Raw genomic sequence first — 72089 nt, 5'->3', positions numbered from 1 at the left:
TGAATCTTGCCTCCGGCACATTCTACCCTATGACTTCAGATGAGGCAACTCTGTTCCCCCGCCTTATACATCATAGGATTGCTATCAAATCTAAAAGGTGTACAAAGCTCTGTCTGTTAGCAGAGTGCAACGAATGTTAGCTTCTTTTTCCTGTAAATACTACACTCTAGGGTGAGAAAAGGCAGGATGTGTTGGGGAAAAATGGAGAATTCACTCTGGCTAGAGCCGGGGGCTCTTGACATAGAGGGAGATCAAGTGGAAAAGGCTTGGGACAATACATACAGGGCCTGGGATGCAGGGTTCAAGGCTGTATAGGAACGAGGGAGAGTCTGAGACTTATACTTGGGTCAATGATGACACAAGAAGTAGGCTTGAGGAGGAGAGGGCAAACCCCAGGAAAAAGTCCACTGTTATAGTCCAGGTCAGAATTTATGAGTCTGTTAAGCAACTGATTCTTGATTTTGGCTCAGGTGTTGGTCTTGGTGGTCCGTGAGATCAAGCCCCGTGCTGGGCTCTACGCTAATATAGCATGAACCCTGCTTGGGATCCTCTCTCTCCTCTATCTCTGCCCCTCTCTCTCTCTCTCTCTCTCTCTCTCACAGACATACACACAAAATAAATAAAATTTTTAAAAAATTAAAATCATAAAGTTTCATGAGGTCTGGGGTCTTTGTTTGCCTGGCATATAATAGGAGCATATTAAATACTTCTTGGAATGAAAAGAAAGGGAAAAAGTACAAAACGGCCCCATGATTCCTTGCCTCGGTAGCTAGAAGGATGCTTTACAGAGCATTATAGAGGAAAGGCAGGTGAACAAGTTTGGACAGCAAGCTGACCAGCTGTTTTCTGTTTCCTCTAAATAAAAGTAGGCTTCAGTACAATTGTGGAAGATTGACATTCCAGATTTTCCACATCAAATGCGGTCAAGTATTTGTGTGTGTTGCTAAACAGAACAGAGAGAAAGGGACTGTGGCCAGAGCCCTTTTGTGGTTCAGATGTTTGGCTGTCTGATGGAGAGGGGGCTTTTTGACATGTCTGAAGAAAGAAAAGGATACGGTAGTTGAGCTTCCGGTCCAGCCCATCCTCCCAGGGCTGAGCCCCCACTGCTCAGCCGCTCTGCAAAGGAGATAATGCTTCCCATCAGCCCTCAGGTGCCCCACACTGAGAATGCACGTCAAGGCCCAGAGCCTTGTTGGCAGGGCTGATGAGCTGGGCTTTGTCTGTCTCTGTGTCTTAGGCTCTTCTCTGCACTGCCCCGGTTAGCAGCTTCGGAAATGTGGAACACGTTGTAATCCTTAACTCCACTGTTTTGAGACGTCCCTGCAATGGCTATAATAATCATCTTACAAACAACCTAGAACAAGCTCTAATTGCTTCTAATGTTGTATTACGGCTGGGATATGGGGAGAGCAGAGACATGCTGACTGTCACAACCCTGCTCTGATTATATGGTACCTCAGGGAGCATTTTTATGGAAGAAAAGGCAACAAGCCTATTGTTCTTCCTTCTTTTGTGGGGGGAGTTGGCTCAGTGGAGCCCTCCCCGCACCCAGGCAGCAAAAGAGAGAGGATCTTGAGCCGGCAGAGGAACCCAAAGCTACTGGTGCCCTGTGAACAATAAGAATAATTTGATGTACAGACAAAGGAGCAGGGATGTATTCTTACTTCCCTTAACTACTGCTGGTGATGGTGCTTATGAGCCAGCAACTTTTACCATCGAAAAAGTCCTCAAGTGCTAATGACTTCCTGAGACAAGGCACCAACCCAAGGCAGTGAGATGTTCTGAATCAATGAGGGAATCAATGAATGGGTAAGTGGATCACTGACAGAGCCAACTCTTACTGAGATCCTAAAAAATACCAGGGTTTCACACAAATTACTGCATCAGTCCCTTTCAATAACTCTCTCAGGAAGGTTCTAAATCGCCTCCTTTCAATAGATGAGGAAACTGGAGCTCAGGAAAGTTAGGTGGGGCAGTCCAAGAATCACAAAAAAAAAAAAAAAAAGAAACCTCACAAGTGAGAGAATCAGGACTCAAGTATCCAGCCCCGTGTTGTTCCTGTATACATGACCTTCCTACATCCTCCGGTTTGGGGAGATTGGTTCTAATTTGGTTCGGATGGTCATCGCTGGTACAGTCATGTGACTGACCCTCAGTTTACCCTCACAACTCTCTTCTGTCTCCACAGAGTCTGGCGCTGCAGTGTGAGCCTCTGTTCTAGAGCCGCCTTCCCTCCTCATAGAGCACCTTACCTCCGAAGTCTTCAAATCTTTCGAAAAGCTTTCCCAATTATTATTTTTTTTCAACATTTTTTATTTATTTTTGGGACAGAGAGAGACAGAGCATGAACGGGGGAGGGGCAGAGAGAGAGGGAGACACAGAATCGGAAACAGGCTCCAGGCTCCGAGCCATCGGCCCAGAGCCTGACGCGGGGCTCGAACTCACGGACCGCGAGATCGTGACCTGGCTGAAGTCGGACGCTTAACCGACTGCGCCACCCAGGCGCCCCAGCCCCCAATTATTATTTTATCTCATATTGACAACATCCCTGTGTGGGTCAAGAAGGCAGGTGCCATGATTTCCCATTTTCCGGTCAAGTGGACTGAAACCTCCCACTGGAGGCATACAGCAAGTTGCTGAAAGAATCAGGACTTGCACCCAACTGCTTGACTACTGGGGTTAACGCTCTCCACCAGTCTGGATCCAGCCCAACCCAACCCCAGCTTCAGTTTGTCAGACTATCAGAGCAAACAGGATGGGCTGTGGCTTTGTTTAGGGAAGTGGAGACAGAAGGGGGTGGGGGATTCTGGCAAAGCAGGGCATGGATGCCAGTTAGATTCTTTACATCCTGAAGTGTTCCTGCCATAGACAACTTTCTAACCCCTGAACAAATAAAATACAAATCCTAAAGATTTATTGAAAAATCCTACCTCCAGGGTCACCTGGATGACTCAGTCGGTTAAGCGTCCAACTCAGTTTGGGCTCAGGTCATGATCGCAGTGTCGTGGGATTGAGCCCCACATTGGGCTCCGCCTACAGCATAGAGCCTGGTTGAGATTCTCTCTCTCTTTCCTTCTGCCCTTCTCTTCTGCCTGTGCTCTCTCTCTTTCTCTAAAAAAAAAAAGAAAGAAAAAAGAAAGAAAATGAAATAAGTAAATAAATAAAATGAAAAACATTTTTTAAATCCTACCTCTAAAGATAAAAATTATACCACCAGAGTCCTGCCCCCTGCTTACCTGTGTTTGAGATAAATGTGAGAGGTAACCTTGTGGGCAGGTAATAGCTTATCTTTCATTGCTTCCCATCCAGAAGATCTCCATAGGGACCATCTCCCCACCAGGATTCACGTCCTCTGGGACAGCATGGGTGCCTGAAGCTGCGTCTACATATCTTGAGTTTGCTCTCACCTGCCCAAGGGCTGGATTCCCCAGCCCTGGCAGATGTACACCGAGGTCCTCCTGCTCCTTTCTGTCTAGAAGCTGTCTCATAAAGGCAGAGCAGTAATCATTTATTCTGCTATTCACACAACATTAGCTACGTTCCAAGCACTCTGCAGACCTTAACCCCTTCAGGCCCCTTGCCAAACAAGTTGGAGAGCACAGGAAGAATTCATTAAACCAACATTCCGTTGAATGAGTCACCCGAGATGCCCCACGGTTTACAATCTGATACACTGAAGAGTGAAATTTGCCTGCCTTTAGTATTTTGACAGGATGGAACTAACCTTGAGAGCCAGTGAAAAATACCTAGCTCTAGATACACATCCATTCATTTATTCCGTAAATATTTATTGTCTGCCTACTATGTGCCAGGCACAGATTTGTCGAAGGTTGGTACAGGGGTTGACTATCTAGTAAGACAGACTGCCACAATTTCCTCTTATAATTTATTACCCACCTATTTGAGCCTTTAAAGTCCTGGTAAGGCCCAGAGAAAGTCTGGAAATCAGATTGATAAAGCAAACGCCATACTCCGAGCAAAGACTGTATCTGTAACTGACATGCAAAATCTCTGCCTTGCCGCCCCAAAAAAAGAAGAAAAAAAAAAAGAAAAGAAAAGAAAAGAAAAACACCCAAAAAACAAAAAACAAAAGAAAAAAAAACACCCAAAACAAAACCCACAAAACATAAGTAAATAAATATAAATGAGAACAAACAACAACAAATCCACCTCGCCCAGATCAGTTGACACTTCCCACAATGCACTGCAAAGTCAATTTGTGTAGACATGCACAGAAGGGCTCTTTTCATTTGCCACGGTGGATCGCAGCAAACCCCGTGTTTCGTTCATGTAATTAAGCCAACGTGTCAAAACAATTACCTCATATAGACAGCGACTGGCAACACACTTTTTCTTTTTTTTCTTTTCATAAAATTTCCTTTGAGCGGAGTGATCAAGAAGGTTGCTTGCCGAATATGGGGGACCTTGTTTCAATTTGGCTATTTCTGAAAAAAGGTCACCACGCGGCTCCAAGCATGGGGGACTTCAGTGTCCACAGGTCTGTCCCCTGACGGTGAGAAGCGGTGTCAGTCACGTGTGTGATGCCAGGTGTATGAGCTATAGGAGAGCGATTTGGCAAACGATCTAGGACAGTGTAGGAAACAATTCTTTTATAAATGAATACATGCTGTTGGTGGCTGGAATGTTAAGCCATCTTGTGAGAGTACTGAGTTAAAAAAAAATAATAATAATAATAATTAAAAAAAAAAAAAGCTGCCGAGGCAGGTGGAGGCATTTTGACACCGAAGCTTCGAGGACTGGCTACAACAATCTATTACCATAGGAAGCATCCTCCACGCTAGTGTTGGTTGGTTATAAATCACTCCTCTCCTTTCCTTCCTCCCGCAGTTAATATATTTCCTTTCAGTGAATATTATTCGCTGTGCATTACCAGCAATGTTCAGCTGTTAACATTTGTGTCTGTAGTTAGCATTTTTATTCAGCTAATATTTTCATTCAGTAACACTCACCAAGCGTCAACTCTATTCGCATCATATTTGCGAGGAATGTTTTCTTCCATTAGCGTTTGTTTCTCCCTTTAAGAGTTTTATTTGCTAGGTATTTTTATCCTGTAAGGACTGTCAGCTTCAGCTAGCGTTACAAGAAATTCTGATCATTTACTGCAAAGAGCTCTGAGTTAGTGGGTGCTTCCCCAGACGAACCATCTATCTGGGTCTCCGTCTTTTGCCTCTTGAAAATGGGGATAAGAAAAGGATTGTAAACGAAGGTGAGCCAAATGCAGGACATCGCTTCAGTGGCCGAATTAATGTGTAACTCCAGGGGCGCCCGGGGGGCTCAGTGGGTTGAGCGTCCGACTTTGGCTCAGGTCATGATCTCACAGCTCGTGGGTTCCAGCCCGGCGTCGGGCTCTGTGCAGACAGCTCGGAGCCTGGAACCTGCTTCGGATTCTGTGTCTCCCTCTCTCTCTCTCTGCTCCTTAACTCACTCGCATTCTGTCTCTCTCTCAAAAATAAACATTTTTTAAAAACTAAAAAAATAATAATAATAAAGTATAACTCCGGATTATTTCAATAAAGGAAAGAAAGAACGTGGAGTCCCAGAGAAATAAATGCCATTTGGCTTGTTTTATAAGGAGAAAGAATATAATTACAAAGGCACTCTACAGAGAATTGGCTGCCTTTAGAAATGGCCAGTTTTTTGTTTTTTTTTTTTTCACCAAGGCATTAGAGAAGCTGTCAAACTTTCTGCCGCCGCCCTCTCCCACCCCACCCCCCAAGTGGTAGATTCAGTAAGTCTGGGCTGGGGTTTGAAAATTTGCATTCCTAACAAATTTTTGGTTGATGCTGCTACTGCTGCTCGGGGGAACCATACCTGAGAAGCACTGACTTGAAGTGTGGGGTAACGGTCTGGCCGAGATGCAGCCTGATAGAAGATTCCCCCCCAGCCCTTGTCTTCCTCCCGTGATATTTTCTGGGTTCTTTCCTTCAGGGGTACTTTGTCCTTTCAATGCCTCCGCTCTCTAAAGCGAGGATCCCCAAACTGCTGGCATGGAGGACCATGCCAGACAATGGAGAAGGAGGGACCTAGGTCTGCAAGGTCCATAAAGTCTCAAGTGCGGGCGGGATGCAGCACCACGTATGTAAAAGGAAGGAATTTCAGTTTCTTTTATGCCTGGGGCAAATACAGTGATGTGTTTTGGTTTGTTTTTTTCTTTAATACTTGTTGGGGCACCTGGGTGGCTCAGATGGTTAAGCATCAGGAGTCTCGATTTCAGCTCAGGTCATGATCTCTCAGTTCATGGGTTCGAGCCCGGTGTTGGGCTCTGCACCGAGAGTGCGGAGCCTGCTTGGGATTCTCTGTCTCCCTCTCTCTCTCTCTGTCCCTCTCCCGCTCACTCTCTCTCTCTCTCTCTCTCTCTCTCTCTCTCTCTCTCTTTCTCTCTCAAAAATAAATAAATAAACATTAAAAAAATAATAAATAATTAAATGCTTGTAGCCATGTAAATTCTACAACCAAGTAAATAGGCATGGTCCTTATCCTTAATGCCTAATGCATTTCTCCATGTCATTACACACACACACACACACACACACACACACACACACAAAAGATAATAATAAAGCTCAATGCATCTCTGGCCCCACCCCTAATGCCATCTTACTACTGCCGGCATTCCGTAAGCCCTTCTTTAAAATCTCTGATCATTGGAGATGTTCCAGCTACAACTGGATGTCTTATTGTGAGCTTTGTTTCTCAGATTACACGAGAGACGGTTTCTATGACCTTTCCAATTTTAAGTTATCTGCCTCCATACCAGGACAAAAACTCAGAATATCATAGAGGTGACTACTGGGCTTGGAGAAGTCAAAATTACTTCAGAATACTTTATGATATGGCAGCTTTCGCATTCAGCTCCACTCTGTGGTTTGTGTTTCCCCCACCCACTCACTGGAGACTGGTCCTGGGGCTACTCAGCGAGAAGTGATCCCCAAAGCCAAGCTGGGATCCCACCAAGACCAATCCATTGGAAATATGGCGGTACCAGATGAGGGTAGAGAAAAGCCCGTCTCAGATGAGGGCTGAGAGAGGACTCAGGCTGAATCCAAGGACTAAAAAAAAGATGAGAAGCCAAGCTGTGGACCAGCTACCTTTCTAAAGGGTGCATTCCAGCATTATGGCAAGTATAATTACGGAGCTGACCCCGGGCTTGAGATGACATTAGAAAGCTGTCAGCCTCTAATTAGATTCTGGCAGACTCTGCTTGGATTTGGCTTGCCAAGAGAAGCGCCCCACCCCCCACCTGTGTCCCCCACCTCCAATTCCATCCCCTATCAAGTGAAGGCAATGTACACCCATTACAATTCTGTAGAGCTCCAAGGGAATGGTCGCCCCTCCCCCAATGTAGAAACCCAGGGTGCTGATATCCTCTTTTCTTCTGAGCACCTGTTGCCCAAAAGAGGACTGTGATGACCATCCAGGAAAAACAGCGAGGCTTGTCTTCATGCCAGCCCCATGCCTGTCCTCCTGAGACACTTGCTGGGGTGTAATAAAACTGCTGTGATCCTTCAGGCACAGCATCCCTTGGGTTTTTCCTTCGTGTTCTATTTTGCATTTCTCAGTTGGTTGACATCACTCAGCTGTCAAAATCATTTCCTTGAGACTGTTCGGGAATCTGGATACGAAGCTTCTAGGTTTGTCAATTCTGTTCATCAGAAAAGAGCATATCTACTGCAGGGACCAGGAAAAGCGTGGGTTCCAGCCAGAACTTAGCAGGGAGGGAGACTGGCAAAATGGTTCTGAGGACAGCCACATGAGCCTGGGAAGATTTCCTTCTATTCAGACTGATACAGATCCTCAGATTTCATAGAATTTATTGGAGGAAAGTGGGGAGCAAAACTGTGTGCCTGAGATGAGATGACGCCCCACTCGTGATAAAAGCAGTCATTTTGGGTCATTAGGTGCAGACATTCCTCGGTCTAATTCTTGCACATCTGGTAGATTTAAGGCATTCATTCTGATGTGCCGGGAAAAGCATGCTTTGTGCACAAGTGCCATCGTGATTTAGTTCTCGGGGCTGATTCTGACTCTATCACTTATTAGTTGTGTGATTCTGAGCAAGTTATACAACCTCACTGTGCCTTGCTTTTCTCATCTGTAAAAGGGAGAAAATAATACCTAACACCAGGAAGGTCACAATGATAAAATCACTGTATGTCTGCCAGGAACACGAGAAAAACTGTTGAATTCCTTCTACACATCCTCTGCCTCTTCATTCATAGGGAAGGAATTCACCCCCAATACCTATCCTTCCAAACCACTGCCTTCCCGCCCCATGAGAATGCGTAATGCGTGTCTGTATCTATTATGGATGCGTTTGGCTACAAATAACAGAGACTCAGTTCTTAGGAAATAGGGCTTTAATGTTATCACACAATAATCTGGATGAGGGTTTGGTTGGTGTTGGTTCAGTAGCAGTACGGGTCAGGGCAGCTGTCCCTGATTTCCTTGATCTGGTCCATGGCCACGTCATCGTGAACAGACTCTGTCGCGAGTCTGTCCTTCATGGAGCAAGATGGTTGATGCATCTTCGCATACGGCAGAGGCATTGAACCAATACAAAACCACAGCTGGTAGCTGTGCCCGTTCTTTAAGCAGGAGAACTTAAAGTCTTCCCAGAAATCCCAGAAAACTTTGACTTGCAACTACCAGGTCAGAACTATGGTAAAGGACTACGGCACCGCAAGCTGCAAAGGAGTCAGCGGAAAATTTGTATTTAATTTTCCCTGTCTCTATACTGGAGGAGGTGGGGGGAGGGTGGGGGGCTGGGGGTGGGGGGCGAGGAAGGTAGGGATGCAGTGTCAACAAATGAGCAGGGTCTGTCACAATGCCCCACAGCAGTAACAGTCACATTTCTTTCTGGGATTTGCATTTAGCATAGCTAAATACAGAGACACAAGTACAGGCGACTGGGCATCTTCCTGGAATCTGGCTGTAGTCAACATGTTTATTGGTCGTGGAAGGAGCAGCTACAGCCAAGAGTAGAGATTAATAACATTATGCAGGAAGAGTCATCTGCTTTGGAACTTCCTCCCATGGGAGGGTGACTTCAACAATAACAGCCAACCTTATTGTGTTTTGACTACATTCAGGTCACTGTGCTTAGTGCTGTAAGTATGTTGTTTTACTTAATTTCTCAAAACTAGGAGATGAGTATAGGTACCCACCCAAAGGACTGTAAAATGGAACCTTGGCGAGTAGAAGAATGAGAGACAACCCAGAGCATGTATTAGAGAGATCTGTAGGAATGTTCATCAGAGGATCCAGGCTTTCAGTTACACAAAATGAATGGGCCCTAGGGAGTTAATATTCAGCACAGTGTCTACACCGAACAACACTGGATTGGATATTGGCGATTTCCTAAGAAGATGAATCTTAAGTGCTCTCACAGAAGAAAAAGGATGGATGGATGGGAGGAAGGAAGGAAGGAAGGAAGGAAGGAAGGAAGGAAAGACAGGCAGTAAGTATGGGAGGTGAGGGATATGTTAATTAGCTTGATTGTGGTAATCACTTCACAATGAATACGGATATCAAAACATGAATTTGTACATCATGAATACATAAAATTCGTATGTGTCAGTTATACCTTCAAAGGGCTAAACCAAAATAATATTTTAAATAAACCCTGTTTTATACATAAACGGAGAAAGAAGGCAGGGTATACTGACATAAATAATTAAGTGTTGGGGAACAGGGGCCATTAGGGTAGGGCCATTAGGAACTTGAAGTTAGACAGACCTGGGTTATCATTTCAATTGTGTCGTGTAGTTCTAGGGGCAAGCCATGTATTACTTATCCCCTCTGAACTTCTGTATCCTCATCAATAGAATGGGAATAATAGTAATGCCTATGCCATAAGGTTTCTGTGACAAAATAAGGTAATAAGAGTGAACATTTACATAACACATTTTATGGGCTGTGTTCTAAGTACGACACACACGTGCACACTGTATACACATGTACACACATCCTTTCTGTGGGGTATTCTTTTTTTTAAGGTTTACTTATTTATTTTGACAGAGAAAGAGAGAGCAGGGGAGGGGCAGAGAGAAAGGGAGAGAGAGAGAGTACTGAGTGGGCTCCATGCTGTCAGCACAGAGCGTGACGTAGGGCTCAATCCCTACGTGAACCATGAGATCATGACCTGAACTGAAGTGGGACCACTCACAGACTGAGCCACCCAGGTGCCCCTCTGTGGAGTATTCTTATCCCTAGTTTACAGAGGAGAAAACTGGCATACAGACTGTAATGCCAGGCTGTAATGGCTCTTCTCATGAACGCATCTCATGCTCTGCAACCACTATACCGATGCCGACGCCATAATACCGAATCTTTGCAAAGGTTGCTTGTTACACATTGGCCCACACAGCACTCATCTTGTGCTGTCATTATTTTTTTTCTCTTAATTTCATCCGTCGTTTTATTTTCTTCAAGAGATCCTTGGATAATACTTTGAGACCAGTGATTCTCCTTCAGAGATGATTTTGCACCCTGCCCCCACAGTGAAGTGGGGGAAGATATTTGGAAAAGTCTGGAGACATTTGGGAGTGGGGGACACAAGCTGGCAGCATCTAGTGAGTGGAGATCAGAGAGGCCGCCAAACATCTTGCAATGCACAAGACATTTCCCCACAACAAAAATGCCGCAGACCCAAAATGTCGACAGCGCCGAGGCTCGTAAACTTCGCTATAAACTAAGAACTACTTCTTGATGGTTATCAAGATGACGGCCTTAGAAAGTAACCAGTACAAGACTAGGTAGAATAGCCTGGAAGAAACAGAACACAAATACACCAGATAGAGGCTATTCTCTTAGTCTGAGCTGAGGGTGGAACCAATGAGAGGAATTGGAAATTTATCAATCCCCTCTGTGAAACTTACACTTTATGGTACAAGTTCATGCCTAAATCAAATGTGCAGTAAAATGTATCTTGTCCTCGGGCCCTAGGGATGGCCCATACAATCTCACAAAATCTTTTTGTGTGTGTTCATAAAGCTCTAGGTAGTTTTAAAGGTGATACCCCAAAATGGGTTGACCTTACCTGACCCTTAGAATACAGATTTTGGTGCCCAAATAGGACAAACCGCATAAACAGTATTGCTCATAGAACCTCCTTTAGCAAGGCGCTTTCAGTCTGGGTTTTCCACATACTACACAGGACTTCCAGTGATCCCAACAAAATAGGTAGGGTGGGTTGCTAAAAACTGTTTGGGAGAGCTTGGATCCCTCTTTCCCTGACTTTGCCTTGACCTCTAGTATTTGATTCAACCTCAGTGATAACGACCACGACCATAACAACTGTCAACATTGATGGGATGCTTACTACCTAGTGAACACTGTGATAAAAGCTTTCCGTGAGACAGCTTATTGAATCTTTACAACAAATCTAGGAGGTACCACTATCATGCTTGTTCTACATGTGGGCAAACTGAAGCAGAGACATTAAAAACTTGTCATGATCACATTTATAGTGAGAGTTGGAGCCTTGATGTGAATTTGTGTGATCAAATTCCAGAATTCCTGTTGTTAGGCCTCCCTCCGGGCCTCTATACTGTCTACTTCGTTGGGCATGGCATGGAAATTCATGGAGACACTTGCCCCTTTCTACACCAATAACAAAAGCCCTTAAAGACGGGATCCAAATCAGCCATGAGACCCATTAACAGTATTCTGTCTAGCAGGAACATGTGACTAAACATAACCCTCTTGGCCTCATTTCCCTCTGTAATGAACCAGTGAGTCTGTCTCACCCTCTTTGAACTTTTGACATTTTTAAACTGTACTACCTTTTATGGGACTGAATTGCACAAGCTCACCTCCTACCACACACTAAATATTTTTGACTACCAAATTGCCTCTTCCTGGCTCCAGAGGGGGCCCCTTGTTCTTCTACAGTAAAGCCTTGCCAACAGTTCCCACAGTTCCCATAAACCTATTTCTGTACCCTTCGTGTATAACAAGTGTCTTCTCATTGTCAATCTTTCTACCTCCTTGATCACTGAAGTGGCCCTTCTCTGATTATATTCCATTCCATTACAGAAAATGCCCAAAGACCCAGAGGAAATATGGAGCACTCAGCCACTGCATCCTAGACATCAACTGTCTCTACTTAATCAAATCTGCATCTCTTCAGGATGTTTTGCTAACACCTGGAATAGGGATGCTTGAAGACAGAAGCACTTGGAAAAACTGCCTGTGCTCCTATATCCATTTCTGTAATAATTAAATAGAAGAAAGAGAAGGAAGATTGTCTGCACTTGACTATTAGCCCCGTATACCTGATATAATCTAACAGCCACAACTCCAGAAAATGGATAATGTTCAGTTCACTTAGGAGATTTAAAAAAAATGGAGATTCAGAAAGATGAGGTGACTGACCCAAGGATACCCAGTTAAGATTGGTTCAGGGTTTAAGCTGGGCCCATGGTCTTCCTGCTAAACGACATTGGCTCTGTCATGACCATTGAGGATTGTGATGGTTTTTTTATGGGTCAACTGGACTGGACCAAGGATGCCCACATGGCTGGTTAAACTTTATTTTGGGGTATGTCTGTGAGACTGTTCCTAGAAGAGATCAGCATTGAAATTGAGGGACTAAGTAAAGCAGCTGGCCCTCCCATTGTGGGTGGGCATCATACATTCCACTGAGGGACTTAATAGAAGAAAAAGATTGAGGAGGACTGAATCACCCTCTGCCTGACTGTTGAGCTAGATCATTGATCTTCTTTTGCCCTCGGTGTTCCTTGTTCTCAGATCTTCAGCCTTGAACTGGAATCTACACCACTAGCTCTCCATCTCCCAGGCCTTTAAGCTACACCACTGGCTTTTCTGGATCTCTAGCTTGCAGATGGCAGATGGAGGGAATTTTTAGCCTCCATAATTTTGTGAGCCAACACCTTATAATAAATCTCTTTCTAGATATATATCTATAGGAAGATAGATAGATACCTAGAAATCTCTTTTTGATAGAGTATAGATATACATATAGATATGGCTATGGCTATGGCTATGGCTATGGATGTGGATACAGACCTTCTATTGGTTCTGTTTCTCTGTATGTCCTAGTACAAGGATCATAAAACCATAAACAGGACACATATATTTCTATTTCTATTCTGTGTTAAAGGATTAGAACATCAAAGATGATTGGAAGGGATTGTATCCCATTTGCACAATCAAGAGCTTGGTTTATCCCCCAAGCCCCACCCTCTTCCACCCATTCATCAGTGGGTCTCATGTATGTGGCCTCTTTCAGAGTAGAATGTTACATGACTGAGACCTTTTAAGATACCATAGTCAAGCTTTCCTTGATTAAGTGAAATTGCAAACAGGGGGCAGCGGACAGACACCTAGAGGAAATGAAGGAAATGAAGGAGATCCTGAGAGGTGATGAAGTTCAGAGAATTAGTTGTTAATGGCAAAGTGTTTGCCAACGATGACCACTATCTTTATCATGTCCCCATTTGGGACGTAAGTGTTTGTACCATAACTACTCTCAGCAGAAGCCTCTTCCCTTTTTTGTTGCATTTGTTAGATAGCAATCATAACCAGTTACGTATTGGACACTATTCTTATAGCTTTACCTACTTTAACTCATTTACTCCCGAAGCAAGCGTATAGAATAGGTATTATTACTATTACTATTTCACAAATGAGGAAAATGGACTACAGAGAGGTTAAGTAGCTTTCTGAGACCACTCACTTGCAGAGCTGGAATTTGAAATGGGCAATTTGGCTTGCAGAGTCTGTGCTCTCAACTATGACAAAATAGTGCCTAACTGCCGCCCCCCTCCCCCCCGCCCCCCCGCCCAAGTTAATGTAGAATGGAGGTATTGCCTGTCTCACTAGTCCCATGATCAGGACTGGGAACTGAGACAGGGAAACACGGAGATTCAGGGAAATATATGGATGTCTGTGGTCAGCTCTGGATCCTGGTAACTGGGATTCTACCTGGTTTTTCATACCTAAACCCTCCCCGATAACACCTCATACCTGGTGTCTGGCAATAAAGGCTATTGCCTTTTTGCTTTTTTGGCACCTTACCCGATTTTGTGTTATCATAGCCTCACTAATTCCATTGTCCTTGTAGGTCTTGATTTCTTTCAATATCCTTTTCGGGTGACTGATTTCCTCCCCTAAACCAGAGGCTGGGGTTTGGAGAGGTAGAGTAGAGTGGTGGCTGATAACAGATTCTTGCCCACCCTGATTTCTGAATACCGTCCATTCCAGGATTTCCTTATCGTTGCTCTCAGGCACATTCTTAACCAGTCTTTGGTCTGGCAACTTAGATCTGTGCTGAGCTTGTCACCTGTGACCTGGGCTGGAAGAAAGCTCTGTTCCAGCCTCATATTAGGACACAGTGCTCTGTGTGCCGAACCGACCTTCCGCCCCCAGCAGCTGTCTCACCAAGTGAGCAGATCTGGCTTTAGGTCTCCAAACATCTGCTAACTATTCCTTTAACTAGACCAATCTCAGCCATGTCCTGAGGTTAGGTAGAATAAAAGAATTCAGCACCCAAAGTAGTGAGAGGGGTAAGCATACTTTTTGGAGGCTTCAAAGAAGAACTGGTTTCTGTTATGGATGTAGGATATTCTGCTGACTTTTCCCCATGTGTTGAAGTCCTATTTCAGAGTATATTTTTATTTCTATGCCTATAGCGTTCATATGCATTAGGAACACTTTTGTCTTTAGAAATAACTTTACTTTTGGAGGCTGAAAGGCCCAGGTGTGGGCATAGAAGACATAACATGGAGATCACACGGTTAAACTGACCCTAAACTCAAGGGGGAATTAATTAATTATGATCATGATAACTATTTAAGGTAGTTGTTATTGTTGTTGTCGTATCCTGAAGAAAGATCAAGATTTTGAGCCGTCTAATACTACCCTTCACCAACTTTGAGAGCTCATCTTTTATTAGTTGACACTAGACCCCCTACAATTTCTATTCATTGGTCCTAGATCTGCTGACTAAAATCACACAAAACAAATACATGGCTAAGTCTCCATGACAAGTCCTCAAGTACTTGAATATAAATCTCTGATACACTTAGCATGATCTTTCCCCCCCACTCTTCTCAAATAAGCATTTCTTCTTTCTTACCACATTCCAGTCATTAATGTCACCCAGTTAAAAACCTCAGGGTTGACTATGAAATGTTATCTTTTGTCTTGTGAAAAAAAAAATCCCCATTGATTTTGTTTTTTCCCATGCTTGTGAGCTGACATAATGAGGCCAGCAGAGTAGAGTAAAATGCTGGGGGTAAGCAGAGACCCATTTATGTGGGTGCAAGGAAATGCTGTGTGGCTCTTACCTAGCTGAAAAGCATGGAGCACAATTTTCTGCATAATGTTAAAGTAGGAACGGATCTGATGGACAATGGTATTAAATGTCCAGGATGCAAGAACAGCACCTAATGAACAAATTCCAAGTGGCAAATGAATATGCCAATGGGTGGGGCTTTGAGAAGCAATGAGAGATCCATACATAAATAAGTGTTTGGATTTCCAGCATCTGACCAATTTGGGGGAAAAAAGAAAAACTAGGAAGAACCTTGGGTTGATGATAATGATGAAAATCATGATAAAATGAATAAGAGTAGTGAAGGATCAATGAAGCACTGAACTAAGCTGTTACAGGTGGTAAGTTCTTAAGACTTAAAGTATTCAATAATCCACATTTTATAAATAAGGAGATCGACATAGAGACTAGTCAATGGCATGCGTGGGATTCCATGCCAGTTTGACCCCCAGAAAGGAAGGGTAAAACATTAAGTGATTCAACCAAGGATATTTTAAAGAAGGCAACCAAGGCAGAAACTCAGTTCAACAGAGCAGGTCAGCACAGGTTGAGCTGAGATCTATCCACAGGTCCCAAGCTCACCACTGGGCTCTTCAGATCTGTCTCCTTGATAGCACAGAAAGCCTGGAGCAGAGACATTTAGAAGCCTGGAAATGGAGGTGGGCCACCAGGCACAGCATGCCTTTGGTTTCAAGACTGAGACGTTTTAGGCATATGACTTGCATTTCACCCCCATCAGAATCAAATCCGAAGTCTAAACAGTCTGGGTATACAGCCAAAGCACGCCAACAAGTACAGTTGCAAAAGGCTGGCAAAGAGCAAACCTGGGGGAACAAGACAGGGGCTGACCTATACTAGAATATAGACATCTGGGGCCAGAGCCTCTTGATCTTCTGCCCTCTCATTTTCTCTCAAAAATAACAGAGTAGAACCTGCATCGTGATGGTTCTTTCTGTGTCATTGTTATTCTCAAGAGCATCCGGCTCTGCAGTTTTATTTGGACATTTTTCACTTTCTTCTACAAATTTCATTTTCAAGCACTTTGGTCGGGTCAGCCACTCTTCTCCCACGTTCCCTGTGAGATGAGCACCATCTCCTGCCAGGAACTCTTTGTTCTGGAAAGCTGTGGTCCAGGAAAACAAATCCTGCATTGACACCATCTCTACAGCCAGCTGTTTCCCACTCACATCTTACTTTCCCTGCCAAACTTCGAACTTTGAACTGGAAAAGGAGCTGAAAAAGCAACACTGGTTATTCCCACTATTTTCTTTGTTAAAATCTCATATCCAGGGGTGTCTGGGTGGCTCAGTCGGTTAAGCGTCTGACTTCAGCTCAGGTCATGATCTCGCGGTCCGTGGGTTTGAGACCTGCGTCGGGGTCTGTGCTGACAGCTCAGAGCCTGGAGCCTGTTTCACATTCTGTGTCTCCTTCTCTCTGACCTTCCCCCATTCATGCTCTGTCCCTCTCTGTCTCAAAAATAAACATTAAAAAATAAATAAAATAAAATAAAATAAAATAAAATAAAATAAAATAAAATAAAATCTCATATCCAGAACATCAGAATCATTAAGGACACCTATCAGTTTTGCTCTGATTACATATATCATTTAGTCTCATGTCAGCCAGCAGAAAAGTAAGTCAACACGCTTGATGCGTTTTGGGAAACATTCTATTTCCCTATGCCCTTGGATATCTACCTGAAGGATCATAAGATCACCTCCTGTGTCAGCCTTACTTTCATTCGTCTATCTCTCCTGCAGAATAAAGCCTCGATTATTATAATTCTTCTTTTCCTTTTAGACGATAATGAAAAACACCAATCTGCATTAGTATTTGTGTATAATTTAAACTATCCTGCGAAACACAAGACATTGCTTCCCAAAGACTCAACATTGTCATGCTTGGAAAGATCTACATACTTACTAGGCTATTCCGTGAGATAGTGCTTCCTACTCAGGTTTGAGATACTAAAGCAGCATGGAATTTGGATGGGCAGAAAAGATGGGAGAAGAAAAGCTAGGCTGATGAAAATATACTGAGCTCTAATATAAAAAATATGATAGAATAGTAATATATATATATATATATATATATATATATATATATATATAAAGAGAACATAACCTGGTATGCTTGGGAGACAATAAAAAATCTATCCTTGCTGGAAAACTTTGTGTGTAACAATAGCATGAAATGAAATATTGGTGATAAAGTATACCCCTAGATGATTTTTCAAGCTGGCATGCTAGGTTGACATGTCTGGACTTTGCAAATAACTGAAGAACGAGTATTTGATAGCTTATAGGTAGGAGGCTGGCTTGATGGGAAGTACTGTTTCTGAAAGATTTCTCTCAAGGGTTCTATAGAGTTTAGGTTACAAATCGAGGAAAGAAATGCAGACGAATACAAAGAACCAGGAAGCCCCTCCAGTGAGACTTTGCATCTGGAATGGGATCCATGGTGGGTATGGAGTGAAAGCTGTAAGCGGACAAGAGTGTTGATTGGTGTTCATCACTTCATAGTATCTAATAGGAGCAGAGACAAAGTGGGGGTGGGGGGGGTGCTGCTTTTGTTTTACTCTGGAGCTCGCCCTCCATTTTCTCAATGGGAGTGTAGCCATGTTGAAAACTTTGTAAACTCTGAGATGGTAAGCATATGGTACAGTCCTTGAGGCTCCGTGTGCAGCTCAGTACGATGCGCAAACGAGCCCTTTTCAAATGCCTTTTGACACTGCAGAGCCGTGTGATTATTCCTGGACTTAGTCTCCGATCTGTGTTCCGCTGCGCCCCGCTGATCATGTGACCACACAAGGCGCCGGTGACTTTTTGCTCCCACGCAAGTGAAAGCATGCTGCACACACATTTGCGCACTGGTCCCCTGGACAATGGATGTTTGCTCTAAGCCGTCACGTCTGATGGGAACGAACTTGCATTTGACTGGGGAGTTTAATTCTCAAGAGGTGATTCCAGGAACCGGCGTCTCGTTCTGCTTTATTAGCTCACAGCGCATCGGAGCAGAACAAAAGGACCAAGAGTTTCCAGGGCTTAGTAGGATTTACAAGCAATTACTGGAGTTCTGAAGGCAGCTTCTTACCCAAGAACACCCAGTGGCAGAGGGAACTCCCGGGGCCTTGTTCTTCTCCACCATTGCGGGAGGAAGGGGAAAGGGCAGCGCTTCCCACAAATCACCCTTCACCACAGGCTTCTCAGCCTGCACCGCCAGCACCTGCAAGTTGAAATGTTTGCTGTGTAATTTTCCCACACTTCAAGTTCCACCTGAAGGCTCCTAGAAATTCCGGAAACGGAAGTGTTTGAAAGTCAGTCCCTTTCCTACAATCCACGTTCAGGTGTTGCTGTGTTGTCTTTTTTGTTTGTTTGCCTGTTTGTTGTTTGCTGGCCGGTAAGTGGGACCCAGCGGCTTCAGCCAGGGAGACGGCGATACTAAAAGTTAAACGCACAAGCTCCGCAGGCAGATGGACCTAAAGCCTACTATTTTCTCAGTCTGTTTTCTAATTAGGGGACGTTAGGTGAATAAATGTGCTCCAGAGCCGTAATTTCCCCATCTGCAAAATGGGAAGAGTGACTTACTCTGAACTGTGAGGATTAAGTGAGGTAATGTTATGTACCTAGATACGTACTGGCTCACATAACCCGTCAGCCTATTTGAACACAAAATTTGGAAGATTTACCCACACGCTGGACATCTATGAGACTCCTTATTTTAGGGACTGGCCCTGCAAAACTTTAACATATAGGAAATTACAGAATGTGAGCTCTCTGAGCCGAAACAAAAGATACGAAAAGAGAAACAAAGGAAGAACTGAGTGTTCAAATTCACCACTCTCTCAAGTTACCCCTTTCTGGGTTTTTTTTTGATTTTTAAAAATGTTTATTTATTTTTGAGAGAAAGAGAGAGAGAGAGAGAGCATGAGAGGGGGAGGGGCAGAGAGAGAGGGAGACACAGAATCCAACGCAGGCTCCAGGCTCTGAGCTGTCAGCACAGAACCTGATGCGGGGTTCAAACTCGTGAACCGTGAGATCGAGAGCTGAGCTGAAGTCGGACGCCCAACCGACTGAGCCACCTAGGTGCCCCTCAAGTTATTCCTTTCAAGAGGTAAGTGTGTGAGGGAGCAGAGAAAGACCAGAGGTATCCTTAATGGATGTATCTCTCATTCCATGTAAGGAAGAGAACATTGTGAGTAAGGAATAAGTCCCCTTTGCAAACAATATTGTACAGAAGTTGTTAGATGATTATCACTGAAATCAAACATATTTTTCTACATCATTGTGTCTTTTGTAAATGCTATTTCTAATGGAAACATTCCAACATGTAAGTGATTTATGTAGCTATTGCCCTATTATTGGACATTTCATTTTTTCCACTGTTTTGCTATGATAAATAACATTTTTCTAACTAACTTACATATAAATCCTTGTCTGAATTTCTGATCATTTCCTCAGGATAAATTTATATGACTGAAATTACTAGATCAAAAATGATTTTAAGATTCTCATTACATTTGGGCAAAAACGAAAATACAAGTTATATTCCTAATAACAGTAAATGAAATTCCTAGTCTCAGGAGCTCCTGGCCAGAACTAAATATTATTTTCTTTAAAAAAACACTATTATTTTATTTGAAATAAGCAGGTATCTTATTGCCATTTAAATCTGTACTTGATTCAGTAATTTTTTCCATAAGTTGATTAGCCATGAGCAATTTATCTTTTATGAATATCTGTCCATGCCCTTTACCCAAATTTTTAAGTGCTGGAGTTTTAGTTTGTTTCTTAACACCTTGTAAGAGTTTTGAATGCATGAACTAGAATTTTGACAAGTGGAGAAATGAGGATGAGGCAGTGATATCAAGTTTGCTATAATTGCAAATTCTAGGTGATGGAAATTTTATGAGCAGACATATACTTACAGGAGATCTCAAGTAATGTATGACTGTAGCAGATAGTTTATTCAGATAAGTGTCTGTATGAAAATGTACCAAGAATTAAGATTTTTTAAACTTTGCAACTATAGTGTGGACCTTTTTAAATGCCAGAATAAGAAAGTGGGGCTTCATTCAGTGATCGATGGGAAAACACAAGTGCTTCTCCTATGACCTGAGTCAGTGTTTTTTAACTCTGGCTGCATATTAAAACTAAAAATGCCAATGCTTGGGCCCCATCCTGGACCAGTTAAATCAGAGTCTCTCGACTTGCATTGGTAAACAAAGTCTGAGAACAAATCCTTTGAGATATCGTAAGTAAAAGAAACTCATCTGATGGTGGTAGTAGGGAGGAAAAAGGAAGAGAAGGGAATGAAGAGGGAAGAGAGAGCAAGGTGGGGCGGGGGGAGGGAGAGAAAAAATAGAAAGAACTGGAATGGGCTAGAACAGAAAAGAACGGAACACAGGGAGGCTGAAGGAAGGAGAAGTTGTTAGATTATCACAGAGGCTTAGGAAGGGATCAATAAGGGATTGACATAAGGTAGGGTGATGGCAGAGGGACGGAATGGAGGAAACAGTGCAAGAAATAATGCACGTGACACACTGATTTAGTCAGAAGCCAAGAGAGATGAAAAGTATGAGGAAAGTTTGATGTTTGAAGGAGACAAAATGTGAAATTGAGTGATCACAAGGGCTTCCATGGAGCATTAACAAGAGAGTCATATATCAATTTCCAGGCAACGGTGAAAAACAAAATAAGGATGCAGGCAAAGGAGAAGGGAAAAAATCTAAGGCAACAAATAGGCATAGTATCGCACAATGTCTAGAACACAGAAAGTGCTTGCTATATGATTTTTCAAAGGACAAATATATAAAGGGGAGCAGAGGACAGAATATTTTCTAGGGTCTCCTTTCAAGGAACGGAAAAGGAAGGCCCAGAACTGGAGATAAAAATGCAATGATCAGAGGACCCAAATACATAATTGTAAGTTTCAAAGAGACTGTAGGGGATAGAGTATCGATACGATGGAAGTTGAAGAGAGACTATTAGAAGTTACATATCGCTGGGACAGCAGCTCTACTAGGAAAGTAGGCTAAACCATTTTTAAATGGTTGCAGAAAGAAGTGAGAAAACCAAGGTAGGGGGGAAAGAGTGAGTGTCAACCATTCCTGATAAAGAATGGAAGAACTTAGGGTACAAAGATAACTTGTATTTGCTGGGGCTCATTATTATTTTTTTTTAAAGGATAGGGAGATATAACAATATCTGTGTCAAAAGAATAGGTGTTGCTAAATAAGGACAGGGAAAAATGAACAGAGGGAGGAGAGTTGAATTGCTATAACAAAGCCCAGGAGAAGGCAGAAGGGAATAAAATAGTGAGAAGTAGAAACATGGTCGTCAGAAAGGAGGAGAGCCAAGGCATCCTGTGATAGAGAAGGAAAGGCGGGGAATGTTTAGAAGCACAGGGAGACACCAAAGTTACGAGAAGAGACCTGGGAGAGTCAGGAATGCCCGAGGTTAAACTCCTCACTAAAAACACAGGATGGGTTATTGGCTGAGAATGCTGGTGTAGAGCAAGTTCGAAATGTGTGTAGAGTCGCAGAAAGAAACTCATGAAGAAGTCCAACTCTTTCCAGGCAGCAGTGAAGATAAAATGAAGGCTGATAGTAAGAGAGACATCAGGCATTCGGGCAGCAGGGTTTTGAAATATGTATGTGTAACACCCTGCATTTGAGATAAGAAAGACGAAATATAAAAGGCTACCCCGGTCCATTAGTGATCTTCTTGCTAATGATCCCAAAGCTTAGTAGCTTCAAATGTCACACTATTTTGGCCCAGCTCAACTAGATGTTCCACTCAAGTGTCTTAGAGGCTGCAATAGAGTCATTGACTGGGCTGTAGTCATCTCAAAGCTTGACTGGGGAAAGTTTTACTCCTAAACTTCTGTGGTTGTTTGCAGGATTTAGCTGCTCCCTGGCTGTTTTAATGCCCTCTGTTCTTCACTGAGTGCTGGTCAAAGACTGCCCTCATTTCCTTATCATGCTGGTCTCAAACACTGTGACAGTTTGTTTCATCAAAGCGTGCAGTCTAAGAAGACAATGGAAGAGATTTAGGCAGCAAGACAGAAGTCACAGCTTTTGCTGTCTAGCCATGGAAGTGACATTCCATCAAATTTCTCTTACTCCATTGACTAAAACGAGTCACTAGGTCCAGCCCACACTCAAAGATAGGCACTAGACCCGGGTGTGGATACAGGAGGCAAGATCCACTTGGGGCCATCCTAGTGTCTGGTTATTAGGTTAGGATTATACTAAATATGACTTTGTAAGTATTTTTAAAACTATCCAAGTTGATTTCTTAAATAGTTTCTAATTCTGTTTTTTTTTTTTTTTTAATTATGCTTCTGCTAAGAATTTAAAGCAAATTAAGTCTCTGGGGATAGATATATATATATATATATATATCTTTGAAACTAGGCTGGCATAGGTGTAAATATCAGGAGGGAAGAAAGATGGATAAATAGGAAGGGAGAAAAAGCAAGGAAGCAAGGAAAAGAAACAATTAAAATTGAGCCACTATGTGAAGATGGGATTTAGAGTCTGATGCTGTTACCGCTGTAAGACTCAGGTAGTCGCTATGTGAATGGAGATGCAGGAAGTCGTGAATGTTGGAGCTCTTGGATATCATCTGGGTGGTCAGGATGGATGCTAGTGTTGTTGACTATAATGATAACATGCATGGAAAGTCTGCTTTTCCCAGGCACTGTAGTAAGTGTTTCATATAACAATTATGGTGATGATAAAGATGATGATAATGATCATGATGGTGATGGGGTAGGGGGGAGGGTGGTAGTGGTGATGCCATTCATCAATCAATTCGTTTGTTCCAGGCTCTGCACTAAATACTTTACATACATGTCTTGATTCACCCTCATAATAACACTATGGTAATATTATGTCCACTTCACATATCAGAAATTAGGAATTCTAAAGTTTAAGTAACCTGCCCGAGGTCACAAAGCTAACAAGCAGCACAGAAATAATAGTAATCTGGAAAGGGGTACTATGGAACCTGTTTGTGGTTTTAACTGCTTTGCTACAAAGCTCAAATTGTTGGAAATTGGGTGGGAAGCCTGAAGTCAGTAAGGAAGCAAGCGTGTGAACCTAGAAGGGTATAATTTTTAAAAATGTTTAATGTTCATTTATTTTTGAGAGAGAGAAAGACAGAGTGTGAGTGGGGTAGGAGCAGAGAGAGAGGGAGACACAGCATCTGAAGCAGGCTCTAGGTTCTGAGCTGTCAGCACAGAGCCGGGTGCAGGACTCAAACTCATGAACCAAAAGATCATGACCTGAGTTGAAGTTGGATGCTTAACTGACTGAGCCACCTAGGCACTCTAGAAGGGTATAATTTTAAAGAGATGATATGGGAAAGATGAGTACATTGTGGAAGATTAAGAGAGGCAAAGCTCTGATGGTCTGATAAATGATTGTATTAGTTTTTTAAAAGAAGAGGAAGAGAAACATGATGGCAAATAAGAAACAAAGGAGAATGGTGGCATTAGTTTTTTTTATTCATTTAATCCAATTTTACAGCTTAGGAAGGATGGGAAAATACAAGATTTTATCAGGAGGGAGAGAAAAAATCTTGCAGGCCATTGTAAATTAGGGATGGAGATTACAGTGTTACAATATTCCAGAAAAAGCCTTTTGTGAGATTTTTCATGGTGATAATTTGATAATGAGCTCGCGAGGTCCCTAAGAGGACTCTTCGCCCAAGAACTTAACAGGTCTTGGTTAAATTTTTAGAAATAAGAACAACATAACAAAAAGACCATACCAGGTTTTGCTCTCATGATGCTTATCATCTGAAGTTTAGGGTGACCTTTCAAACCTGGGCATTTTAAATGACCTATAATAATTTGCTGGGATAATCAGCATAGACTTAGACTGTTGTGAACAAACTATAATTTTTGCTCATCCTCCTAATGAAGAAAATAGTCAATAAGCAGACAAAAATAAATAAGTATGTAATCACAAGTTTGTGAGTCCTTTAATAGAAACAAAATTTACTTGCATAGGGTGATCAGGGAAGGATTCTTTCTGGAGGTCACATTAAACTACTATCTAAAGGATAAAAGGGAAATATTCATGTGAAGAGGGAATAGCATCACGTTTTCATATGACCTGATCTGGGAAAGAACTCTGCCTGTCCAAGGAACTGAAAGGGTGTTATGTGTCTGACAGCCCCAGTGAGGGAAAGGCATGAGGGAGGCTGGACATAAAGAGACAACCAGTAGGTCAAACAGGATTTCTATTTTAAGCGCAATAGGAAGTCACTGAGATGGTTAACTAATCTAATGGGATAATCCAATTTATGTTAACTTGTGTGTGGGGGGGCTGGGAGCAGTCTTGTGAAAGTATTTAGCAGGGGGGCGAAAGTGGCAGCAAAGACTGAGACAAATGGACAGAATCTATGTACGATCTAGAGATAAAACAATCAGCTATGCTGACGGCCAAATGTAAGGAGTGTGGTGACCACTTCTCAGCTGGAGAAGACTTTCAGACAAAAAGCCATCAAAATATGAAAGGTAAGAGCAATTGATTCCAGTTTTTAAGACTTAACTCAGTCTCTCTCCTCTTTTCCTTGAAAACGTCCACATTATCAGAGTTCTTTAGTGGAAAGCAAGAGAAATGGATTCAGAATGGCTTGGGTAAAAGCTATGGATGGAAAAGCTAATGGGGATTCAGAGTCAAGGAGAAGTTGGAGATCCAGGTTTGGAAATAAGCAGAAACCAAGGTACCTGACGAGGCAGGAAAGACAAGTGACTAATTCGGGCCACCATTTTCAGTGTTTCTGAACCTCTGTGAGAGAAATTGAATCCAGGAAGGGAGTATCTGACTGGCTCAGTTTGCGTCATCTGCCCCTTCTTTCACCAGACTATAACCAAATGGAAAAGTTAATTTCTTATATGAAGTGCAGAAAGCAGTCATTAGGCAACAAGACCAACATCTGACATGTGCACAGGGAGCTACTGAGAGAAGAGACTTAAAACTGGATATGGAGAGGGGCACCTGAGTGGCTCAGTTGGTTAAGTGTCTGACATCGGCTCAGGTCACGATCTCATGGTTGGTGAGTTCGAGCCCTGCATCAGGCTCTGCACTGACAGTGTGGAGCCTGCTTGGGATTCTCTCTCTCCCTCTCTCTCTGCCTCTCTCTCTCAATAAATAAATAAATTAATAAACTTTAAAAAAACCTGGATATGGAAAAAGGGGAACCCTCATGCACTGTTGATGGGAATGCAAACAGGTGCCATCACTGTGGAAAACAGTATGGAGGTTCTTCACAAAGTCAAAAGTAGAGTTACCATATGGTCCAGTAATTCCCCTACTGGGTGTTTATCCAAAGAAAAATGAAAACACTAATTCAAAAAGATATATATGCACCCCTAAGTTTATTGCAGCATTATTTGCAATAGACAAGATATGGAAGCAATCCAAGTGTTCATCAATAGAATTATTGAACAAAATTGCACAGAATTATTGAATCACTACAGTGTATACCCAAAACTAACAGAACATTGTATTTTAACTATGCTGGAATTTTAGAAATAAATTAATTTTTAAAAACCTGAAATACCTCCCCCCAAAAAAACCCTGAAATACCCAATGGTCCAGGAGTAATCAGGCATCCACTCAGCCACTTGGGAAAATCTGAGATGGGGGGAGGGGGTGGGTAGTAAAACGGTTCCTGAATTATACTCAGGAACGTAACAAGTACAGGGCCAAACTCCTGCTTTCCTGGATGGAAAGGAGAAGAGTCATTTCTACAAACCACTTTCCCCCACCCTGATATAAAAATAGCATAATTGCTCGCATTTTTATCAGCCATATTTAATTTCCTTTTTGGTCTGCATTTGGTGATAATCCAGGGGAATTAGTGAACCTGGGTCCTCTTCACTACACTGGGCTGATTTAGCTAATGATCTGTTAATGAGTTGTTAATCACTTATTCAAATTGGGAGGGTTGGGTGACTGAGCAGGTGTTAAACCTGGAGGAAGAATCTGCAGCAGAAAACCCTTCAATTTTCATTTCACCGGGAGCAGGCTCTACCTTGCTCTCCCTTCACTTTTGTGGTGTGTGTGTGTGTGTGTGTGTGTGTGCGCGCTTCTCCCGCATTCTGGCAAGGTCTTGAACAAATTTGGCTCTTGATGTGCCCTGAAGGGCTGATAGCCAGGGTATCCGGGTCTTGAATGTCCTATCTTGGTTGCTGATGCAGCTAGGAATGCTAGTTAAGCGGCATTTTGGCTACACCAATTGGAAAGCCACTGAGCTTCAGAAAACTAATAATTGATTCATCTCTCAGTAAGTGTTCTGGCAGCAACAAACTATAAAATTCTAAATAACCGTATGGAACTATACAGTATATGAAAATACTGTCACAGGCATGATGGCGTTTCATCATAAATAGCAGCCCTGTGACATGAGGTGAGGAAGCATTTCCCACACGATATGATGATGAGGAAGGTTAAGAACCTGTTTCCAAGGTCACTTAACTTGAAAGTAACAGAACTGGATTTTAATTCCAGGTGTGACTGACTCCAAATCTTATTTACTGAACCATGTTGCCTCTTCTAGAATCTAAAGTAAACAACTTAAAAGATATGGAATTGATATCATATGCTTCACGCATGAAACACGTATCCTGCTCCTACACTGGTGTTATTAAATGACAGACAGGAGAAAACGTCCTTCAGAACCGCATGGAGAATTGGTTACCATTCTTAGTCTCCATTCCAGATCTTCCAGATTTGAGAGTAGGTCCCATGCATCTGTATTTTACACACTCCCCAAGCAGTGTTTGTGCACACTAACATTTGGGAATTTTAGTCCCTCGCTGATCGCTTTACCCATTACCATAGCCAACACATTTAATAAGATTAATGACCTAGTCTCTCAGACTAGAGTATATTAGAAGCATACATTAGAAGATGGAATGGAAAAGAAAATGAAAGGCTTTTTGAGGTGAGCACACATATCAGGAGGGGTGATATTTGACAAACTCCTACTGAGAAATAAGAAAGAAACGCTAAAATGTAAGCACAGCCCTGTATTTGTGACAGTAAAGTACAATAATGGAAGCTATTTATGACCATCCTGTCTCAAAGGCAAAACAAAAAACAAAAAACAAAAAAAAGTTTAAATCATATTCAGTATCTTTTCTCTGTGAATACCAGGAAAGACACCATAAATGTTTAAAAATTTTTGTGACAGAACTGTAAACAAAAACTTATTTTGAAACTTGTGGAGTTGACATTTACCTTTAAAAGTTCCCTGAAGTAAGGGGGTGCCTGAGTGGCTCAGCTGGTTAAGCCTCCGACTTCAGATGATGATCTCACGGCTCTGTGAGTTCAAGCCCCGCATGGGGCTCTGTGCTGACAGCTCAGGGCCTGGAGCCTGTTTCAGATTCTGTGTCTCCCTCTCTTTCTGTCCTTCCCCTACTCATGCTCTGTCTCTCTCTCAAAAACAAATAAACATTTTTAAAAAAATTAAAAAAAAAAGAGTTCCCTGAAGAAGAACATTTTACTCTAAGTTAAAATACCAGATTTCACTTCTTACCCTGACAACTAATTTTGTAACACGGGCAAGCTTTTTCACCTCTATTTTCTTAACTTCAGCTTTCTCACAACTGTGAAATGCCCTAAGTTTTGAGGATAAAATCAAACAGTGGCTGTGAAAGCCCTGTGTATATGGAAAAGCATTGTATAGATGTTAGGTATTATAAGCATCTGAAAAATCCCCATACCGTCTTTATTCCTGCATGGTTCCAGATTAATAGGGCATCATTGTATTCTACTAGTTCGCTAGAGCAGGGATGCAGGAAGGACTTATCTCTTAAATAAATATAAATATGAGTCCAGTGAAACAATTTATCAGAATATTTATGTTCCTAGTTTCTGTTCCTAGTTCAAACGAGTGACCATAGGCAAAGAATCCATTCACTTAATATAAGCTTTCTTATCTTCAGAAGGGGATTGGAAGTCCTACTGATTGTATATCAAAAAGCATGTCATAAGAGTAGTGGAGAATCTCTCGGAAAATGGAATTTTCTGGACATTCTTAGTTTCTAAATGCAAACTAAGATCAGCATTTTCATTGAAGTGTCTGATCGCCAGAGCTGGTAGGTAACCCAGAAACCACACATGATTACTTCTTTTATCATTGAACATAGAAATTCTAAAGCAATCATTCCATTGACAAGTTTTATGGAAAAATTTCAGAGTTGGGTTAATTTGGTGAGATTGAAATAAGAATGGTTACTTGCTGCTGTTATTGGTTATTTGCTTTTCTTTTTGGTTTTGTGATGTGTGTGTGCATGTGTGTGTGCGTGTGTGTGTGTGTGTGTGTGTGTGTGTGTTGTGCTTTTCCTGAGTCAATATTTCTTCAAATCAATGGCCTGAAAGGAATCTAAATAAGGCAGAGTTTTTCAAAGATGAGCAATATATTTAAACCTATTTTTCTGCTGAGATCTATGTTTTCTCATTTTCTAGAGAAAAAAGAATGTTTGGGACCTACTGACCAGAAAGTTTTGTTTAAAAAAAAAAAAACAGAAATTTTTAAATCAAAGGAAATATGGGCAAAGCTGTCACTCCAACAAGATGTGCTAGTTTTTCTTTATTTCTTTTTTTTTTTCTTAACTCCTTGTTGGCAGATAAAATCGAAGGGAACAAAAGATCCACATTTTCCAGAACATACTAGGAGTTTACAAATGCCTGCCTGATACTCACTTGCCAGGTAATTTACTTTAGGGTTTTAAGATACCAACTAGTTGTGTTTTATTTTTTCCCCAGAACCAGGAGGGAAATTCTATTTTTTTTTTGTAATCATACCAGCCAATAATACTCACATGAAATCATCTTGAGAATTTCTTTAATATACTACTAGTTTGAGTATTTTATCCCGGTCAACGAAACAAAATTTGCTGTTTCATTTTTTTTCAGGATCATTGATTCTTATTTAAGACATAAGACCCAAAATCCAACATGATTCACCTAAACTCCCAAACCAAGACAGCTTAAAACATGTAAAGAGGCTTTGTTAAAGGTCATTTAGATTTCCTCTAAATTGGGGGAAATTCTGCCAATCCCCATCCTTTAAAGATAAATGTGTTCATTATACTACTTGGAGAAAGGGATGTGATAAAATAAATGGAAGTTATTAAAGAAAAAGGGATGGGCTGCAGTTGAGACAACTGTTTGTTTTGCCACAACCAAATTCATTTCCAGAAAGAAAAGTCCTTATCAATTTCTAGGGAATGGTTTGTTCTGTCACCGTGGATGCAGTGTTAGTGTTCTTTACGGCTCTCTCAGAGCCAGTGCAGTGACACCAATGTAAATAAAGGAGAAGAGAAGGCTTAATCATGCCTGTCACTGGACAGTTATTAACATTTTCCAACAAGGGCATTAGAAGACAAATTCTGAGAGGTCAATTTGTATTTCAAGAGTGGAGCCAAAAGAGAGAACGCTTACTTGAGAACAGCGTGCTTATGGCAAGAGCAGGTGTGTGAAGTCCACTTCAATTTGGCAAGCCTTTATTAAGCATCTTTTAGGTCACAGACATCATCATTCAAGGAGTTTATTGTCTAGTAGAGAAAACTGTTAAGGAAACACATAAATGCAACAAACATTTGTCAAAGCAATTTTAATAGACATATATACAAGATACAAAGGAGAGATTGATTAACACTTTCTGAAAAAATAAATTCAGGGAAAGCCTTGAGTTGGAGGCATGGCTGTAAGGGAGACAAAAATGTCTGACACAAGAAGTGGAAGAAAAGCTCCAGGTAGAGATCATACATGAGCAAAGGCTTGGACGTGTCCAATACCATGGCAAGTTCTAGAAAACATGGTTCCGTATGAATGGAGCCTAATGTTCCTGGGGAAGAAGAGATTTGGCAGACAAGCAGAACTATATGAAACAACTTCACATTGGGAAGCCATTGAATGGGTATTTTGAATAACAATTAGATGATTAGGAAGCTTTTCAGAGATTGGGTTAAATGCGATCATGATTGGAGACCTGGAGATGCTAGGAAAATTTGGGAAGATCTAAGAGTGAGAGATGTGATGTTCTAAATCAAGGTGGTAGAGGTAAAATCAAATATAAAAATGGTGATGCAGGTCAGAGGAAGTTTATTCTAGAGTTTCTAGGTCTTGGTGTTGTTTTCATATAGGATACGTGACTTATTGGATGTAGGCGTGATACCCAGCTATTTCAAAGTGACCACTAGTTCAAATCTATCATGCCCTTCTGTCCGTCTGTCCTCCACTGTATCGTCATAACAAGTTCTGTGTCATCCCCTACTCCTTTCTCAGTCTGCCATACCAGACCATTTTTCTATGCCCTCTGGAACCGTCAATCCTGCTGTCTTTGTGGTATATGTGGATGTTCACTCGAAAATCCATTCTGAAGTATAGGTACTGTGGTTGAGTTCATTTTGTCATTATTTGTGCACTTTTTAAATACTTTCCTCAAATGGTAGATAATTATTTTCTCACATCTGTTTTAATTCTAGAAAAAGAAGAGCTCGTGCTGTCCTTCTGGTTCTCTGTGACTTCTTACTGCTCTTCCTGTTAAATTTAAACCATCTCCTTTGAGGTTTCTGCCCTCTGACTACACCATTCTCTAAATAGCATGATCTGTTGTTTTCCAATTTGTCCCTCTTCAGTCTTTAAATAGTCAGCCCCATGAATTTTCAGTCATTAAAAATTCTTCCCCACTCTCTTTGTAGCCAACCCAAACTCTCAAAATTCTCAAAATGGGAGCATCAACTCTCATTACTTCAAATTCTATAAGGATAATTCATTGAACAACCTTGGTTCACATCCTTAGGTTCTTAATCTCCAAACGACCCATTCTAACCCTTTCAAGTTTATTCCTTGAACTTGGTTATACGTAGATTGCTTCACATTCCAAAATCTCTATCAGTCACCCTCTCTTCTAAACAAAATTTTTTTCTTCCGCCTTGTTTACCAAAATGTTCTTGCTTTAACCTTCCAGGTGCCTCCACTCACTCTTCCCTTCTAATCTTTAGAATCCAGAATTCATCTCTTAAATAACACTGTCGATAAAGCATAACATCATTTCCCCCTCAGTGTTGTGCCTCATCCCCCTTTCAAACCTCCAATATTGAATGAACCTGGACAAATATATCTTCCATGCCTGCACCTGAGTTGCTGAGCACAGATTTATTCATTCATTCATTCATTCATTCATTCATTTATTTCTTTGATTTTTTTTTTTTTTTGAGAGAGAGAGAGAGAAAGAGAGAGAACAAGCCTGGGAGTGGCAGAGAGAGAGGGAGAGACAAATCCCAAGTAGGCTACACTCTGTCAACGTAGAGCCCCACACGGGGCTCGAACTCACACACTGTGAGATCATGATCTGAGCTAAAACCAAGGGTCAGATGTTTAACCAACTGAGCCACCCAGGCCCCCCTGAGCACATATTTAAAAACAAAAGAAAACAAAGCACCCAAAAAGACAGGCTGGCTCTAGTATAACTCCATTGTCTTCAAACTAAGATGAGTATACTATATTGACTGGCAAGTATACTGTTTCTCTAGTCCACTCCCTCTCTCCCTCTTGCTACCCCTGCTTTAAAGAGAAATAAAAGTAGGGCACCTGGGTGGCTCAGTCAGTTGGGTATCCTACTCTTAATTTATGCTCAGGTCATGAGCTCATTGTCGTGAGATGGAGGTCCAGGTGGGGCTCTGTGCTGGGCATGGAGCCTGCTTACGATTCTCTCTCTCTCTGTCTCTAAAAAAACCAAAACGGGCGCTTGGGTGACTTAGTCGGTTAAGCGCCCGACATCAGCTCAGGTCACGATCTCGCGGTCCGTGAGTTCGAGCCCCTCGTTGGGCTCTGGGCTGATGGCTCAGAGCCTGGAGCCTGCTTCAGATTCTGTGTCTCCCTCTCTCTCTGCCCCTCCCCCACTCATGCTCTGTCTCTCTCTGTCTCAAAGATAAAAATAAAACGTTAAAAAAAAATAAAAAAACAAAACAAAACAAAACAAAAACCCACTCTTTAAAAAAACAGAAAAATAGAAGTTATCATCTAGAAACTTTTTTCATATTCCCCTTCCCAGGCATAAAAATCTTCCATTGTTTATACTCTCCCTCTCTTCCTCTTCTGTTACAACAAAGGGCTTGTTCCTGCAAAATGTACTTCCATTCCACTTATGACCTTTTGAGGAATTTAACACTGCTTTAACCCTTCTTTCTGTAATGGTTAAATGTCCCCTTCAATTAGATTCTTCCACAAACTTTTAATTAAGCTAATTTGATCTCAACAAAGAGAAACAAAGTAACATAAAACAAAACCCTCCCTTGACCCCCAACAATTACCTCCAGCTAAATTGTTATCTTTATCTTCCTCTTGAGAAACCTATCAAAGAGATTTCTGTATCCTCAATTGTCAAGCCACTTCCATTTGACTCTAATGGTAACACCCAACCCTTCACTGAAACAGCTTTTGCGAGGAAAACCAGTGACCTTCAAATTGTTAATCTAAAGAGTAATTCTCAGTCATCTTAATTGACAATGGCTCTCATATCTGAAACACCATCTTCTTGAACTCCTGTGAAACCAGTGCTGCATTTTCACTATAGCTGCTTATTTCTGTCTCCTGTGCATACTAAGCCTACTCCCCCAGGACAGAAAATGTTGCAGTTACCAAGACTGTCATAGTCTTTCTTTTAAGCTGTTTTGTATCTCTAGCCAAGAAATCAGCAAGAAGTTAATATCAGCAGAAAGTTAATATTTCAGGATTTGTGGACCATATATTCTGTTGTAACTATTCAATTCTGTTTTTGTAAAGTGAAAGCAGACATAGACAATATGTAAATTAATAGGTGTGGCTGTGGGGCGCCTGGGTGGCGCAGTCGGTTAAGCGTCCGACTTCAGCCAGGTCACGATCTCGCGGTCCGTGAGTTCGAGCCCCGCGTCAGGCTCTGGGCTGATGGCTCGGAGCCTGGAGCCTGTTTCCGATTCTGTGTGTCTCCCTCTCTCTCTCTGCCCCTTCCCCGTTCATACTCTCTCTCTGTCCCAAAAATAAATAAAAAACGTTGAAAAAAAAATTTAAAAAAAAAAAAAAAAAATAGGTGTGGCTGTGTTCTAATAAAACTGTATTTACAAAATCAGCCAGTAGAATGGATTTGTCCCATGGAATTTGCCAGTCTTCTGGTCTAGATAGTCTCTTCCATATCCGTGGTTTTAGCTGCTAGTTAGAGATGAATCAAAAACTTGTATGTCCATGACCTCCCCTCAAAGTTCCAAATGACTTTTGACATTTGCACTGAACTTCGGACTCAACAAGCGTTCTTATGATTAAAACTAAAGTCCTTTCAATGGTCCACAAATTACTAAAAATATGGACCCACACTCATTAATTTTAAATATGATGCCTATTATTCTCCCACTCCACTCCAGTCATATGGCTTCTTTGCTGTTCCTTGGATATGAGCATGCCCAGCAGGCTTCTGCTCCAGGGTCTTGGTCCTGGCTATTCCTTCTATTTGAATACTCCACTCCTGGATATCCACATGACTGGCTAATTCACCTCCTTCGCCTCTTTGCTGAAGTGTTACTTTCTCAATGAAGACTACAGCAAACGTCATATTTAAAATAACATCTTCCACATTTTGACAGTTTCAATCTCCCTTTAGCTGCCCTACTTCTCTTTCCATAGCATTCACTTTCCAAAACACTGTATGCTTTACTTATTTATTGCATTAGTTTCATATTAGTTGCTTCCTCTTACAAGAATATAAACTACTGGAAGGTGGTGATGGTTTGTCTGTCTTATTCTGATTTATCCCAAGAGCATAGAGAAGTGCCTGAAACCTAGTCCAACTCAATAAACACAAGAAGAAAAAATAAATAAATGAAAATATCTAAAGCTGTACTCATAGTGCTTAAAATTAATCTTTAAGTAAAACCAAAATCTTAGCTTCCACGTGCCATTTTGTCGTATCTAACGCTCTATCCAGTCTTGTTACAATTGACCTTCTTTCAGTTTCTAAACTGCACCATGATCCCTCACTCCCTAGAGCCTTTGATGTTCCCTCTGCTTGGAATGCCATTTCACTTTGCCCAACTAACATCTACATCTCTTGTAGCCCCAACTCAATCAATACTCTCTTCAAACTTCCTTGACTTTCCTAAGTCAACTAACATTATATGTTTTCAAGGTGCACATTTATTTTTGGGACTTCTTTATTATTGTATATTTCCTCCACAGAGATTATAATCTCCACGAGTACAAAAATGTTATCTCTCTCTCTCTCTATCTCTGTCTCCATCTCTCTCTCTCTCTCACACACACACACACACACACACACAATCTAAGCAGTTAGCACAGTGGTTAGCACTTACAGTGTGAGGGGGGAAAAGGAGAAAGCAAATGCTGGGTTTTACTCTTGAATGAGATGAGTGATGTTATCTACAACTAAGTTAAGGAGAATAGACAAGATAAAGCATTTGAGTTTTAATTTGTCAAGTTAGAGATGGTTATACACTGGATAATTTCTTTTTTGGCTATGTAGCATTGGAACTTGGGAGAGGCCAAATCCATGAATAGAGACTTGAGAATCATCATCGTATTAGATTGGATGAGATTCCCTGATCACACTGGACTGAATTAGAAAAAAGTCAGGGAATAGGACCCTGATGGGTTCCCCTCTGTAGGAACGGCAGATGCGGATGCCTCAACCAGAGGACTGAGAAGTAGAAGAAGAGGAGACAGAGCAGAGGATGTTAGCAAGGTAATGGTGAAAGGAAATGTACTAGGCTAAGGAAGGATATGTCAATATTGTGAAATGGTACAAATTATTTTAATAACGCCTCCCAAACGCAAGAGATAGTTCACTAAAATAGTATAAAGGATGGTAAGAACAACACTGACCATTTATTGAAAATGTCACCATGCATCTGGTACTCAGCTGGAAATATTGTCCTGAGCCTTGGGAGGGAAGTATTTTCTTCCTATGTTTTTCAGATGAGGACAAGAAGGGATTAAAAGTTTAGGTAACTGTCTTTCACACACTAATCACACAGTAATAAATGGAGTGCTGAGAACTCAAAGCCAGATCTCTATAACACCAGTAGCTATGTTTTTAACACTTAAAACAGGTTTTCCCAAATATCACGTGTCTCTCTGTCTCCATTACTATTTTTGCCTAAAACGTTCCACCATCTACCATGTTTATCATTATTTCTCTAATATTTTTCATCCAATTTTTTTACTGTGGATTAGACTCATGTCTGAGGGTTTTATTTTGCATAAAGAAGAACACTTACCAATTATACTTTATTAAATGCTCAATTAATTACATGCATATCTAATAAACATTAAACAAGTTTATTTAGAAATGGATGGCTATATATTGTTAATAGTTTTCTTAAACAAGTTAAGCCATATTTACAAATTTAGTATATCTAAGTCTTTTAAATATTTCAAACACCTTAAAGAGCAGTACAACACAGAGTTACTATCTATAGTATCTGGAGAAAGTGCTATACTCCATCTAAAACCCATTTTCAATTATTGGTAGCATGCATTTGGTTCATTTTGTCATTGTACACTTGTTTTTATACTTGCTTATAGTTATAGTCAGATGACACCATCCTAAGGCTATTCTCAAACTTATTCAGATATTTTCCGAAAGTCATAGTTATTTTAGATAAAAAGGATAAATGATAGCATCTCAGACCAGTCAAGGTTACAGGTTCTGGGTTATAAATTAATGGATTCTTGGCCAGGTGCAACATGTCGCTGTTTTTTCCTCTCCACAGAAATCTCTAGTAAAAGGCAACAGATTTATATGATCTGAAGAGAACCAGAGTATGTAGTTGCTTTTTCTGAATGTAACCCAAACTTGAGCTACGTAACATCAGATTCAGCTTCCTTTTTATGTCTTAACTTCACTAGGTATATTGATAAAGCTGTGGGGGCCCATGCCTTTTAGTTAGCTTTAAATATTTTGCCAACTTGGACCTTTACCTAGAATAATATTCTCTTAGAGTCATGTTTACCTGGCGTTATGTGGCTGTCTTGTTACTATATTATATTTAACTGCCATTATTCACCATCACAACACGTTTACCAATTTTGCTATCATTGTTAAAAAAATAAGCCTTACAAGCATCTTTTTTAAATTAGCAGTGTCAGTTGGAGGTATATGTCCTAGGATAAACAGAATCAATTGCATACTTAGTCTTCTTTGAAGGAGCATAGGGGGTATTATCTTGAAACAAACTAAACTTTGGCTGTAAATGGTAATTTGGTTATTTACCACCAAACCCTTTTCAAACTGATAAGCTACCAGGATAAGTATGATCAGTTTTATGGATAAGTTTTTTTAATGAGTACAGTTCCCAATTTGTCTAGAACTCTCTGGATTACTCCAAGTATTCTGTATCTACCGAAATCTAGTTACACAGAAAAAAGCAAACAAATGTCAATGCTTTGCAACTATGTATTTTGAAGAACATATAAAATGCCCACATACAATAGCATTTGTTCAGTAATTAAACCGCTAAAATTAAAATTTCTCTGTTTTACTTCTTTTGTGTGAAAACTTCCTAACCTTTCAAAACTTTTGTAATTAACCATAACTTTCATCCGCTTTAATATTCAAATGACTATAACCTTCCCAGTAGAGCTCCTTTGAGCCAACTTCTTTGTTCTTTATTACTGCCCTTGACAGTCTTAAAAATGTCCTTGCCTTCTGTCAATAATAGTCATTTCTAGCACTATGCTGATTTTTTTCTTGACTCAAATTATTTTCCTTGGAAGTCTTAGTTCTTTTTTAGTGGAGAATATTGGAGACCAAATCTGAAATGAACTAGAAATGCTAGACATGAACATGATTGTTGGTATGGGCAAAAGTGTTGTAGCTACTGTTTGTCCACGTTTTGACTCAGAGGTGAAAAAAATTATATATTTCCTTTTAGGAATCATTAATTACCTTTCTTTTTAAAAAAAAAATTTTTTTTAACATTTATTTATTTTTGAGACAGAGAGACAGAGCATGAACGGGGGAGGGTCAGAGAGAGAGGGAGACACAGAATCTGAAACAGACTCCAGGCTCTGAGCGGTCAGCACAGAGCCCGACGCAGAGCTCGAACTCGCATACGCGAGATCGTGACCTGAGCCGAAATCGGACACTTAACCGACTGAGCCACCCAGGCGCCCCAACCTTTCTTTATCTCTTATTTCCTCAATTTAACATGAAGTGTTGATGTTCCCTACTTCAGTAAGGGCTATGATTTTCATCACTACTAAGTCTTTCTACAGTCGAAACATATAGTTTCAACTAATTTACTTTTAAAAAGGAAACTTTAGGGTGCCTGGGTGGCTCAGTCAGTTGAGTGTGTGACTCTTGATTTCAGCTCAAGTCATGACCCCAAGGCTGTGGGATGGAGTCCAACAGCGGGCTCCAAGCTGAGCAAAGCTTGCTTGAGGTTCTCTCTCTCCCTCTGCTCTTCTCCCCCACTCGTGCTCTCTGTCTCTCTCTCTCTCAATAGAAAAAAAGAAAGAAAGAAAGAAAGAAAGAAAGAGAGAGAGAAAGAAAGAAAAGAAAGAAAAAGAAAAAGGAAACTTTATGTCAGTACTTTAAATCACTACCAGTATAATCTGCCCTATGTTAAAAAAAAAAAAAATCCTAAAAATAAGAGCCCAGCAATGCACCCTGGCAGCACACGCGCGCGATGCACGCGCGCACACACACACACACACACACTCCCTCAATCAAAATTTCAGTGGGGACAATAATGTTTTGAGGATCTTTGAGGACCCACTTTCCAGCGAAACAATCATAATTGCTTAAAATTATTTTAGAAACAGCCATTTAAAGTCTCTGGAAATTGTAAGGTTATGCAGCAAATGAGGAATCATTTATTCAAGACAGTCTACTAAATTTTGGTAAAAACAGTGAGATTTTCTGCCACTTGAGCCATAACATGTTACTCGGCTTCCCCCAGCCCAGCTGAGCATGATGGAAGCCCCACTTAATGGAGATATGGCCAAGAAAATAGAGCTGTCCATCAACTTCCCATCAAGCACCATAGTACTTCCTGGGAGGGGCAGGTAATAGACATTTGTCATTCCTCCCAGCTGCATGTTGCAGAAGCTACATTCCAGGTAAGTATAGCTGAGAGGTCAGTAACTCCCTTTCTTCACGCATGCCCCACTGATAGAGTGGAAGTAAGACCACCTGAGAACACTGGAATCCTGTCCCTCCTCACCCCAGCTTGCTTATGAGAAGAAGATCCTATACAGGAGAGAAAAGCCAAGAAGACCCAGAAGCTATTGCTGGCACCCATCTCTTTGAGTGTAAAACAGAATATCTCTATGAGAGAAGCAGGCCACCGTCCCCATCTCACTTCTACATCAGTGGCTTAAAGATTTTGCCCGGGAAGAGAGTCAGGTAAAAAAAAAAACAGAGAATTATTCTCAAAGGAACAAATAGTTATTTGAAACAGAGTACTGATAGGGGAATTCGAACCTCAAAAACGGTTGAGATTTTGATGGCAAGCAATTAAGAAAAGGTTGGTAGCTTCATGAGAGCAATAAGAGAAATTGTGGTCCAGCTAGTTTACCAGAGAGAACCAGGGAAAGAAAAAGCTATGAAGATCTCCCAAAGTTAGAACTAACCTCAAAGATTGACTTCAAAAGCTCTTCCTGCTCAGTGTTCCAAACTGAATTGAATAAGACAGTGAAACAATTTATGCCCTTGGGTATTGTCAAAAACAATAGAACAATTAACTAGCAATTAGGGCAGTTTCAAGCTGGATGTAATGCCAACAGAGGCAGAAAACTCATAATGGAAAGACACTGAGGGGGCCCTGCTAAAACCACTGTCATCACAAGGTGACTGTGTGCGTGCCCAAAGCAGTGCCCTCTGTGGAGTGGCCGCAGAGACTTCACACTGGGGGAGAAACGTACTTCAATAAAATAGTCAGTGGAGCCAGGTCACTGAGAAAATAAACAAGCAAACAATGAGCAACAGAAAGCTCTGTGAGAGAGGATGATTATCTAGAGTTGCTAAATTGTCGAAAATGTTAAGTTTTCGACAAAATAACTACAAGACACGCAAACATATAGGAAAGTGTGACTGTAATTAAAAAAAAAGCAGGCAACAAAAATTGCCTTTGATGCAGAAAGGGACTCAGAGGTTGGACTTGATAAAGACTTAAAATCAGTAAACTTGAAGATACATTAATAGACCATATGCAGTCTGAAACATTGAGAGAAAAAGAAAAATTGACAAAGCCACAAAGAAATGTATGTTACTAGTAAGTGCAACAAGATATTTGTAATAGCATTAGCAGATGTAGAGAAGACGGTTGCAGAAAAAAAATATTGAATATATATTTCAAAAAACAATGGCAGAACACATCTCAAGTTTGATTAAAGTTGTTGATCTACACATTCAAGAAGCTCAAGAAGATTAAGGCAGAATAAATGCAAAGAGATCCACACCCCAATGCTTAATAGCAAAAATATTGAAACAAAAAGAAATCTTTAAAACAGCAAGAAAAAAAATCTTGCCATGCACAGGAGACCATCAATAAGATTAAGGTCTTACTTCCTGTCAGAAGCAGTGGAGGCCAGGAGGCAGTTAATGACATATTCAAAGTGCTGTCACTAAGAATCAGAAAAACAATCCTTAAAAAGAAAAACAAAGTAAAAACTTTCCCAGCTAAACAAAATTTGAAAGAGTATATTGCAAGCACACCCATTTTATAAGAAATAGAAAGTTTTTAAGCCTGACAGCATCATTTTACTACGAAGGACATACCCAAGAAAAATAATTTGAACACACATAAAAAACCCACAAATGTGACCACAAATTCACCTATGTTCACACATTTGATAACTCAGATGACATGGACCAATTCTTAGAAAGATACAACCTGTCAAAGCACACACAAGAAGAAACAGACAATCTGAATAGGCCAATATCTATTTAAAATTTTGAAAAAATAATCCATAACAGAAATGTCCAAAACAGAAAGCAGCAAATTCTGATGGGTTCATGGTTAATTCTGTCACAAATTTAAGAAAGTCATTATACCAATTCTCTATGATCTCTTTCAGAGGACAGGAGCAGAAGGAACGTTTCCTAATTCATTCTATGAGGCCAGCATTACCCCAATCCCAAAATCAGACAAAGACATTATAATAAATAAAACTATATACTAATATCTCTCATAAATATAGATATGAAATTCTTAGTAAAATACTAGCAAATAAAAACCAACAATGTATAAAAAGAAGTATATTCCATAACCAAATGGGATTTATCTCAGGCATGCAAGGCTGGTTCAACATTCAAAAATCAATGTATAAAATCCATTAGATTAACAAGCTGAAAAAAAATCACATGATTTTATCAATAGTTGTGGAAAAAGCATTCCACAAAATCCAACACCTATTTATGGTAAAAACTCTTAGTAAACTAGAAATTGTGAGAAATTTCCTCAACTTCATGAAGAACATCTATAAAAAGACTATAGCTATCAACATACTTATTAGTGAAAAACTCAAAGCTTTCCTTCTAAGACTAGGTAAAATGCAAGGATGTCCCACTACACCACTCCTTTCCAACATCATACTGGAAGTCCTAGCTAATGCAATAAGAGAAGAAGAAAATAAACAGTATACAGATTGGGAAGAAAGAAATAAAACTGTTTTTGTTTGCAGAATACATATTCATCTATGTATAAAATCCAATTGAATCAACAAAAAAGCCTGCTGGAACCAATAAGCTATTATATTAGGTTGCAGGACTCAAGTTTAATATACAAAAGTCAATCACTTTCCTATAAACCAGCAATGGACAAGTGGAACTTTAAATTAAAAACATAATACTAATGGGGCGCCTGGGTGGCTCAGTCGGTTAAGCAGCCGACTTCGGCTCAGGTCATGATCTCGCGGTCCGTGAGTTCAAGCCCCACGTCGGGCTCTGTGCTGACAGCTCAGAGTCTGGAGCCTGTTTCAGATTCTGTGTCTCCCTCTCTCTCTCTGACCCTCCCCCATTTATGCTCTGTCTCTCTCTGTCTCAAAAATAAATAAATGTTAAAAAAAAATTTTTTTTAAATAATACTATTTATGTTAGCACCCCCCTATGAGATAACTTAGGTAAAAATCTAGCAATATGGTACATTGTCAATGAGGAAGATAACAAAAGTCTGATAAACAAAATCAAGGAATAACTAAATAAATGGAGAGATATTTGATGTCATGAAGAGGAAGACTCAATATGATCCAGCTGTCAATTCTTCCCAACTTCATCTATAGATTCAGTGCAATCCCAGTCAAAATGTTGTGAATATCAGCAAGATGATTCTAAAATTTATGTGGAGAGATAAAAGACCCAGAATAGTCAATGCAATATCGATGTAGAAGAACAAAGTAGAAAGACTCACACTCTCTGACTTCAAGACTTATTTTATTTTTTTATTATGAAATTTATTGTCAAATTGGTTTCCATACAACACCCAGTGCTCATCCCAACAGGTGCCCTCCTCAATAACCATCACCCACCCACCCCTCCCTCCCACCCCCTATCAACCCTCAGTTAAATGGGCACCCTCTTGCACTGTTGGTGGGAATGCAAACTGTTGCAGCTGCTCTGGAAAACAGTGTGGAGTTTCCTCAAAAAATTAAAAACAGACCTACCCAATGACCCAGCAGTAGCACTGCTAGGAATTTATCCAAGGGATACAGGAGTGCTGATGCATAGGGGCACTTGTACCCCAATGTTTACAGCAGCACTCTCAACAATAGCCAAATTATGCAAAGAGCCTAAATGTCCATCAACTGACAAACGGTAAAGAAATTGTGGTTTATATACACAATGGAGTACTACGTGGCAATGAGAAAGAATGAAATATGGCCTTTTGTAGCAACATGGATGGAACTGGAGAGTGTGATGCTAAGTGAAATAAGTCATACAGAGAAGGACAGATTCCATATGTGTTCACTCCTATGTGAATCCTGAGAAACTTAACAGAAGACCATGGGGGAGGGGAAGAAAAAAAAAAAGATGGAGAGGGAGAGAGCCAAACCATAAGAGACTCTTAAAAACTTCAAGACTTATTTTATTTTATTTTCAATATATGAAATCTATTGTCACATTGGTTTCCATACAACACCCAAGGTTCATCCCAACAGGTGCCCTCCTCAGTGCCCATCACCCACCCTCCCCTCCCTCCCACCCCCCATCAACCCTCAGTTTGTTCTCAGTTTTTGAGAGTCTCTTATGCTTTGGCTCTCTCCCACTCTAACCTCTTTTTTTTTCTTTTTTTTTCCCTTTTTTTCCCCCTTCCCCTCCCCCATGGTTCAAGACTTATTTTAAAGCTACAGTTATCAAGACACTGTGGTACTGGCAAAAGAATAGAGAGCCCAGAAATAAACTCACATAAATATAGTCAACTGATCTTTGACAAAGGAGCAAAGGCAATACAGGAGAGTAAGATAGTCTTTTCAACAAACAATGCTGAGAAATCTGGACATTTACTTGAAAAAAAAAAAAAGAATCTAGACATAGACCTTACATTCTTCACAAAAAATTAATTCAAAATGGATCCCAGATCTAAATGTAAAGTATAATACTGTGAAACATCTAGAAGATAACACAGGAGAAAACCTAGATGACCTTGGGTATGACAATGACTTTTTAGATAAAAACACCGAAGGCACCATTCATGAAAGAAATAATTGATAAGCTAGACTTCATTAAAATTAAAAACTTCTCTGTGAAAGATAATGTTAAGAGAATGAGAAGACCAGCCAAGGGCTGGAAGAAAGTATTTGCAAAGGACACATCTGATGAAGGACTATTATCCAAAATCTACAGAGAAGTCTTAAAACTTAACTATAAGAAAGCAAGCAACCCAAATAAAAAGTGGAAAGATATTAACAGACACCCCACCAAAGAAGATATACAGATGACAAATAAGAAAAGATGCTCTATATCATATGTCATCAGGAAATGCAAATTAAAACAACCACACTAAATGATAGTGAAGATGTGATACAAGAACTCTCATTCATTGCTGTGGGAATGCCAAATGGTTCCCTACTTTGGAAGACAATTTGGCAGTTTCTTATAAAACTAGCCTGACTCTTCATATGATCCAGGAATTGTGCTCCTCGATATTTACCTAAAACTCAAGATTTCTGTTGACACAAAAATACACATACCAATATTTACAACAGCTTTATTCATAATTAAGAAAACTTGAAAGCAACCAGAATGTCCTTCAGTAGGTGAATGGATAAACTGTGGCACATTAAGACAATGGAATAGTATCCAGCACTAGAAAGAAATGAGCTGTTAAGTCATAAAAAGACACGAAGGAATCTTAAATGAATATTAGTGAATGAAGCCAACCTCAGGAGGCTACATATTGTATGATTCTAACTACACGTCATTCTGGAAAAAGCAAAATTAGGGAGACAATAAACAGTTCAGTGGTTGCTGGGGTTGGTGCGTGAATGGGTAGGAAATAGACAGAACACAGAGGATACTTAGGCCAGTAAAAATACTCTGTATGATGTTATAATAACGGATGTACGTTATTATACATTTGTCCAAATCCATGGAATACACAACACCAAGAGTGAACCCTAAAGTAAACTATAGACTTTGAGCGATTATAATGTGTCTGTGTAGGTTCATCCTTGGTAAAAAGAAATATACCATTTTGGAGAGCAATGTTGATAATGGGGGATGCTATTCATGAAAAGGAACTTTAAAGGATATTATTAAGAAACTGAAGGGGCAACCCACAGAAAGAGAGAAAAATTTACAAATTATACATGTTCCAAGGGTCTAGTATCCAGAATAAATAATTCTTACAATTCAATGGTAAAAAGATAACTCAACTGAAAATGGGGAAAAAAAGATCTGAATGGATAGATCTACAAAGAAGATATACAAATAGCTAATAAGCACACACACAAAAAAATCAACATAATTTGCCCCTATGGAAATGAAAATCAAAACCATCATGAAATACCACTTCATCACTTCTTTTATAATCAAAAATAGAGATAATAAAAAGTGTTGTCAGGGTGATGGCTGCCCAGCTCTGTGTAAATACCAAAATTCATTGGATTGTGCACTTAAAATGGATGAACTTTGTTATGTGAATTCTATTTCAATAAAGTTGTTTTTTTAAAAAACACCCACCCGGGTGGCTCTGACGATTGAGCATCAGACTTCAGCTCAAAGCGTGATCTCACACTTCATGGGTGAGAGCCCCACGTTAGGCTTTGGGCTGACAAAATATAAACATTACAAATATTGACAAAAATAAACATTAAAAAAATGCTTGGGGAATTTTTATGAGAATGTAGGGTTTTTTGTTGTTGTTGTTTATGTGTTTTTGAGGTAGAGAGTGCCAGTGGGGGCAGGGAAGGAGACAGAGGATCCCAAGCAGGCTCCACGCTGACAGCAGTGAGCCCAATGTCGGGCTTGAACCCAAGAACCCTGAGACCATGACCTGAGCCGAAGTCCCGATGCTCAACTGATTGAGCCACCCAGGTGTCCCTTATGAGAATGTAGTTTTATAAGAATATGGATAAGAGATCTTCAACTCAGCCTGGAGGTCCAGGATTTGGGGGAAGACAGCCTCTGGGCAACAGTTCTTGGATTTTAAAAGGAGTCATCTGGCCAACCAGAGAAAGAGAGAGGAAAGGCCTGGAGTGGGGGTGGGGGATGGGGGGACAAGTGTAAAGAAAGAGGGAGATCATGTTGTGGTAGAGTACTCCATAGGAAAACTACAAATTCAGAGGTAACATGAACTCAGATGAAGCTTGCAAAGTAAGCAAAGGTCATAATACAGAGGGCTTTTTAATGCCAAGTTAAGATGTTCTAACTTAATTCTATGCCCGTTGTAAAACCATTGATGGACTTTTGATAAAAGACATAATGATGATGATGATGATGATGATGACGAAGACGATGAAATTTGCATCTTCTGCACTGGGCATTTGGATTCTTCAAGAAAAAAAGAAGCAGAATGGGAAGGATGAAACTGAAGGTGGTGACCACAGCTGAGATATAGACAAGAAATGATGACAGCAGGACACAGACCAAGGGGGATGGAGTTGAAGAGCAGTAGAGGAGGGAGCAGATTGGAGGAAGACTGAGGAGGTTAACAAAAGGTGTTACGTCTGCTAGGTTTGTGATATTGCTTGCAAGGGGAAAGTAAGAAGAGAGAAGAATCCAGGTCCAGGCCCAAATTGCCAACAGAATCATCCAGTAATATCTGAACCAACAAGTGAGCTAGGGAACACAGGAGGAAGACTGTGTTTCGAAAATGCTGTGCGATGTTTGCTCTTGAAAATCAGTTATGTGCCTTTTTCATCTAGTAGATCCAACATATACTACACTGCAAAGCAAATAGCTGATGGGACATATTCAATAGATCCAGATTCCCAAACTGAGTGTGCGAGAGCTCAAGTTCCTGCTGAGCCAATTCCCCTAAAGCCAAAAAGGAAATAGCCAGTGTTTGGGGCAAATGTGAGAAATAGCTGAACACTCTACTGGTTTCTAAGCCTGCCTGTTGCTGCTACAAAATGAGGTCCCTGCCAAAGTTCATGGGGACAGGACTGGGGAGGGGAGGATGCTATTGGGGTGGAAAAATAGGAATGCTTTGCAGAATTTTGATTTAGAGCCTCAGCTGTAAATGCCCGTTGTTTCACTAACTTCATTTTGCTAATGCAAGAACAGCTTTTGCAGTAATAACATATTTCAGTGTGAATGTCTTTTTAATAATCCTTAATTTGAGTCCTAATTCCCTTGATAGCCACTTTGAGGAGACAACCGCATTCCAAAAGTAACACCGCATGAGCGCATTTGAGAAAAGACTAGCCATATGTGCACACACACACAAAATCATAAAGCGGGTACACGTATTTTAATTCATTATCATATTTCTTAAATGTCATCAAAGGAATACCCCGAGCCCTGTAATAAGCAACTGTTCAGAATTTCATGGGCATCAGCAATTAACAGCCCGTACCTTATCACCAGTCAGAATTTGTGCAGGACGGAGATAGAAGACAGCGATGCTATGATAAAAAGAGCAATAGCAGAGAAAGACAAAAGAGATGAATAGAGAAAAAAGCACAACTTCTAATGTAACCACAGAAGCCAGGGCAAGCGCACAGCTATGGGGACAGCTGAATATATTTTATCATGGGATCTGATATAATTTAGCAACATTTTTTTTTTATCCAGTGGAGAGAGCCAACAAGCTAAGTCGGATCAATGAGTTGACACTGATGGGTCCAGAGTAACAAAGCTGCCAAGAAAACATTAATGCCAACAAAGAAATATGTGTGTGCCCTCACCTCTCCCCTCCTGAGCCCTTGGTAGAATACATTTATTTTTGTGTTAAAGAAAATTGCTCACAGTAGCACCCCTACTCCTGATCCATTCCCAGCTGTTCTATTCTTCCCACCTGCAGTCATTCTTAACTCTTGCTCTGAGAACAGTTTCATGAGACCAGCTTTGAAATTTGGACCAGGAGTCTCAGAGAGGCTTAGACACCATAAAAGAAATACCAGCAACGCCATATGTTTATACAACATACTTCACCTAGCCTGCCCGGAGGGAAGAATTAATTAACAAAGGGGAAACCAAATATCAGATTCATTATTCTTCCAACTCCAGTCCAGACCAAGTCAAGTCTCCTTGTTATCAGGGTTTTTTGTTTGGTTATCATCCTACATTCCTCCTTTATTGTACTTATCAAAATGTTCTTGAATAATTAATTGTGTAAGTATTTTTTGTTGTCTGTTTCCCTGACTGTGAACTCCAGGAGAATAGGGACTGTGTTTGTTCACCAATCCCTTCCCTGAATCTCATGAACACTCAGTAAATATGTGTTTAGTGGTTGAAGGAGGAAGCTAGGAAGAGGGAGGAAGGAAAAAGGCAAAAGGAGAACAAGGTAAGACAAAAAGAAATGTCAACTCTTGGTTACTCATGAGCTGAGTATATAGCTAAACATTTCGCAGGCATTTTGGTTCTATATGTTTAGTAAGCATTTGGGCCATGTGACCCCACCAGAGTTTTACTCATACATAAGAGGTCTTACAATTTATGATCCAGGTTGCATTTTCCCCAAGATATGCCTGCTACTGGCCTGCCATTTCTTTGTCCATTACTATGAACAGAGAAGGCAAGATCAGCTCTACAATTTATGAAATTTCTGTCTCAAGACCCAACAACGTATTTGAACAGAAAGAAAAGCACAGCAGAGTGATCCAAAAGAAAAAAATACAGTAAGCATAATTTCATTTGATCACGACTCTCTACCTTTGCATTGGATAGTTCCATCATTTATGCACCACTTCAAAAGTAGCCCCAATCACAAGAAGTCTTAAACATCATGAAACAATCATCTACAAGTAGCAAAATAATTGTTCATTATTTCTGGTGATGCTATAAGTACAAAACACAACACACGACACACACACACACACACACACACACATACACACACATATGCACACATATGCACACATATGCACACATACAGATACCCCTGGTGGTGGCACCCTAAAGGTAACCTGTCTTTAAAATTTTCCAAAGGACATAGGTTCTACAGCACTGAGCAATAGAACTTTGTGGAATCATGATGTTCTTTATTGATGCCATCTCCAATAGGGTAGATTCTAGCTACATGTGCCTATTGAATACTTGAAATGTGGTTGATGAGACTACAAAATTAAATCTTTAATTTTATTTAATTTTAATCCATTTATATTGAAATTTTAATAGCCATATACGGTTACTGGCTACTGTGTAAGACAACTCATGATAACACCCAAACAACTTGGCTGACGAGGAAGTCTGGCCTTGACCTCATACTCTTTGACTTTCTAATTCCAAAAATAGTCTGAATAGGTACTTCTAGCAATATCTGACTATCCTTCAATTGATCAGCCAACTACTGGAGATACATTAAACTGTGCAAATAAATATTAACCCTCCCTTTCCATAATTTGAATTGAAATGTCTATTTCTGGAGTGACCTCTTTGGTTTATATACAACAGAGAAGGGGGCATTGCCTCTAAAATGTTGGAATGCACATGCCTTATATGAAAGAAGACATGTAACTAGGGACACCTGGGTGGCTCAATCAGTTAAGCGTACAACTTTGGCTCAGGTCATGATCTCGCTGTTTGTGAGTTCAAGTCCTACATCGGGTTCTGTGCTAACAGCTCAGATCCTGGAGTCTGCTTCAGAGTCTGTGTCTCCCCTCTCTTTTCCCCTCCCATGCTCATGCTCTGTCTCTCTCTGTCTCTCAAAAATAAGTAAACATTGGGGCGCCTGGGTGGCTCAGTCGGTTGAGCGTCTGACTTCAGCTCAGGTCATGATCTCACAGCTCATGAGTTCAAGCCCCACATCGGGCTCTGTGCTGACAGCTCGGAGCCTGGAGCCTGCTTCTGCTTCTGTGTCTCCCTCTCTCTCTGCCCCAACCCACTCGCATTCTGTCCCTGTCTCTGTCTCTGTCAAAAATAAATAAACATTAAAAAAAAAAAATAAGTAAACATTAAGAAGGAGAAAAAGAAGGAGAAGGAGAAGGAGAAGACATGTAACTCTATGCTCTGGTGCGTCTAGGTAGTTCCAAATGTGGAAGACGATAGTGGGCAGGAAAGATCAGTGGAAATCTGAGAGGCTCAAACTGAGAGAAATAGAGTGGTTAGTTCACAGTCTGAATCTTACAAAGGCAGGAGATAGAAGTAGAGTGAATGTTTATTCTAACAAGGGCTCTGTAGAGGTTACCTAACTGTATACCAGTGAAAATCAGTCTGAATGCCACCTTAGCACTGTAGACTCTCAATACTTGTCCTGGATCATAAAGCACGTAGAAACAAATTTCCGCCAAATAACTGTTCCTAAGGGTGCAAATAAACTTTAGGAATTATCTGAAGATTTTAGCTGTCAATGTTTCCTCTCTTTCTCATTCCCCTCCCCTAGTCTTTTACTGAATCAGTAATAGGGTCCCCTGGGTTGCTCAGCGGTTAAACATCTGACTTTGGCTCAGGTCATGATCTTATGGTTCATGGGTTCGAGCCCCACATTGGGCTCTTTGCTGACAGCTCAGAGCCTGGAGTCTGCTTTGGATTCTGTTTCCCTCTCTCTGGCCCTCCCCTGCTCACACTCTGTCTCTCTCTCTTTCACTCAAAAGATAAATAAACATTAAAAAATATATATCAGTAATCAATTTTTGGCTATCTACTGTTTCAGGCTCTGTATGGAGCATTAGGGGCTCACCACTGAACTAGACCGAGACCTAACCTTTAAAAAGCCACCTTAGGTTGGAGAAACAAACAAGTAAACAGTATTAAGTTACCCTAAAAAATAAAAAAAACTCATCGAAAAACTAACATCAAAAATTTTTGAGCTTCCGCTAAATGAAAGCTGGAATAAACACGCAGTATTTGCACACAGTTCCAGGCCCAGACACCACTACCACCAAGCTCACTGCCCTTACACGTACACAGGCACACACACAGGCACACACACACACACACACACACACACACACACGCAATAACTTTTTCATACTCTACAAAGCCCAGAAAAATGACAGGGGGACTTGTTTTTTTTTCTTTTTGTTTTATTTTTATAAAAGATATTCATATCATGATTTTTGCCTGCCTTTACTTTTCCAGGATGCCAAAGGTAACACTATTCAAAATTTCTAAAACTTTTAATTAATTTATTTTGACTTTGCTACATATTTTACATCACTAAGGATACCAGGTATTGGTCAGTGGGATGACCAGGTAAAGATGCTGATACCACCATCCAGGCTGGCAAGTTCTGTAGCCACATGCATTCAAGAAAAGCTCTAGCTTGGGCGTTAGTGTTGGATTGTTTACACTTATTTGGAGAAGGGGGATGTCGCCCTGACACACTTTTGTTCCAGAGGGATCCGTTGATTTTATAATTGAGCTGAGTTTAAAATGCGAAACAGATTGGCTTTGCTGGCAAACTCAGAGCACAGGTGTGTTTATTTCTTCATAAAACAATGGTGCTCCTATACAAAGCCCCAGGACCCCACATGGACCCCCTATTTCTCTCCACACAACCTCATCACCTGAATCACAGATGGAACCTACTTAACTCATTCCTTATGCCTTCTACTCCTCTCTTAGGCTCACTTAATTACCCCAAGCTATTGCTGAGTTATTTTTCAAGGACATATTTTTAAAATTATATCTCTTAGTTTACCAACGGGCATACATTTTTAAAAAATAATCTGATGCCTGATATGCATGAGTATCGCTCTTCAGTAGTGAAAGTACCATCTGTTCTTTAGAGTTTCAATTTCATGGAAATACTGTCTTTGCTTTGGTTGCCCTTGCTCCCACCCACCACGTCATCCTCTTATAATACTCCCCTCCCCCAAGATACCATCTCAGGATCCATCAAAAGCATTACACTTTGTCAAGTTTTCCCATGTTGAATTAAAACAACCAGAATACTGAGTTTCCTTTTTATGTCCCTTTATTTATGACTCAGTATTCCTAACTCAACCTCTGCTATTGACCTTGGGTCACAGAGAAGAATATAACAAGAGGCTATTTTTCAAATAACACACAATAAATAAAGGAGATGTGTAAGCAGTTTTAATACATGGCCATGTGTATGATAATATAAGTACGATAACAAAGCTAGGATTAGATCAGAGAAAGAAGAGCAAGTCCGTATGAAGGGCCAAAAAACTCCCCAGAGGAGACCCTTCTTTTGTAGAGTTTCATAGGAGCCAATCATATATAAAAGCAGGAGGAAATTATTTGAGGTCAGAAGCAGGCAATTATTCCAGGTTTAAAGGATACATGATTGGGTGTTTATAACTAGAGGTAGGTATAAGAAACTAAATATTTATTGAGCACTTGTTCTATGATAGACATTTAGCATGAATCTGAATACATTGTTTTATTTATTCCTACTGCCACCTAGAACCAGAGATAGTTTTCCCATCTTATAAGGGAAGAGACTGAAGCTTAGAGAGTGTAAGTAAACTACGTAAAGCCACAGAGCAAGAAGTAGGGACATAATTTAATACCATATGCAAAGTCTGTCTAGTCCTTCCACTATATTTTGTAGGATTTTCTCAGCTGATCTTCCTTCATGAGAAGCAGATTTGGCCAAGTTCATAGGCAAACATTATCTTGTGCTCTCTGCACCCCCCCCCCCCCCGCCACCCCCAGAGTTCTATTCCTGTTATCAGATAACAGAACATCAGGTACAATTTCGTTCAAGGAGTGATGAATCCACAGGTAAGCTCTGGGAGTTCAGCATGCCTGGATACCTTTCTGGTGCGATGTCATCTCCACTGGAGGTCTCTGTTTCCCTCAACCCTTATTCCAAACTTTTAGAGAAACTGCTGGCAAGGTTATGCTAAGGATAAAGTTAAACTCTGCCTGACTTTCTTCAGGCTCTAGGCTCTGGAAGTCAGTCCAAAGTCAAGAAAGCCAACAGTGCTTTTCCTGGTCATTAGGTTTATCAACTCTCTGTATCTAGTATACGCTCCATTAAAGGAGCTGTGTGACATCTACAAGAGAAACAAAACAACAGTCAGGATGACAGTAGCAGCAGCTCTTAAAATAATAGAACCACTTCCTTAGGGGGGAAAACCTTAAAAGTTAAGTTACTTTCTCATTTAGTTATCTCTACCCATTATTCACACCAATGTACACTTAGCAGGGGAAACGCAAGGCAGCCCTTTACTGCAGTGAATGGATTCTAACTTTATACAGGATGCCAATTTTCTGACATCTGTGGAGTTGCTCTCAGAACTTGTTCTTCCTGGGAATTAGACTGATGTCTCTTGGCCATGGCTGGTTAGCTCTGATGGTTAGGGCACTATGATAATAAGGCCAGGCCCACGGGTTTGATGCCAGTGACATCCAGTCAACCATGCCTGTCCCTTTCCATTCATTCCACAGCTATTTATGGAATGTTTACTAGGTGCCAGATCATGTGGAAGGCAATAAACAAAGTGAAAAGGGGGCTACTCTTATTCTGAAGGAACTCACAGTTTAATGGAAAGACAATGGCACAGAGAGAATAAGTCATCAGTGGGCAAATGATCAAAGCACTCTGACGGCAGACAGAGAAGCAATCCCAGAGCCTTGGCAGTTGTCAGGATATGGTAGCATCCTTGGAGGATAAATGAACTGTACAGTGAAGAAATAATGGGCCTCACCAGACTTTCAGGTCATGCACACACGTACAGAGATGTTTGTTGCTAAATATGATGCAGTCTGCCTGTGAAAAATGACTGAATAACATCTTGGAAGAGCTGTGACTAATTCCACCTAAAATCGGCACCCAGTGGGTAGACCTCAGCCCCTGGAGTGAAAAGTCCCAAGATAGATTTCAGCCTAGGCCAGAAGCTCCTCTTCCAAATACCTACCAGAGTTAGTGAGGTTAATAAGGGCCAGTGAAGGTCTCCAACCTGATCCTTAGGAACGCTCTAGCCATAGAAACATACGTCCTTCCACCCATGGAGGAAAACAGCCAGGAGTATCTATCTGACCAATGTCTCTAAAATGGGAAAATGTGAATGGATCAATGCAAATCAACCACTCCTGAAGAAAGAAATCTCAAACTATATATCACACAAATTTTAGATATACACGCAATGCAGTAGTACAGTATTAATCTTACCACGGTGCTCTGGCAAAATTACTCTGCTGCATTTCCGATATTTGGAATGAGGGTGTTCTTCACATTTAAAATAGAAGGACACTGAATCATGTAGCATAGGGATGACTTCTGCAAGGCTCTGTCGTAATTCAAGAGTAAGGGCAGAAATAATAGAGTAACAGAGAGTAGTATGAGTAAGGAAACAATAGCCCTGCCCTTGGCCATCAGCTAATCTCTCTACAATGGGGGAATGGAAGGATCCTGGGGTCTGGACCCAGACAGTCTTTGGCTCTGATCCTCTGCCAATGATTGACTATGTAACCTAGTACAAGTTCACGAAATGTTCCCTGGCCTCAGTTCTTTATTTGTACAATAAAAGAAAAATTCCACTGCCACGGGATGGCTGTGAGTTTTAAATAAGATATTGGATGCAAAGTACTTCAGATGACACACAGTAGAAATCAAAATCTTCCAGTGGCCTTCTCTCATTTTGCTTGCATCTGAAAAATGTGTGCCACCTCCCAGATATGCAAAACTCTGAGGTCCTGAGTGATAGATCTTCTAGAAATCCAAAGTCATTATTTGCACTGTCACTTTATTCTGATATTTGAAAGATCTCTTTAGAACAACCGCAACACGTGACTGGGATACAATTAGGGATTTGCATTATTTTGCTCCTGCTAACCTCTGCTCCTCCAAAACATAAGAGGGTTGAGCTAACTGACACATTATATGTTATAGAAACAGGCAGCTCACATTCAGGTTGAAGATTAAACTGAGCCTGCCTATTGCCAGGGCTTTGTTTATCACCTCTGCATGTTAACTGTTGCCATTTAGCAAGCCTGGGTGCTGTAATTATTACCTGAAGCAAATAATATAGTCAGCACTTTATAAGAAATGCAAACTCCTCACCCTTCCTTTGGTTCTCAGAGCAATACCATTAATTATGATAAATTCTTCTGATATTTCTGTGACTGTGGTAGGTAATTTCTTAGGTATTCCTCTGCAATTTGACATCAATCATTGTCCACTTAGCATAAATTAGGGCCAAGACTCCGTGGCTGAATTTCACCGCTTATTATGCCTCATTCAGGGGAGCTAATTCCTTCTTAAATATGTATGAAAAAATTTAAAGGTAATTTTTTTTAGTATTGAATGTTTTTTTAGTATTGAATGTTCCCCAGGCACAAAACTCATGCAGGGATTGTTAGAAGCCATCCTGTCTTTCTGCCCTATGAGGAGGATAAATTTCCTAGTAGAGTCCTGGAACTTCGAGATTCTGGGTTTTTGAATTTTGTACACAATGTTCAATTAACACATCCCACTACTTTGTCTAATTGTCTCTTGCCTTCCTCTTCTCCACAACTCATTTAATAAACTTGACAAAGTAGATTCTCATTAATTGAAAATCTGCAAAAGTGCTGGGCTATTGATTGCTTCTTTTCAGTGCATTTAAATCCTCAGAATAGATACCACCCAGGACGGAGGGTCAGAATAGTAGTATCGCCACATAGCAAGGTCACATGACATTAGGACACCATGAAGAACTTCCTGAGGAATTTGATCCCTCCTTTCTTTCCTCTCTTCCCATGGATTCAAACATCTGAAGTTGTCCCTGGAAAAACTGGCTGACAGCTCTCCAGAGTAGCATGTTCATGTGAAGGAACCTCCCTGCTTATTGAATCTGCACTTAAAGTTGGGGAAATCATATGATTTCTATGATACAGGAATTTATCAGTAAACATTCATATAGCGATGTTCTAGAACTCAGCAAGGCACTACTGACACTAAGCAAATGTGGGTATGGCCCACTGACTGTTGGGTGGGTGGGACTTGTTTTCCTGGAATGGAATATAGCAGTGACAATTCCCACAGCTCAGTTATCTGGCATTGAAAATAGCTTCTCCCATGTAATCAGATGTGGAATGAATCATAGGTCTGGAGAAATAAGTGAGGATTCATGAGGAAGGTGAAATTTGAGTTGCAGCCTGAAGAATCCCCTAGGACAGGTAGGTGGGGTGGGTGTTATAATAATCATACTGGCATGAGAAGCAGTAAGTGGTTAAGAAAAGTGACATCCTTCATGAACCAGGGAGAAGGTTGGCGGTTGGCCTGCTGTGCAATAAAGGTCTGACTGGAGAGTGTAATGTTGGATGGGTTTGCTGAAGCCAACCTTACAGTGTTCATGCTCTTTCAGATCTAGGACCTTGGCACAGGACAAATATTGCAGCTTACGGGAGAGGGGGTAGGAACTTCTCTCTACTAAATAAAGAAGATATTCTTGTAACCACTGTATAGACATCCCTCACAACTACAGAGTAAAAAAACACTATTTGACAAGACAAAACAAAACAAAACAAAAACGTGGTTAGACCCAAGACACTGAAACTCAACGTTTCATTTTTATAGATGAGGCTGGGTCTTGTGCCTTTCGGTGACTTACCGTCACATGGTCTGTCAGTGACTGCAAAGCGTTTCCTCTTGGACTACGGGGCCCTTTATTTTTGCTCTCCTTAACGACCCTCAACTCACTCCAACTTGTTCTGCCCCTTTAGAGAAAAAACTTCCTAATGATCTTTCACGAAGGCTGTCCCTCCACTAAAATCCTCTTCCATCCCAGATTAAGATTCCAAGGTCTAGCTCCAATGTCACCTCTCTGAAGAGGCTCTGCTGATTCTGGAGACCAGTCATGGTGCCGCCCCTTTGCTGAACTCACAGTCTTCCACCTGGAACTCTGATGGCTCTGGTTCTACGCAAGTGTTGTTCCTAGCCACTTAGATGCTTATCATATCTTTGAGATTATAAATCTCTCCAGGATGAGAATCTTGGATTGTTGATCTTGGTATCCCCTCTTGGCTTAGCACTTAACGAATTTGGTGAATTATTGTACTAAGTGTATTTACATCAACCAGTAGCTATCAAACACAATGTGCCCGAGCCATGAGTAAAAGTCTAAGATATAGCTGAGGATGATGCCTCAGAAATGTATTTCAGAGCATTTCCCGACCTTCGTCATCATTGTTATCATCATCATCATCATCGTTATCACCGTTATTGCCCACGGTGTGCTAGGCGCTCATTGTGACTTAGAACATTACAAATGTATGGGCATTCTGCCCATAAGTGGAGCTACCAGTTGGGACAAGATATCCTCCCCTCTAAACTCACTCTGTGAAATGTTGGCAGGTCTGATGGATTTGCCAAGCTAGCCGGCTTTGGTGGGAACTGAAACAATTTGTCAAACTCCAAGGGTTTGTGAGCATGAACGTGTATGGGAAAGGAAACTTAATGTTGCCTGGAATGTGAATCCAGAACTTTTAGCCAAGGCCAGACAAACCAGAAAGGAAATATCCCAAGGACACTGAAGTGGGCAACACAAGCCCCTGTGCAATTGACTCTGGTTAAAGGTTGACAGCAGGGAAGATTGACATCCTTGATTTCTAAGCAGTGAGAGTGCCAGGCTCCTGCAGAAAGGGGGTTCAGCCTCAAATTAAAGCAGCTATTTATAGGGATGGAAGGGGAATTGAATTCCCAAACCACTACTCTCGCCCTTGGCCTCTACTGACGCTCAAGTGTTTGGGGGGGATTGTGTGCTGAGTCAACAAGCACAGGGAGTCAGAGAATTGCATGTAATAGTGATTTGAGATACCTGTTGCTAAATAGGCATGGTCTTAGGTCTCTATCTTTAAGGAGCCTGGCCTCCGAATCAGGGGCTGTGATGGTGTTTAGAATCACAAAGTCTGAGTGACTGTGGAAATGCACTGGGAGGGAAAGGAAATTGGAATTGATCTATGTGATCTAGAGCTGGGTTTGAGGATAAGGATGGGTTGAGTATGGGGGGGAGATGCGGGAGTCCTGGAATGCTACAAGCCACTATCTGCCCACTGTGGGCACCTAATAAAAGTGGTCTGTTCCCAGACTGGTTGCTAGCTCTGTATCATCCAGCATTGTGACTTTAGTTCATCGAACTCTGTGCCTAATCTTCTTCAGAGTATTACTGTGGTTAGACAAGCCAGGATGTTTCATTAACATGTCTCTATCAAACCCTGTCAGCAAAACTAATAATAATAGATACCATTTATCAGCTATTTATTTCAATGAACATTGCTCTAAACTTTCCACATGTGTTCGTTTTACCCTCGTAAAAAGGCCAAGAGGTGGAAAATACTATCATTCTCTGTTTTACTGATGAAAAAACCTTAGAGACAGAGAAGAGAGATAACCCAGTTGAGGCCACACCGTTGACAAGTGGGGGATCCTAATTCAGGCAGTCTACTCCAGACCCAACACTCTTCAGCTGTATGGGACACGGTTGCTGGAGCCCGGACTGCCAGAGATGCCCTAACCCCTGAGAAAGATGTGTTCACAGTAGGCTCCCCAAGATGGAGACTGGTCAGTTTAGTCACAGAAATCTAATCTGATATAATAACCCTTTGGTCTTCATGCCAAGGGCAGACTTCTCTTGTCTCTCCCCCTCCTCTGCCCACCCTGCTGTCTGTGGCAGATGATAGACCTGACACTTGGGAAGGCAGGATAGACCACTGGCTTCTGCCTTTTTGCTCAGTTTCTCATTGACTCTGCAGGGGATTGGGTGAGGGAACGGGAAGAAGAGAGGAGTCAAAAACTTATAAGCATTGAAAAGTTCTCCTCTCACTCATCTGTCTTAAGGTGGCAGATGTTTAAGCCAATTCTCTGGACTCTGCATGTTTCCCTGGGTTCCGAGCGCTCCTCCTGCTGGGCTCCTACACTGTAAATCCCAGGGTGCAGACCATGCATTCTATTCCCCCAGCTGCTGCTTCCTGCTAAGCCCAGGTAACCTCACCGGTCCACTCCACACAGACTTTTTCTTTGGAATCCATACCCTTTTAGAGTTTTAAATAGCCCCAGATTAACTCTCAATCTGCGGAGCCAACAGTATAGTCCATGACCCCATGTGGCACCTGCAGCTCTTTCTTATCCAAAGCAACTCACTAGTCCTCCTCTCCTATCCTCCAGATTATCTAAGTGTGAGTCAGATATTAGCCCACCACACCTGCCAAAGACACACTGGCGCCTTCTCAAGGTCTCTAAATGTAGGCTGACAGGAGGTTTCATGGCATTTCCATGGTTCCCTCAAAAATTGTCTTCACCAAAAATTCTCAAATAGTAGACTCTTTTGAAATGACTCTGTGGGTGAAGGGAATTCAAGAGGCATAACACGTTTTCAGAGAGATCCTACTTTGCGTGTGCCTTATAGCGCACTGGCATCTTACTTTGGAATTTCTGTCATTATCTCAGTGCTTCAGTCAAAAGTTCCAACTCAACATCATTTCTTGAGCACTTGTGTTGTTTCAAGCACTATCAAAAGCATTCTAGGTGTATTACCTAAATTAAGTTTAAAAATAATTACAGAGGGGCGCCCGGGTTGTTCAGTCGGTTAAGCATCAAACTTCAGCTCAGGTCATGATCTCCCAGTTTGTGAGCTCAAGCCCCACATTTGGGTCTGTGCTGACAGCTCAGAGCCTGGAGCCTGCTTTGGGTTCTGTGTCCCTCTCTCTCTCTCTCTCTCTCTCTCTGCTCCTTCCCCAGCTCACACTCTGTCTCCCTCTCTCAAAAATAAATGAACATTAAAAAAAAATTTTAGAACGTAAGAAATATCAATATCCACATTTTGAAGAGCCTGCAACCTAGATTCCAAATACAGTTCAGTACAAAGTATGAACTCTTGGCCATTTTAAACAAAGGATCTGTACTTCTAAGTTGTCTACAACTCTACCATTTTACTCTGAAGCTCTTTCCAGTCTGACTCTCATCCCTCCCAACCTCATTAAAATGACTTTTTTGAAAGCCCTTGAGCACTTGTTGCCAGATCTTAGTGCCTGATATAGTTGAGCACTTCTATCGTCTTAAAATACTTTATTCTCTACGATTCCACACACTCTTCTGATTTGTTTCCCACTTCACTGGTACCTCTCTGCTTAGTTGTTCCCTTGCTACTTCTCCATGTAGCTTTTACATGTTGACCTAGATCTTTGTTATGAACCCTCTTCCCTTCTTTATTTACATTCTCACCCTAGGTGCTCAGCATGATGCTTTTAAATATCATGTCTATGTTGATAACTCCAATGTATAAATCTCCATCCTGATATCTACAAGTACATTTTTCACTTGGGCATCTTAATAGGTATATTTAGCAGAATTTTTCCAATATAGAACTTTTGATAACCTACTCAAATATGTTCTTCCTGCCCTCCGTCCAGATTTTCTTATAAAAAAATAGCATTATGGGGCACCTGGGTGGCTCAATTGGTTAAGCATCTGACTCTTGATTTCAGCTCAGGTCATGATCTTACAGTTCATGGGATTGAGCCCCATGCCTCATGCTGTCAGCGCACAGGCTACTTGGGATTCTCTCGCTCCCTCTCTCTCTCTCTCTCTCTGTCCCTCCCTCACTCATGGTCTCTCTCTCTCAAAAATAAATAAACTTTAAAAATTAGCATCACAGTGCAGCAACCCAAATACCACTGTTACACCATCCATAAATACCCAGTGCCCTTATTCTCTACCTTTCTTCCATCATCAAATCCCATTGATTTTACTTTTTTAAATATATTTCAGTCCTCTGTAACTTCATCATTGCTTTAGTCCAAACCACCATCCTTTTCCTCCAGATTGCTATGATATATTCCAGCTAATCTTCCTGATCTCATTTTATGTTATTACATCATTACATGGGAGGCAAGGTGACTGCTTAGAACTCTACATCAGATCACATCATCACTCTTTGGACTGAAGCTTCTCAATGCTATCTCGTTTTAATAAAATCCAAACTTGGTTCCATGGCCAACTTTTTTTTCCTTCCCCTCTCGAATTTCTTCTCTTCACTAATCATGCTTCAGCTGCAATGCCTACCCTTTATTTCTGAGCATGCCAAACCCTTTGCCATCTCTGGAAATTTACATTTGCTGTAACACAAAGTATTATTTATCCATGTGTTTGTTTGTTGGTCTCCCCTGCTGGTAACCAAACATCAAGGGAATATAGAACTTGTCTATCTTTTTGCTTGCCATATTCATGGGACCTCTCATACAGTAAGCACCCAAATGTTTCTGATTGACTGGGTGAATAAGATGAATGAAGGAATGAAGGAATGAAGGGATGAAAGGCTGAATCATGATATGTTGATAGATTGAATACTCCGTAAAGTAGGCAACCTATCAAATCCCTGAATAAAATCTAACAAATGAATATGCTACAAAATGTTAAACAAAAAATAGATCCTGTTTTCAACTGGCCCCCAACTTTCCTACAGATAACAGAGTCCCTTTGGCAGTTGAAATCACAACACTCTCTTTCTAGGTAGGGTTCAGAGTGAAGGCTCAGAGAGGGAAACTCTGGACATCTGATGAGCCTGAGGCAGGCAGGGAGAATGGCAGTTAGAGGAAAATGACCTTTCCATCAGAAAAAAAGTCTCCAGTCAGCCTTCAGGATCCTGAATGATCGCAGCACTGGAGGCTCCACTTGGAAGATTTTAATCTGAGAAAAATGGTTTAATACATAACATGCTGTGGGGATATTTGTCTGGGAGCAGACCGAGCTTAAGTCAAATACTCTGCATTTACAAATCCAACTGATTAATAAACAGCCAGAGAATTTTGCTCCTTCTCTACAATACACTCAGGAAAATGGATGGGTTTTATTATTCTACTTATTATTTTTTATCAGCAAAAGTAAAAAAAAAAGTGTTTTCACCCATCCCTCCTAAGCTGTAAAATGAGAGAGGCAGTATGATTGTATATTGCTCGAAAGAGATGCAATTATAGAGAATTATAAATCATATTCTTTTGTTTGGTTGGCATTTTTTGTTTATTTGTGTCTAATGCAAAGAGCAGGAGATTTACCATAATTTGCGTTCTGTAACCTGCAGTACATGTGACAGGAGAAAAAAAAAATCTATTAGCAGAAATGTGTTTTGCCTTTCTGGGCCGAAAGCAAAATAGCACCAGGTTGAAATATTCATCCATTTCTCCTGCCAGGGTTTATTCCTTTTAGTGACAGTCGTCTACCCTTAAAAAACAAACAGACACTTCTACTCTTAAGAAACAGACACGTCTACCCTCAAAAAACAAACAGGCAAACAAAAACTCTTAGGGATTTTCTCAAAAAAGATATTGGTCAAAATACAAAGCTTTGTCTCCGGGTCTGGTCTTTGCGGCTCATTAATAACTATAGTGATACACTTCTTACTGAGGGGAAAAAAGATTATTTCTCTTAGGTTTTGTTTGTAAAACAAATGTGAATGACCAAGTGTGTTTTGCACAGATTCTGACAGGAGGAAAATATGACTGGGAAATACATCTGCAGCATTATATGTACCCAAGGTAGGAATACGATATAGGAAAGAATTCTTCCACTGGGTTTTCATATGCTCTGCATTCTGAGGCCACATTTTATGGCAGTGTTTAAGCCTGAAAGAATAAGCCTAAAAGAATAATGCTTGAATATATGAGCAGGTTTTGTGATCATTTTCTCTGTATTATTTTCTCTGCATCCATTCAGGGCAAGTCAAGAGGATATATATTTAAATGTTAGTATAAAATCTTTAAACTAGACAATTGGAAAGTCGTTTAAGCTCTGAGGATAATAAGATATGAGACTGTGTTCCTAAGACAGTCTGGATATTATAATCCATTCCAAATAATTTTAGTTTTGTGTTATATATTCAATGACATACTCCAGGGCAGATATAAAACAAGTAAACCCACATGTCTCTTTGTGTGTGATCTATACATTTACATACAAAGTTGCCCTGAGATACTCACACACACACACACACACACACACACACAATTAGTAAAGATGCTTATAATAAAAGGTCAAAATGAAATAGAGATATTTGACTTTTTATGCCTTCTTATTTAGAGCACTTTCGGGTTCACTGGAAAATTAAGGGAAAGGTACAGAGAATTTCCATATGTCTCAGCAGCCCCCCTACATTAATAGCCTCCCCTATGTCAACATCCCCCACCAGGATGGCACATTTCACTGTAAGTGATGAACCTACACTGACACATCACAATCACCCGAAGTCTGTAGTTTACATTACAGCTCCTTCTCCGTGTTGTATGTTCTACGGGTTGGACAAATGTACAGTGACAGGCATGCACCATTACAGTATTCCACAGAGTATTTTCACCGCCTGAACCATCTTCTGGGTTCTACCCATTCATTCTCCTCCCATTCCCCTCAACCCCTGGCAACCACTAGTTTTTCTGATGGGTCCCCACTTTAGTATTTTCCAGATTGTCATATAGTTGGAATCATACAGTCTTATAGACTTTGCAGATTGGTTTCTTTCATTTGGTAATATGCATTTGACTCTCCTCCATGTCTTAGCATGGCTTAAGAGCTCAGTTATTTTTGTGATGAATAATATCCCATTGTCTGGATGCCCCACAGTTTACGTATCCCCTCACCTACACAAGGACGTCTTGGTTGCCTCCAAAGGTTAACAATTATGAAGAAAGCTGCTACAAACATCTATGTGAATGTCTGGGTGTAGATGAAAGTTTTCAACCCCTTTGGGTAAACACCAAGGAGCATGACTGCTAGATCATACAGTGAACTGCCCAACTGTCTCCCAAAGTGGCTGTACCATTTTTCATTCCAGCCAACAACGAATGCAAGTTTCCTTTGCTCTGCATCTGCACTGGCATTGGGTATTGTCAGTGTTCCAGGCTTTGGCCATTTTAATAGATGTGTGGTGGTATTTCATTGCAGTTTTAATTTTCATCTCCCTGCATATATACATATATATATGCATCTCTGTGCATATAATGTGGGGCATCTTTTCATATGCTATTTGCCATTTGTATGCCTTCTTTGGTGAGGTGTCATTTAAGGTCTTTGACTCTTTTTTAATTGGGTTGTTTGTTTTTTCATTGTCAGGTTTAAGAGTTCATATTTTGGGTAGCAGTCCTTTAGCAGATGTGCCTTCAAATACTTTCTCCCAGTGGTTTGCCCTTTCATTCTCTTCCCATTTGCTTTCACAGAGCAGAAGAGTTTACTTTTAATGAAGTCCAGAGTATCAATTATTAATTATGGACCATACCTTTGGTGTTGTACCTAACAATGCATCCAAGGTCAGGTTTCCTTCTGTATTACATTCTAGGATTTATGTAGTTTTATGTTACACCTTTAGTATGACCCATTTGGGGTTAATTTTTGTGAAGGATATAAGGTCTATGTCTAGATTCATTGTTTGGCATGGAGATGGCCAGTTGTTCTGGCATCATTTGTTGAAGAGATTATCTTTTCTCCATTGTATGAAGCATGGAATATCTCTCCATTCACTTAGTTCTTTGATTCTGCTCATGAGAGTTTTACAGTTTTCCTATATGGATTTTATATACACTATGTTACATACACATCTAAGTGTTTCATTTTTTGCAGTGGTAATATAAACAGTATTCCTTTCTTTAATTTCAAATTTTACTTGTCCATTGCTGGTGTATAGGAAAGTGATTAACTTTTACCCATTAACCTTGAATCTTAGGTTTTAAAATGGATTTTGTTGGATTTTCTGCCTAGTCAACCATGTTATCTGTGAAATAAGAGTTTTCTGTCTTCCTTCCCAACCTGTATGTTTTTTTCTTTTCTTTTCCTGCCTTATCACATCAGCTAAAATTTTCAGCTCAAAGTTGGAAAGGAGTGACAAGAAGGGATATGCTCAATGTGAACCTGATCTTAGTGGGAAAGAACACCATTAAGTATCATTCTCACCATTAAGTAAGTTGGGTTTTTTTTTTGTTTTAGTTGTTGTTGTTGTTGTTGTTGTTGTTGTTTTTGCTATAGGTCTGTTGTTGTTGTTTTGTTTTTTTTAGAATCTTTATTAAGTTGAGGAAGGTCCCCTCTATTCCCGGTTTACTGAGAGTTTTCGTCATGCATTGATGTTGGATTTCATCAAATGCTTTTCTCCATCTATTGATATGATCATGTGAGTTTTCTTTTTTAACCTGTTGATGAGATGGTTTATATTAATTGATTTCCAAACATTGAAACAGCCTTGCATCTTGCATACTTGAATAAACCTCACCCCATTGCAGTACATAATTTTACGCATTTTTAAATTCAATTTGCTAATATTTCATTGAGGATTTTTGCATTTATGTTCATGAGATACAGTTGCCGTCAGTTTTCTATTCTTGTAATGTCTTTGTCTGGTTTTAGTATTAGGGTAGTGCTAATTTTATAGAATGAGTTAGAAATTATCCTCTTTGCCCCTTTCCTCTGGAAGAGATTGTAGATAATCAGTTTAAATTCTTCTTTTAATGTTTGGTAGAATTCACCATTGGGCCAATCTGGGTCTGGAGCAATATTTGAGATTTTTGTGACAAAATGAGTTTTAGTCATGTGTGATATGATAGAAATTTGACAGAATAAAAGCCAGAAAGCATTAGGATTTGTTGGTTCCAGGGAAGCAAATATTAAGCATGATATCCAGCCTGTGATCTAAACTCAGATATATGCAATAAATAAATGAAGAAAGAAAAAAATAAAATCAGATACATGCAGAAGTAGAAGAAGGAGTTGTCAGAGAAAGACAAAGGCTAAAAGTTACCTAGGAACTGACAAGAGTCAGGCAGATCTTTTGCTACAAAAATAAGCTGAGGATAAATAACTAAGGAAAGTACCAGAAGAATCTGAAGAGGAGTAGCAAACAATGTTTTGGTGCAATCCAGCACAATCTTTTTAAATTTTATTCTCTATTGTAGAACTGCACTCATGCTAACTCAGCTCCATGGATCCTAAAGACATCACCTATACCCTGACAGTTTTGAAGGTTAATGAGTTAATTGCCAGTTTGGTATGGGTTTGATTAAATCAGGAGAAGGCTTACTTTTTAGTGCGTGTGCACATACAGACTCTTACGCACTTTAACTCAAATAACTTTTATTAGTTCCCCATTGCTCAGGTAATCTATTTCTGTGCAACAAACCAACTAAAAACTTCTAAAAAATATACCCATGGAACTTAGGGGTAAGGAATTTGGACACAGAGTAGCAGAAATGGCTTGTACAATGGATGACATGTGGGACCTCAATTTTGAAAAATTCAAAGACTTTGGGTGAGTTGTTGGCTGGAGCTTGGAAAGGTTTGGGGGGCTTTCAAGCACGTCTGGCAGTTGATTCTAGCTGATTGCAGGGACCTCAGGTAAACTGTCAACATGGCCTTTCTGAGTGGTCTCTACATATGGGCTAATTTAGACTCTTTCTCAGCCTGGATGCTGAGTTCCAACATGTGCTCCAAGAGAACAAGGTGGAGGTGCATAACATGTTTATGATGCAGCCTCAGAAATCACATAGTATCACTTCTGTAGTATATTCTTTATTAGTTGTTGCAGTCAAAAAGTTCTTCCCAGCTTCAAAGGAAGAGACATAGACAACACCACTTGATGGGAGGATGTCAAGGTCCTATTGGAAGAAAAGCATGAGGGATACAAGATATTGCATTGCCCATCTTTGGAAAATACAAACAACCACACCAGTAAATCAATACCAAAAAAACCACGAAATTTACTAAAAATAGAACACAATAAAATAATTTTGACCTTCAAAAAATTATCAGTATTGAGCTGATAATGGGGTAGATTTTAAAACTCTCTCATTCAGCAGCATTTGAAAGACGAATTCAGTAAGTCAGAGTGATCATCTGTATCTGTGGTTCTCTACTTTGGGGACCCCCATCTTATGACATTGTTGGGCTCCTGTTAAGGACCAGACTGCTGAAATACAGGGGTGGCTTCACAGCTTGTTGCTTAAAAAGGCTTAAGATTTGTGTTTATACTCTTCAGATTATGAAAGCAAGAAGATGGGGTATGCAGTTTTCAAAAAAGCCTGAAACTGTGAAGAAAACTGATGGAGAAAGTTTTAAATAACCAGATCTCTTAAAGAGATACTGGATCCATTCATACAGCACAGTAACCTATCTGTCCCACTCCATAGTCTCTGAGGGATCCAAAACCTGGTTGTTCATCTTCATACATACCTTGGGCAATATCGGTATCCCAGGAGACATGAATGCTGATTTGGACCACCTCTTCAGCATCATTGCTTTCTAGTTTCTCAAATATCATCTCCAATGACATTTTCCATTCTACTTAAGCTACTCATTCCCATAGTCTCATTCTAGACCTTGGCATTACTCAGAATTTCTCTATCTCAAAATCGTCCATCCTTTTACTATTCATGGTCTTCAAAGTCATGGAGAATTTTCATCTATTAGCTATCTATTTTCACCTAATTCTTCATCCCTTTCTTTCGTCCTTTCTGCAACCATCTCAGATTACTCCCTTATTATCATCTCAGATTGCATGGTCTATCTTTAAAAAAAATTGTTTTAATGTTTATTTATTTTTGAGAGAGAGAGAGCGACATACAGCATGAGCAGGGGAGGGACAGAGAGAGAGGGAGACACAGAACCCAAAGCATGCTCCAGGCTCTGAGCTGTCAACACAGACTCCGACGCGGCGCTCGAACTCACGAACCATGAGATCATGACCTGAGCCAAAGTCAGTCGCTTAACTGACTGACCCACCAAGGCACCCCAATCTTTTTAATAATATTCTTGTCATTGCCCTTAAGCTCTGTTTTCCCTCCTTTTTAACCATTCATTCTCCTTAGGGCTTAGTCTTTTGAAAACCAAAAGCAGGAAGACTCCTTCATTTTGACTTTCCCATACGTCTTCTTGAGGCCATGCTTTTTTTATTATTATTATCTAAATTCAAGTTAGTTAACATACACTATAGTCTTGTCTTCAAGAGTAGAACCCAATGATTCATCTCTTACATATGACACCGAGTACTCCTCCCAGAAAAGTGCTCTCCTTAATACCCATCACCCATTTAACCCATCCCCCCACCCACCTCCCTTCCAACCTCCCCTCCCCAGCAACCTTCAGTTTCTTCTCTGTATTTAAGAGTCTCTTATGGTTTGCCTCCCTCACTGTTTTTATCTTATTTTTCCTTCCTTTTCCCTATGTTTCTCAGGTTTCACACATGAGTGAAATCATATGATATGTCTTTCTCTGACTGACTTATTTTGCCTAGCATAATACCCTCTAGTTCCATCCACGTTGTTGCAAGTGGCAAGGTTTCATTCTTTTTTCATTGCTGAGTAGTGTTCCATTATACAGGCGATGCTCAAGTGTGGGAAAAGGGAAAAGAGGAGAAATACTTGGAAGGAAAAACAAACTTGACTAATATTTAGCAAAGAATATCTGGCCACCTGAATAATTTAAAAGTTAATGTTGCTAACTACTGTGAAGGAGAAATTCGTTCACTATCAGAATGTGTCATAGTGATCTTAACTGTTCCCTCATCAAGGGCCCAAGGAATAGGGTGAAGGCTTCTGATCATTAGAGCAATGATGCACATCCTTCTCCCAGCATTTTATACTTAAAGTCGGTAAATCTGGCTCCCATCACCAAGAAATAAAGATGACGTAGTCTCCACTCCTCCTGTACAAGTTTCTCAGCATCCTGCTGCCTTTGATTTACTTTTGTTTGGAGGGCTTCCTTAGACAATTGTTTACTTTCCTCTAATTTTGTCTGAAAAATGATGATGGGTACAAGTGAGGATGATGCAAAGTGGAAGAGGGAAGTGAAAAATCTCCCCAAACCCGTCCTTCCCTTAGGATAAACCCTGACTCTGCATTTGTACCCCAGCACCCCTAGCATCTGGGGCCACAAAAATCACCATGCATGAAAGGTGATGGCGTTGAACAAACCTGACATTCATCTTCTGTTGAGCTTTGGCAAAGAACATTAATTTCTAAGCGTAAGTAGTCTTTCTCTGGAAGTTAATAAGAGACAATCATTGTGTTCAAAGATGGAAAAAGAGACAAGGGCAAGAGCTTAAGTTACTATTAAGAATCAGCAGCAAATTCTGAGTCCTGACTTCAAATCCCTTTTCATTTTTCCTCCAGATGATCTGATCCATCCATGCCTGCTGACCATCAGCCACAGATCATTGGCTTGTCTTATGGCAAAGTCAGTACACACCGGAACGTGGTTGCCTCATCTGAATGCCCGAGGAAAGTCTACAAGCTTCTCTCTCTTTCAAGTTGCTCTCTTTCTCGTCTGTCTCTTTGCACCAGATCTGCCAGCCTCCAGGAGCTGAGAGGGGCAAGATAGCAACGAGGCCCCATCCTAGGGTATGGTGTGTCAGTTGCTAACATGGGTTCGTGGTGGTGGGTCCTTCTGTCTGTATTCAAAATCATAGCAATCCATTTAGGCACCGCTGTTCCTTCCAGGCAAATGTGCAATAACACAGTTGGCCCATTAACATTGCAGCTGCATAGAAGATTAGTCACTTTGCGCTGTGCTGCCTGGTTAAAGCATCCACGACCACTTACGGAATTTGGGAACAGCACTGCTGCAATGAGCTGATGCACTGTTTACAATCATTCTCAATACAGACAACACATCATTCTTGGTTTTCTGTGTGGGTTGGGTGGCTGAAAACATCTCCCACCAAGCTGATACTTTTTATACAGCTCTAGAGTGGGGGAAAAAAAGAGCCTTCCTGATGCTCCTTCTGCTCTCCATTGGGATTCTCCATTGAGGAAAAAGATGGGTTTCATCAACCGTCCCAAGAAAATAGGCTGATAACTTCCTCAATTAAGCTGTGGCTTCTTAAATTCAGGGCTTGTGATTGGTTACAATGGATCCTGAAGCCTCTACAGGATAAGAACTACGCATGATTCTCCTGAAGCATTTAACATGCATGGCACATGCTATTAGCCCCTTTGGTTTTAATTTATCCTGAGAAATGCATCTCTTTTCACGCAAATATTTTGTAGATATTGACGTATGGACGTTTTAAAGATTTTAGGATAGATGGAAGACAACTTTGCAGAAGCTATTTCCGTTTTCACTCCACGCCTTAAATATAAGGAAGAAAGGCCCTTGGCACAAAGGGTGAGCCTATTTCCAAACGTTCACTGGAGTCGGCTTCTTTGGCCCTCTCTGGGATGTGAAGCGACAACAATGTGAAATAGCTCTCAAGTGCAAAAATAACTAATGGCATCTGAAAGAGTTAGGCCAAAGATGGCAAATACCTCGTCCCAGGCTTCAACTGAAAGCTGAACACACTTACCACACTTCCACTCTGGAACAAAATGAGGGGCGTTGGAGTGGCTCAGTCAGTTAAACACCCGGCTCATGACTTTGCTCAGGTCATGATCTCATGGTTTGTGAGTTCGAGTCCCACATCAGGATCCATGCCGTCAGCATGAGCATGTCCTGCTTGAGATTCTCTCTCCCTCTCTCTCTCTCTCTCTCTGCCCTCCCCGGTCATGCTCTCTCTCAAAATAAATAACTTAAAAAATAATTAAAAACAAGAAATATAGCACATCAAACTGTAATTAAAATAAAAACTTAAACAAATATATACATAGAACATACTAGAGAGATGGGGGGGGAAAGTCAGCTTTATTACTGGTAAAACATGCTTAAGAAGTCTTTTTAAATGTGTCACTGCAACTGGGTTTGCTAACGCCTTCCCTAAAATGACAGCCTCACCCCTGTTGCCACAAGACATCACAGACAGCCCTGGAATTAGTCTGCTCAGGCTGCCGTAACAAAATACCACAGGCTGGGTGGCTTAAACAACAGACATTTCTTGTCTGACAGTTCTGGAGGCTGGAAGTGCAGGAACAAGGTGTCAGAAGATTTGGTTCCTTCTGGGGTCTCTCTCCTTGGCCATCTTCTCTCTGCACCCTCCTGTGGTCCTTTCTCCGCATGTGTCTATGTCCTAAATCCTCTCTTTTTATAAGGACACCAGTCAGATTGGAGTAGGGCCCACCCTACCGGCCTGATTTTAACTTAATTGCCTCTTTAAAAGCCCTTTCTCCAAATAGGGTCACATTCTGGGGTACTGGGATTCGGTAGGCAAGAATTTTGAGGAGGTGAAATTCAGCCTGCAACATCCCTCCAGCAAGTGCAGACAGTTTGCTACAAGGAAAGGCAGAGAGGAGTTATTTTTCTGGGGGACAGCTCAGCTGATCGTTTCTCAGTCCTGGCTGTACATTAGGGCCAGCCAGGGAACTGTGAAAGCCATCAGTGCCCGGAGCTCGACCACAGGTAAACTGAGGTCTAATCTCTGGGACTGGGGCCAAGATATGAGTGGGTTTTGGAAGCCCCACTAGATGACGATGGTGTGCATTCAGCACTGAGATCCACCAGATTCACTCAAAAGAGGCAGAGAGAAAGGAACAGGATGGGGGCACACACTCAGGTCCTTCTTACAGTATTCCCAATTCCACGAGGTGCTTCCCTTCAGAAAGATGAGAGGGGAAAGAAGGAGACTGACTGCCCCTAAGTATTCCTTTCCCTATGCAGGATGTAGGAGACAGGGAGCCTGGCTTAGCAGAAACACATCAATTATGCCTGGCCTGGGGGGAGGAGTGTCTTGCCCCCCACCACTCCTGACATCTGCAAAGGAGGCGAGGCTCAGTGTCTAAGAACCAGGTCCTGTATTGCCAGCTCAGGCACAACCTTCTCAAACCTTCATCTCCGACCATCTCCCTGGGGCAGCAAATTGTTCCAACCTGCCCTTTGCACGGGACACTGATGGACCGTGGGAAGCTGAGATTTAGTTCTCCATTTCCTGCACCCCTCTGGCTACTGGATCTCAATTCTGGGCAGCTGGTCAACCCATCAGGAATCCACTAAAGCAAATCATTTTGCTTCTCCACAGCAGGCTGACTTCAGTAACCACCAAGAATTCATTACTGCTCTGGTTTGTTTACACTCGCTAGGAACAGACAGTGCCTGTGAATTATTTGGAGACACGCCTTTCCCTATAAATCAGGTTTAATCTATGCTTCAGATACGTAAGACAGCATCTGGAGCTTCCTCTTTCTTCCCCCTTTTTTTCTTTAGTCAAATGGGTATGGAGGCACCTCCCTTTACAGGTCATATCCAGTAGGAAAAACAAAACAAACAACAACAAATAAATAAATAAATAAATACCTTCGAATTCAGCTGTATGGATCTGAAGCAGTTGGACACCTGGGTTTTAGCCCCAGCACCACTGATAACCATTTATATGAATTTTGGAAAAGTTATTTATCTCATCTCTAAAAGGATAGAAGTATTAGACTCGCCATGATTTACATGATGTGGAATCTCTAGATGAATAATGACAAATGAAGACAGAAGAGAGACACTGGCCATTTTTCATTTAATTAAATTAACTAAATTGTTACTGATCACCTACTACGTGCTGGGACTGTGCTGGCATCGATATAAAGCCATCCAGAGCATGCCTCTGCCAAGAAGTCCACTTTTAAACACACACCTTGGTTAGCATGGTAGAGAATAAGCATCTTTACTGGCCATGGCAGTTATAAGGATGTCTTGATTGATTTCTTTAAAAGAACAAAATATTAAGGTTTGGGCTGCATATATATAAATTTCTTTGGAGAATGTTAGGAGCACCCTTTCCCCAGAGACAAGACAACCAATAGCGAAGGTAAAAAAAAAAAAAAAAAAAAAAAAAGTAAAACAGAAGCCCAAATTGAAAGAACAGCATCAATATTTAATCACAGCAGGCCACGGGCTGTTGAAGCAAAAGGTATTAAATGTAATTGAAACCAAAGTATTCCGATTCCCACTGCGGGGTATGAGGTGGACCAAGGGCCTTTTCTCTGGGTGTCTCCCACAACCTGCTGGAATATTCCCTAAGTGGATTGTGTCATTAGGAACACATCAAATCAATATCCTAAGAAGGGTTCGTGTGTGCGGGGCCAAAGCATACCTTGGGTAATTTCACCTCATGTAACAGATTGGTCTCTTAGCCATACAGTAACAGAAGCATTTTCTTTCTACAAAATGGATAGCACAGAAGAATAATCTAGCTAGCATACTAATAAAGGAAAACAAAGGTATCTGGGAAAACTCTTTGAAACCCTCAATGGCTAATTTGGGAATTCCAGACTTCGTTACTGGAAAGACACAGTGAAGGTATTATTAAACAACTCTAATACACGAGATGTATTACATCAAGGATGCACTCTTATTTTTGTAATTGCCACTTATC

At 40.8% G+C, this 72089-nt stretch overlaps 3 long non-coding RNA genes and 1 pseudogene across 5 annotated transcripts in view; 2 read left to right on the top strand and 2 right to left on the bottom strand.

The window, feature by feature from the left end:
• Positions 1–3508, bottom strand: part of LOC131487042 (uncharacterized) — a 12788-nt gene extending 9280 nt beyond the window's left edge. Inside the window, exons 1-3 of one of the 3 annotated variants that reach the window (XR_009249577.1) lie at positions 3237–3508; positions 2931–3105; positions 1456–1607 (exon numbers count right to left, since the gene is read on the bottom strand). This is a non-coding gene — a long non-coding RNA (uncharacterized LOC131487042). The remainder of the gene's footprint in view (positions 1–1455; positions 1608–2930; positions 3106–3236) is intronic. The other 2 variants (XR_009249576.1, XR_009249575.1) reach the window with 2 other exon arrangements.
• A 5396-nt stretch (positions 3509–8904) lies between these two features.
• On the top strand, positions 8905–12483 carry LOC131488539 (uncharacterized). Its single transcript, XR_009250241.1, has 3 exons — positions 8905–9128; positions 11293–11411; positions 12058–12483. It is a non-coding gene; the product is annotated as an uncharacterized LOC131488539 (long non-coding RNA).
• Positions 12484–24730: 12247 nt separating this feature from the next.
• On the top strand, positions 24731–70981 carry LOC131488538 (uncharacterized). The gene is made up of 3 exons (XR_009250240.1): positions 24731–24847; positions 63668–63775; positions 67972–70981. It is a non-coding gene; the product is annotated as an uncharacterized LOC131488538 (long non-coding RNA).
• On the bottom strand, positions 36098–36153 carry LOC131489012 (U5 spliceosomal RNA; annotated as a pseudogene).
• Positions 70982–72089: the final 1108 nt, after the last annotated feature.

This window comes from Neofelis nebulosa, chromosome 10 (genome assembly GCF_028018385.1).
Source record: "Neofelis nebulosa isolate mNeoNeb1 chromosome 10, mNeoNeb1.pri, whole genome shotgun sequence".
NCBI classification, from domain to species: domain Eukaryota; kingdom Metazoa; phylum Chordata; class Mammalia; order Carnivora; family Felidae; genus Neofelis; species Neofelis nebulosa.
The sequence above is the reverse complement of the archived record's forward strand: the minus strand, read 5'-3'. Positions and strand labels throughout refer to the sequence as shown.